Source organism: Nicotiana sylvestris, chromosome 6, assembly GCF_000393655.2.
Source record: "Nicotiana sylvestris chromosome 6, ASM39365v2, whole genome shotgun sequence".
Classification (NCBI taxonomy): Eukaryota; Viridiplantae; Streptophyta; class Magnoliopsida; order Solanales; family Solanaceae; genus Nicotiana; species Nicotiana sylvestris.
The window spans coordinates 12,731,481-12,788,604 of NC_091062.1; the positions used below are offsets into that span (position 1 = coordinate 12,731,481).

General features: G+C 40.1%; 3 protein-coding genes across 3 annotated transcripts; 2 read left to right on the forward strand and 1 right to left on the reverse strand.

The window, feature by feature from the left end:
• Positions 1-26,018: 26,018 nt before the first annotated feature.
• Positions 26,019-32,802, forward strand: LOC104225011 (uncharacterized). The gene is made up of 12 exons (XM_009776755.2): positions 26,019-26,355; positions 27,526-27,700; positions 28,333-28,416; positions 28,591-28,832; positions 28,895-29,117; positions 29,357-29,436; positions 29,621-29,705; positions 29,962-30,093; positions 30,164-30,277; positions 30,786-30,830; positions 31,092-31,176; positions 32,375-32,802. The coding sequence occupies exons 1-12, from the start codon at positions 26,174-26,176 to the stop codon at positions 32,467-32,469; spliced, it is 1,542 nt and encodes a 513-aa protein (XP_009775057.1). The 5' UTR covers positions 26,019-26,173; the 3' UTR covers positions 32,470-32,802.
• Positions 32,803-33,435: 633 nt separating this feature from the next.
• On the reverse strand, positions 33,436-39,016 carry LOC104225010 (mitogen-activated protein kinase kinase SIPKK). Its single transcript, XM_009776754.2, has 9 exons — positions 38,583-39,016; positions 38,245-38,329; positions 37,433-37,567; positions 36,671-36,895; positions 36,403-36,585; positions 36,064-36,287; positions 35,893-35,938; positions 35,709-35,810; positions 33,436-33,820 (listed from the first exon to the last, which is right to left on the reverse strand). The coding sequence occupies exons 1-8, from the start codon at positions 38,657-38,659 to the stop codon at positions 35,712-35,714; spliced, it is 1,074 nt and encodes a 357-aa protein (XP_009775056.1). The 5' UTR covers positions 38,660-39,016; the 3' UTR covers positions 33,436-33,820; positions 35,709-35,711.
• A 12,270-nt stretch (positions 39,017-51,286) lies between these two features.
• On the forward strand, positions 51,287-54,801 carry LOC104225009 (WD repeat-containing protein VIP3-like). Its single transcript, XM_009776753.2, has 2 exons — positions 51,287-51,740; positions 53,931-54,801. Exons 1-2 carry the CDS (start codon positions 51,402-51,404, stop codon positions 54,564-54,566), a joined length of 975 nt encoding a protein of 324 aa, XP_009775055.1. The 5' UTR covers positions 51,287-51,401; the 3' UTR covers positions 54,567-54,801.
• Positions 54,802-57,124: the final 2,323 nt, after the last annotated feature.

Sequence of the window (57,124 nt, forward strand, 5' to 3'; positions counted from 1 at the left end):
TCTTTATGATCTCAGTTCTCAACTCTTCTTTGTTAGTAGAAACATTGTGTTTAGAGAAAGACATTTTCCCATTCAAACCTCTAAACACAGTTCCCTCTCCTTTGTTTCTAGTTTTAGAACTCAGAGATGCTGAGTGCCCTGCTCTACATAATCTTAGCTCTTTTGACTCCCTCTGTCCATTTGCTACTCCCTGTCCTTCTATAACCCTATTGAGTGATCATTCTAGTCCATTCCTTTCATCTTTACCTTCTCTCCCTATTACTGATCATTCATATTCACCTCTCTTCCTTCTCATGTTATTCCTAGTTTAAGGAGATCTTCTAGGCTGACTAAGACTCATATCTGGATGGAAGACTATGTAGTGCTGACCAAGCCTTCTTCATGTACTCATCATATATCACAATGTGTGACTTATGATCATCTCTCATCTGCCTAAAGGGCATCACTTGTATCTTATTCAGCTATTATTGAGCCAAGGTCTTATGATGAGGCCAAAGTAGATCCCAAGTTGATTGAAGCCATGAACGTTGAGATCTCAAACTTAGAAGCTAATAAGACTTGGACCATTGTTGATTTTCCTCAAGGTACGACTCCAATAGGGTGTAAATGGGTGTTCAAAGTGAAGTACAAGTCTACTGGTGATGTGGAGAGGTATAAGGCTCGACTAGTAGTCAAAGGGTATAGTCAACTAGAAGGTTTAGATTATAAGGAGACCTTCTCTCATGTGGCTAAGATGGTGACTGTTAGATCTATGGTGGTTTTGGTTCCAGCATCTGTGAGCACGTGATTTTTGCTTCACACGACAATCGCTCCAAAAAGAAATAAAAAAAAATACATAATTGGCCCCCGCTGTACAATTTCGGATTTCTGTGCGGCACCTTGTGGATTTATTTGTGATTTTGGCCCATTCTTGTTTTATTTACTTTATTAAAATAAAATTCAAAAAATATATATGTGTCCTGCGTAATTCAAACCGTAGTTCGGTCGTTAAATAGAAAATCGTGAATAGGCATTTTCGTCCGTGATTTTATTTGCTTTGACTTTACCGGTTTTGAAATATTTTAGTATGTGTGCAAATAATGGTATTTGAGTGTGTATTTAATTTTAATTTGATTTTTTCGGCTTAGCTTTGTTTTAAAATAAATAAGAAAAGAAAAAATAATAAAAAAAAAAAAGAAAAGACCCCTTCCGGACTTGGGCCAATTTTAACAAAATTGGCCCAAACAAACAGCCCAAGACCCAGGCCTGCCCAGCCCAGGTCACCTGATGCCCAGGACGTCCAAACGACGTCGTTTGAGTCGTGCCTGATCTGGGCCGTTGATCTCAGAATGATCGACGGCCAAGATCAATCCCCATAACCCATCAACAAACCCGACCCGTTTACACCCGGACCAAACCCAAACCCTCAACATTTGAAACGACACCGTTTCACTTAAGACCATCAGATCCAAACCGTAGATCTAGATTGATCTAACGGTTGAGATCGACCCACCCACCAACTATATAAGCCCAAATCCTTACCCTACCCCCCTATCCAATACCCCAGCCTCATCGTCTTCACCCAAACCCCCGAACCCTAAAGCCGCCCCTGCACACCTTCACCAGAAACCCGGCGGCCTGAACGCCGGTGACCTTCCCCTTAACACCCTAGAACCCCCTTGCCATCCTGAACATGGATCTGTTAACCATGTAGTTCGAATCACCCCCAGGTCCTCGAATCTTCATTCGAAGATTCGAGTCAAAACTCGATCTAACCCAACCAACCCCAGTTTCGTACCAGACACTCCCCAGACCCCCCTCGTGACCAAACCATACTTGGTTTGGTCCGAATCTAACCAGGGAAACACGAATCCCGGATCTGAGTTTTGGAACTTTGTAGTTCCTCGTCACTAGTTCATACCCGTTCGAGCCAAAGAAATTAAGGTCCAAGGGACCTTAATCGAAGTGTTTCTCATCCGAGAAACACTTCGATTAAAGTCCGTTCAGCCTTAAGAAACTCTGTCCAAGTCCGGTTCAAGGTTTCCGATTTTTCAAGATTTGAGGTGAGTCTGCCTTCTTCCCTTATTTGTTTGGTCCATGTGAGGGATTAAATGTCTGTTCATGTTTTGTGTCAATTTGTGTTTTTGAATTTTTACCAACTTCCGTTTGTCCACCTTGTTTGAACCACTATGTTTGTTTGAACCCCTCATATTCTGATAAGACATATGTATTGGGTTGTATTCCAAATGTGTATTGATTGTTTGACTCCTCGAGGGTATTTCTATTTAGTCAGTATAATTCCAACCATGTGTCCCATACTTCAAATGTCTGATTTTTGGCTTCAATTGTGTATGTTAAGGCTAATATAGTCGAGTCGACATGTGTCGTCAATTAGTTTCAACTGTCTGAACGAAGTAAACCAATTTGCTTCTGATGAACATTTGCTTTGAGCCAATTAAGAACCAGTTTTGCTTACTTATAGCTTGTTTGAATTGATCAGTAATGAAAGAAGGATTGTTTTATCTAAAGCTCTGAAATGGAGGGCATGTGCACTTGGCACAACATGTGCATTGGTGCACCTCATGTGCCTTGTGCACAGCCTGTTTTTCTGCACTAAGAAGCTTTTAAGTTTAAACAATCTGACAGTATATGCTGTCAGATATATTTTAATGCCCATACTTGCTTTTAGATAATAAAATGAAAAGTTAAAGCCTGCCAAGGGAATGTCATGGGATTAATACTTAAATAGCTAAGTGGAACTGAAAAAGGGAGCACATGGGAGGGGTTATTTGATTAATCCAACAGGCTGATAAAGGTTTGAGTTTGAGGCTTATAAAAGGGGGGATAGGAGACCATCTAAAGAGAGACAGAGAGATAGAGGGAGGGAGGAGGACCATCTGATAATAGAGGTCAGAGAGGGCATAGATAGAAAGGGGGAATCAGAACTGAAAAAGAAAATACACACTGTGAGAAGTTTTGAAAGAGAGAGCTGATAGAGATACACAGAAAAAGCATACAGAGATAGAGGGAGACACTGAGAGGGAACATCTGAGAATTTCAAATTCTGAAAAATAGAAACTGGAAAAGTTTTCTCTTTGATAATCCAAATAGATTTCGAATTGAGGACTGACATTAGAATTTGAAAAGAAAGGAGATAGGGAGAGGGATATCACAAAAATCAGGAATTGTCTTCTCCCTACTGTTGGTTCGATTCTCATTTTGTTCAAACTGTCCAAGTTAGTCCTGTTTTCCTTCAAGTGTCAGTTAAGTCTATTGTTTGGATTTGTGTTGTTGGTTTCCCCTGGGATTGGATTGCTTGATTCTCTGATTCCATTACTACTGGGAATTTGTTTCATTCTGCCTCTCCTCCATTGGCTTTATTGGCCTCTTGCACTGGGATTTCTGTTCTATTTGGGTACCTGCTGTTACTGCTGTTGTTTGGTGTCGCTGCTATTGCCCTACTGACCCCTTGCTCCTTCTGTTTGTATCCAATATCCAGGTACATACTAAGACTCGCATTTGATGTAGCAATGAAAGCATGAATCAAAAGATTTGAAGGATTTAGAAGCACCTGTTGTATTGCTTATGAATTGCCTTTTAATGTTGTTAAGATTTGTAGTTTCTTGGTCTGATTAGCCTAATAGAGACACATTAGTAAGGTTGTACTTAATTAAAGTTTATGTCAATCTGAAACTGTGACATTTTATTCGCTTAGTAGTACATAAGATGTAAATACAATCCATGAAATGTGCAGCCATTTTAATACAATTGTTAACTCAAACTCTCTATTTAAGCATGTTTCGAATATGTAAGGGCAAATGATTGTTTAACTCTAGCTAAAGACAATACAGTTTCAAACTCTTGAGTTTCGTTTTGCATGAAGCAGTTTACAGGATGTGTTTCAAATACCACTAGTCGCATTTCCTAAATAAGCAATTCTAATTAATCTTGTCTGAATAAGTCAAAGTTAGGGAGTTCTTGTAACAGTCGTAACATTTCATCAATCCCATATACATTTATTTTATCAAGTTCAGAACATGTTTGCATAAGGTACAATGTTTCTTCAGTCCGTAAATGGTTAATCGGACGATTAGCTAAAATCCGGATTTGGGCCAAACACATAGTTAAAATAGCACGTATCTTTTCTTCTATTTTTAAGAGATAAACACATCAGAAATGTAACCGTTTTAGGATGTTCCTTCTAAAATAATGAGACGAGCCTCGCCAAATGAGATGTAAATCGCGGGGCCCTCAATAAATAACCTTGATAATTATCTAGAATTCAGGATGGGCCATTTAATAAATTTCATGGCCTTCTACAAAGATAATAGCGCGTTAGACTCTGTTGGCGCGGTTTAATTAAATCACATTCTTAAATTCGGGTGCACATTGATGTGACCCAAATCCAAATCTCAATGAAGTCCAAATGTGTCGACAATCACGGGTGCATTGATTGTGACGTGGTTCGAGACGCATTTTCACGACGTTGCAATTCTGTAAAATAATTGATAATAATAAAAGCGATTGAAACTTAATAAAAGCACATAGGTCACAACATGTATTTAAATCGGATATTTAGCCATTATAACAATTTAAGCGACCGTGCTAGAACCACGGGATTCGAGGGTGCCTAACACCTTCCCTCGGGTCAACAGAATTCCTTACTTAGAATTTCTGGTTCGCAGACTTCACTTGGAAAAGTCGAAAATTTCCTCGATTTGGGATTCAAGATAAACCGGTGACTTGGGACACCAAAAGCCAAACCTTTCCCAAGTGGCGACTCTGAATTAAATAAATAATCCCATTTCGAATATTGTCACTTAAATTGGAAAAACTCCCTCGCGCATTTAACCCTTCGGGGCGGGCGCGCAAAAAGGAGGTGTGACAGCTCTGGCGACTCTGCTGGGGACTAGTGGACCCAGAACCACTGGTTCAGGGTTCAAGAATTCGAGCTTAGAATAATTGTTATATTTGGCTTTATTATCTGATCTTTATTACATGTTTTTGCATAATGTGCTAAATGCTGTCTTTTACCGCTTTGATATTATCTGAACTGTATATAAACTGTGCCGAAACCCTTCTCTTCTTACCTCCGGGGAGAAGCTCGCTGGTCGAGACTCCCTATTCTGTTAATGTCAATACCTAAAATAAGAAAGAGGACGGACAAGTTACAAAGCCGGACGATCTCGCGGGTCCCCGGTACGTAGCCCCTCCTCGACTCGAGTTGGTCCGCTCGGGTACACAGTCTAGAACAAATACCAAGGTTTAAACCTAGTATAACGAAACTTCATGCCGGATCCCTAGTAGGAACGTTTATTTGCATCATGATGCACTTGACTTAGGGGGCTCAACACAGGGGTTGGGTCCGTCTAGGACAGGCAACCTGAATTGAAAAGACCACCCTGCTGCATCCTATTTGTTTTGTGCATTTATTTGCTTCGGTTCCGCATGCTGACCGGTTTCTAAAAAAAAAAGAGGAAAATAGCAACGTGGAAGGATAATTACTTATTTTGGAAAAATAAAACCAATGTTCAAGTATTGTCAAAACCTCACCGGAATTGTTCTAAAGAAAAAAGAAAAAAAGAATAAAAACAAAATTTGTCTTCTTAGTTTGAATTATTAAAAAAGGGGGGTATATATAAAATAAAAAAAAAAAATTCTTTCACTTTCAAAATAAAAAAAAAAGAAATGGTATTTATTTTTAAAAGTAAAAAAAAATGGAAAACTCATAATTCAAAAAAAAAATTTCTTTCTCTTGTAATACCCTTTTTATAAATTCAGACTGATAGTCCAAATATTGCAAAAAAAAAAAAATATTTTTTCTTTAGTCTTTATCTTTCTTCAAAAATAATAAAAAAAAATACTTATTTCTGATTTTTAGGTTTATTTAATTTTCTCTATTCGCGGTATGCCCCGAACTACGCCGGTTTGATTCTCACCGGATGTGAGATACGTAGGCAACCCTCGTCGGGTTCAACCCCCATTTTGCTAAAATAGCCAAAATCAAAAAAAATATGTTTCAAATTTTTTTTAAAGAGTCATAAATAAGTCAGGTGATGCTGTTTTTGACATGAATAGCCGAATGTTCTCGAAAGGGACGCCGGAAGGTTGACTTTGCATAAATAGCCACTTTTTGGGTTTTCCTTAGCATTTTTAGACCCACACAGCCTTAAAATCTTCTTCCCCGAAGTGCTTAAAGGCCGTGTTCAAAGCTTGGTCCCCTCTGTAAAATATTTTGAGTCAGTCATTTTTGTTAAAATCACCTTAATAAATGTGCAGGATGAGCACGATGCAAAATGAACATTTTTCAATAATGACCAAAATCCCTATCAAGTTACGGCTATGGTGGAATGATCTAGGTGTTGAAGGCCAAAATGAGGTTAAGAAAAATCTGAAAGGTCTTGTGGGTCTGTTGGAAATCCAGCCTCGGGGAGACATCATAAGAGCTTTGGTTACCTATTGGGACCCGGCGCACAATGTTTTCCATTTCTCTGATTTTGAGCTCACCCCAACTTTAGAAGAAATGGCCGGATACATCGGGAATACTGAACTTCCGCTGAGGGAAAAATACTTGGTCGCCCCAAGAGTCGTCACAGTACATCGGTTCCTGGATTCATTGAAAATACCTAGAACAGTCCACAACCCGGATCTAGCAGCCGGATTCTGTACTCCATGCTTCATATATGATAGATACGGTCACGAGGGGGGATTCAATAATCCAATCAACAAACTGTGCAGCAAAGGAGTTCGTCAGAAGTGGGACGAGCACAGACGGGTGGCGTTCATGATAACGTTTCTGGGACTTCTGGTATTTCCCAGGAAAGATGGAAACATTGATTTGAAGATATCGGGGGTCGTCAGCACTTTACTCACGCAAAGTGACAGTACTCTCGCGCCTATGGTGGTATCCGACATCTTTCGAGCTCTCACAGCTTGTAAAGCTGGGGGAGATTTCTTCGAAGGTTGTAACTTGCTCCTGCAGATATGGATGACCGAGCACCTTTGCCATCATTCCGAGATTTTGAGCCATGGTTCCCCGGAAAAGACCCGCATAGAAGAATCTTACGCGAGAGCCAAAGAGATTAGTTTGCCCGAAGGAGTCCTGGCTTGGACCTCGTTCTTTCAAGCTCTTACTGCCAGCCAAATACAATGGAAGTTGGGATGGTTGCCCGTTGATGAGGTCTTATATATGTCAGCGGCTAAAACTCATTTCTTGCTGATGGGGCTTAAGAGCATTCAACCTTACGCACCCGGCCGAGTTTTAAGACAATTCGGAAAATGCCAGACAGTACCTCATGAGGAAGATCTAAGCACTCAAGCAATTGAGATAAGTCCTAACGGACAGTTCCCAGAAGCAAAGATTCGCCAAATCTGGAATGAGGGTCAATATTTGAAATCAGATACTTGCGTGCGGGATCAAGCCAAAGGAGAAACGGCGCCAGGTTACCTTGCATGGTACAGAAGGGAACTCGAGCATGAAAGGCCAGCTAAGAGACCCCACATCCGGAATTTTACCGAATCATCACAAAAGCAGTGGGATTGGTTAGCAAAAGAAAGAGGCTATTGCACCGAAATCAGCAGGTTAAAGCAACAAGTGGAAAAATTGAAATATGAACACAACGTGCAAGTTGCTACCGATCTGGGAGAGCGGAACAGGTTGATTCAAGAAAATGAAATGCTCAGAGCCCAGATCAAACAGATAAGGTTGGATGCAGATAGACAACCAAGGCGTCGATCGGACGAGCAGCTGATAAAAGGGCTAAAAGGTGAAATCAGGGAATGGCGAGATGGTTTGGAGAAATCTGAAAACATCATAGCAGAGCTCAAGGCACAGTGGGATACAAGAACGGACAAGCATCGCAGGTACCTGAATCGATTGGAAAGCGACCATGAGAAGACTGTTGTTAAAATAAAGAGAGAGATGGCTGCACTTGAGATCAAGGCAGCTAATCAGGCCAAGGATTTCCAAATTGAGAGCAGATACTGGTATGACTCAATAGCCCAGATGAAGTTGGAAGTACGACGACTGAAGCATCAGCATGTACAAGATGCTCAAGTTTTCAAGATATGCAGCGATCAGACAGAACGCCTGCTCGTAGAGAAGAAGCAAACCAGAGATAGGATCAAGGCCATTGCCCATGCCATCACCAGACGATGCCTACAATGTGAGAACATGTCCAGCGCTACCGTCCTCTCGGCAGTAATGGGTTATGTCAAGCAGACTATGCACGAGCTAGAGCAACTTGAGAGGGATCTCACGCCTAGGACTGCGGCGAGGCCGAACGACGCCCCGCGGAAACCAATTTTTAAAACCATAATGCATTCATAGGTCAAATCTGTATCTTAGCATCTTCTGCCTGTTTTTTTCATCAGGGTGATTTTTAGTCTATTTTTGAGCCTAGGTTTATTTCCAAAGTTTGCTTTTTCTTGTGCAAAATGTAGTTTGTAATAGACTGCTTCAATAATAAAGAGTTTGTTTCTTTCACGCTCATTCGTGTTTTCGAACTACGTAATGATCTGATTCACGTGAGTATCGTGATACGTAGGCAATCCTCATCGGATCCGATCGCATTTTATTTTGCTAAAAAAAATATAAAAGAAAAATAAATAAATAAAAATAAAAAAGGGGGAAATAAGAGGAAAATACCGGAATGACGCGTGCTCTCGTAGCAGACATATAGTAATCCACTTAACTGTATAGGCGCATCATGCCCAACGTGAGATTAACTATCTGTTATTTGCTGCAAATTAACCGTGCGCTTGTCATTGAGCATGTTTCCAGGGTTTTTGAAAAGACGGTTGGTTTGGTGAAAGTCTGGCCTCGCACTCATACTTCACGAGGTCAAGGAGAGGTGTTCAACTACCTATTGTTAGGACCAGAAACAGTACTCACACCTACTTCACCAGGTCAAAAGGAAGTGTGGAAATGTCTTCGGAAATTCCATTGCAAACAGTCCCCGTCTCTGAGGAGAGCTCAATCTCAGCCGTCCTCACGCCTGAATCCGCAACTGCAGAAGAAAACAGAATCCTACGGCTCCGCATGTTGGAAATGCTGGATGATTGGAACAATGGGAAAGAGCCGCCAAGTGTCGTCCCCGGATTCCCTGAATTATTCTCCAGGTCAGGTGGGACTTCTAATGTCCCCATAAATTACCATGCTACCCCATTTGGGTACCCAGCCAACTCCGTTTTCTCCGCCGGATCACCTTCTGAGCCTCATCCCCGAATGTCGGCCACCGATGCAAGCATGAATATCTTTACTGCATCGCCTTGCCCAGCTACGGCACAGCCTGCCACATACAAGCCAAGCTTTGACTCATCCTCTTTTACATTCCAAGCACCATCGTTCTCAATGGAACCAACCAGGTTCGCTACCAACAATAATCCTCTACCGCCTCAGTGCGAACTCGCACCGGGACAGGATCAGAACCCCAGGATTGCAGAACAAAATGAGATTGCTAAGAGAATGAGAAGCCTTGAACAAAGTTTGAAGAATATGCAAGGTTTGAGCGGGCAAAAGAGCGTCTCTTACACCGACCTGTGCATGTTCCCTCACGTGCACCTGCCGACGGGTTTCAAGACCCCCAAGTTCGAGAAATACGATGGGCACGGTGACCCCATTGCACATCTTAAGAAATACTGCAACCAATTGCGGGGAGCCGGCGGAAAGGAAGAACTGCTAATGGCGTATTTTGGGGAAAGCTTAGTAGGGATAGCTTCGGAATGGTATATGGATCAGGAAATGTCCCGATGGCATATATGGGATGATCTCGCCAGAGATTTTGTAAAGCAATTCCAGTATAACATCGACATTGCGCCAGACCGAAACTCTCTGTCGAATCTGAAGAAGAAGCCTTCGGAAAGCTTTAGAGAGTATGCTATTAAGTGGCGTGAACAGGCGTCGAGAGTGAAGCCTCCCATGGATGAAGTGGAAATGGTCACTACCTTTCTCCAGGCTCAAGAGTCTGACTATTTCCAAAACATGATGTCAGCCATGGGTAAGCCATTCGCGGAAGCAATCAAGATAGGAGAGATGGTAGAGAATGGGCTGAAAACGGGTCGGATATTGAGTCAAGCAGCCATAAGGGCAACCTCCCAGGCCGTCCAAAGCGGGTCTGGAGGGACGACAAGGGGGAAGAAGAAGGAAGAAACGGCTATGGCAGCCTCTGAAGCAAGGGAGTATCGTCATCCCAGGCCCCATTTTTCGGAAAGGGCCCCACAACACTACTACCCCCACTCAAATGTGGCATATGCTCATCAACCTTATATGGTCATGAATGCCCAGCCTTATAACCATTCACCACAACAAGCCAACCGAGGCCCAGTTCCACCTCCCAGAAATCAGCTTCCTTACCGCAACCACTATAACCCACAACCCCCGCAAAATAACTACCGCCCCCAAGAGCCACCTCGACGGCGGACTTTCACGCCCATCGGTGAGCCATACTCGACTTTGTTCCCAAAGTTGGTTCAGTTGGGTTTCCTACAACCCATCCCTCAAACAAGGCAAAACCCGACATCTCCTTCTTACAAAGCCGGAGTCAGATGCGCCTATCATTCAGGGGCCGAGGGGCATGATACAAACGACTGCTGGTCATTGAAAAGAGTGGTCGAAAATTTGATAGAGCAGGGGAAGATAGTGCTAAGGGACGAAGAGATCCCAAATGTAACTAACAATCCATTGCCCGCTCACAATAATGGGCCGCTGATCGGCATGATTTGTGAAGACAAAGAGTTCGACCCTGCCTTGAAAGCCATAATTGCCATTGTCGACACAGCGAGGAGGCCTGAAACAGACCAGAAATCAGAAAGGGGGGAGGAGGCCAAGGCTGCAGAAAGCAAGCCCGAAAAGAAGGTGGAGAAGAAAGTAGTACCAGCAAAGGGTGGAGTTCTTTACATACCACGAGGTCAAGCCAAGAAGACGCAGAACTTCGGGATCAAAAAGACAAAACCTATGTACGTGCCGAAAGGGGCCTATGTGGTCCGGGGGACGATTCAACCACCTCGGCTGAATGAGCCAGTGGTTATCGGACGCGTGCCACAAAAGCCAATGACCAACCCGTCCACAGTGCCGTGGAATTATCAAAAGACTTTGGTAACGTATAAAGGTAAGGAGGTCAGGGAAGAACTTCCAGAAAATACTTTCGTTGGAGGGTACTCAAATACCCAAGAACTGAACAACGCCACACAAAGGCGCTTCCCTCCAAAGGAGCCTGTGAGTGTTGAAGAAGCGGAAGTGTTCTTCAAGCAGATGAAGATGCCGGACTACGAAGTGATAGACCAGCTGCGCAAGCACCCTGAGCAAGTGTCCATGCTGTCACTATTAATGAGATCAACCGAGCATCAAAAGATCCTGCTGAAAACCCTGAATGAAGCATACGTACCGGTCGAAACCTCGGTGGAGCAACTAGAGCGGATGACAGAACGATTCTTCGCCGTCAACCAAATCTCCTTCAGCAAGAACGATCTACCCCCGGAAGGAGCAGCACACAACAAGGCATTGCATTTGACAGTCAAATGTGAGGACTACTATGTCAAGCGGGTGATGCTGGATGGGGGATCAGGTGTCGACATCTGCCCGCTCTCCACGCTGCAAAGAATGGAAATTGAGACCGGAAGAATCCGACCCAACAACGTCTGCGTGAGAGCTTTCGATGGTATCAAGAGAGACACCATGGGAGAAATAGACCTGTTGCTGGTCATAGGGCCAGTCGAATCTCGAGTCACTTTCCAAGTGATCGACATGGACACATCTTACAATTTCCTCCTTGGCAGGCCTTGGATCCATGCGGCAGGAGCCGTGCCTTCTACTCTTCACCAGATGGTGAAGTTCGAGTATGAAGACCAAGAGATCGTGGTCCATGGAGAAGATGAACATGCCATTTATCGGGACCCATCTATCCCGTATCTTGAACCAAGAGAAGGGACTGAGCATACGGTCTATCAAGCTTTCGAGGTGGTATTGGCAGAGCAGCACGAAGAGGGAGTACCTTGCCCCCAGCCTTTCTTGTCTAACGCTTCGGTTATGGTGGCCAAAGAGATGATCCGACACGGATTTAGGCCGGGGAAGGGGCTTGGACGAAATCTTCAGGGAACGACGGAACCCATTACTTTACCAGTCATCAAGAAACCTTTTGGACTAGGTTTCAAACCTACTCCAGCAGACGAAAAATGGGCAAAGAAAAGGAGAAATGAGGGCTGGAAGTTGCCTCAACCACTGCCGGATTTACATGCGACTTTTGTCAGGCCAGGGTACACTGAAGAAGAAGAAGATGAGTTCTTCACAGTTGAGGAAATCGAGGAAATATGTGGGGCAATGAGGGAAATGCTCTACGAGGTCCACATGGTTCAACCAGGCGAAGGCGCGAGCACTGCTGAGATGATATACATGGGGCCAAACGCCAAGCTCCAAAACTGGGAGATCACGCCATTCCCAACTAGACGGAAGTCCGGGTAGACCTGTCCTGCCACCTTTCCTGTATCACAAGTTATCTCCGGGACATAACTTGAACGTTTTCTTCTTTTCATTTGTTATTCCGAATTCCTAGTTGTAAACGTTGTTGTCTTCCAATTTTCAAAAGAAAATAATAAAAAAAATCATCATTGCTTTCCTATTCTTTCTTTCGTTCTGATTTTATTACTTTTCCTCTTATCTTCCTTTTCAGTCCTAATAATGCGGCTTTAAATATGACATGCTTGCGGACTTCACGCCCGGATCACAATGAGCTATTTAACTGCGAATTAATGAATCCAGAACCAGAATATGATGCGGAAGAGGCTTTTAGGGAGATAAACCGAGAGTTGGAATATTTCGAGAATAAACCTAAGCCGAATCTGAATGACACTGAACCGGTAAATTTAGGAACCCCGGAAGAAATCCGAGAGACCAAGATAAGCATTCACACGGACAAGAAAACGCGAGAGGCGATAATTCAACTTCTTCTTGAATTTAAAGACGTGTTTGCTTGGTCATATGATGACATGCCGGGACTAGGTGTCGATCTAGTGGTTCACAAATTGCCGATTCATCCTGATTGTCCTCCGGTTCAACAAAAGCAACGAAAGTTCAAAACCGAGGTCAGTGACAAAATTAAAGAGGAGATCACCAAGCAACTGAAAACAGGAGTGATCCGGGTAGTCCAATATACAACATGGTTGGCGAATGTGGTTCCAGTACCGAAAAAGGACGGGAAAACTCGAGTATGTGTAGATTACCGAGATCTGAACAGAGCAAGTCCTAAAGATAATTTCCCGCTGCCCAACATCCACATCCTCGTTGACAATTGCGCCAAGCACGAGATACAGTCTTTCGTAGATTGTTACGCTGGGTATCATCAGGTATTGATGGATGAAGAGGATGCCGAGAAAACTGCCTTCACCACGCCTTGGGGCACCTACTGTTATCGGGTCATGCCATTTGGTTTAAAGAATGCTGGGGCTACTTACATGAGGGCCATGACCGCCATTTTCCATGACATGATGCATCAGGAAATAGAGGTGTACGTGGACGATGTTATAGTCAAGTCCAGGACGCAGGATAACCACATCCAAGACTTGAGGAAATTCTTCGAGAGGCTAAGGAAGTATGACTTGAAGCTAAATCCAGCCAAATGCGCTTTCGGAGTTCCGTCAGGTAAACTTTTGGGTTTCATCGTAAGCAGGAGAGGTATCGAGCTAGATCCGACTAAGATAAAATCTATCAAAGATCTACCTCCCCCAAGAACGAAGAAAGACGTGATGAGTCTTTTGGGCAGGCTGAACTACATCAGTCGGTTTATTGCCCAGCTGACAAGCACGTGTGAGCCCATATTCAAGTTGTTAAGAAAGGATGCGGCGATTAAGTGGACAACGGAGTGTCAAGAAGCCTTTGATAAAGTCAAAGAGTACCTTTCGAATCCCCCAGTCTTGGTCCCTCCCGAACCAGGGAGGCCACTTTTCTTGTATCTGACAGTCTTGGAGAACTCCTTTGGCTGCGTCCTGGGGCAACACGATGTGACCGGGAAAAGGGAACAGGCGATCTACTACCTGAGCAAGAAATTCACCAGCTACGAGGCCAAATACACTCTGTTGGAGAAGACATGCTGCGCTCTCACGTGGGTTGCTCAAAAGCTGAGGCATTATCTCCAAGCCCACACTACATTCCTCATAAGCAGGTTGGATCCCTTGAAATATATATTTCAGAAACCAATGCCTACTGGGAGACTGGCTAAATGGCAAATCTTGCTTACGGAATTCGACATAGTTTATGTCACTCGCACGGCAATGAAAGCCCAGGCGTTAGCAGATCATTTGGCCGAAAACCCGGTCGATGAGGAATACCAGCCATTGGATACCTACTTTCCAGACGAAGAGGTAAACACCGTAGAAGTGATCTCAGAGGAAGCTCATGTTTGGAAGATGTTCTTTGACGGAGCCGTGAATGCCAAGGGTATAGGGATTGGGGCAATTTTGATCTCACCTGCCGGTCAGCATTATCCCGCCACAGCTAGACTTCGTTTCTTCTGCACAAATAATACAGCTGAATATGAAGCCTGCATTATGGGCATACATATGGCAATCGATCAGGATGTCAAAGACTTACTGATTATGGGAGATTCTGACCTGATCATCCGGCAAGTTCAAGGCGAATGGGAAACTCGGGATGTCAAACTTATCCCATACCGACAACATGTGGAGGACCTCAGCAAGCGCTTTACCTCAATAGAATTCAGGTATATCCCGAGGTGTCACAATGAACTGGCAGATGCACTTGCTACTTTAGCTTCTATGCTACCCTACCCGGGCGACGCCCACGTCGATCCTTTGGAAATCCAAATCAAGGAAAGACACGGTTACTGCAGTGTAATCGAGGCGGGATCAAATACGCAGCCTTGGTACCATGACATCAAGAAATTCTTGAAGACACAAGAATACCCCGAGCATGCAACTGGAGATCAAAAGAGGACCATTAGGCGACATGCAAGCGGTTTCTTTTTGAGCAGTGAATTGTTGTATAAGAGGACTCCGGACCTCAATCTCTTAAGATGTGTCGATATCGAGGAAGCGAGAAAGATCATGCACGAAGTACACGCAGGTGTGTGTGGACCTCACATGAACGGGTATGTCTTAGCGAAGAAGATCCTTAGAGCAGGTTATTACTGGATGACCATGGAAAAGGATTGCTTTAGCTTTGTCCGGAAGTGTCATCAGTGTCAAGTGCACGGTAATTTAATTCATGCACCTCCCACGGAACTGCATCCCATGTCCGCACCTTGGCCATTTGTCGCTTGGGGTATGGACGTCATTGGACCAATTGAACCAAAGGCTTCGAATGGACATAGGTTTATACTGGTTGCCATCGATTACTTCACAAAGTGGGTAGAGGCTGTCACTCTCAAGTCGGTCACCAAGAAAGCTGTAGTGGATTTTGTACACTCAAATCTTATCTGTCGCTTCGGTATTCCTGCGACTATCATTACAGATAATGCAGCAAACTTGAACAGTCACTTGATGGGAGATGTGTGCGAGCAATTCAAGATAACACACAGGAATTCCACTCCTTATCGGCCAAAAGCCAATGGTGCTGTAGAAGCTGCAAATAAAAATATCAAGAAGATTTTGAGGAAAACAATACAAAGTTCCCGACAGTGGCATGAGCAGTTACCTTTTGCGTTATTGGGGTATCGCACTACGGTGCGCACATCGGTGGGAGCGACTCCTTATCTTTTGGTTTATGGAACCGAGGCCGTAATACCGGCAGAGGTAGAGATTCCTTCACTTCGAATCATTGTCGAAGCAGAAATCGAGGACAGCGAGTGGGTTAAGACTCGACTGGAGCAATTGACGTTGATTGATGAAAAGCGGATGGCTGCAGTTTGTCACGGACAGTTATACCAACGAAGGATGGCCCGTGCTTACAACAAGAAAGTCCGACCTCGGAATTTCGAAGTAGGACAATTGGTACTGAGGCGTATTCTGCCGCATCATGAAGAAGCAAAAGGAAAGTTTGCCCCAAATTGGAAAGGCCCATACATCGTAAGGAAAATATTGCCAAGAGGAGCATTGTATTTAGGTGATATCGAAGGAAATGACCCTGACACAGCGGTGAATGCAGATGCAGTCAAGAGGTACTACGTCTAGATCATACTCCAAGTGGTCCTGACACGTTGAAAAGGGCGAAGGTGTTTATTCCCCACTACTCCCCAAACACTACCCAATTCTCGCTACCACCTTTTGAGCCGTTATATATAAAAAAAAAAAAAAAAAAAAAAAACAAAACATTGATTGAGGCCTGAACTACGTTTGACTTGATTCCGAAAGGATACGTAGGCAGCCTCTCCCTGAGGTTCAGTCACACCAACAACAAAATCCCATTCACCCTGAAATTGAAAACCGGGGCATGTCAGACACTTGAGAAGTTTAGTATCAGCTACCTCTCTTCACCAGGTACAAGCCTTCAAATCAATTACCAAAGATGGTGGGAAACCAATAAGCATCACAAAAGGAAACCAGCACACCCTGAGTTGAGAGAAATAAAATGAGAGAGTCTCGGCGGTGAAAACCTTCGGGCACCACGAGGCGACGGGAGAAGAGAAACCAAAATGAGAGAGCTTGTTTAGTAAAAACTCGCAAAGAGTGCTATCAAGCGACGACAGGAAGAGAAATGAGAGAGGTCAGCCAGCGAAAACCCGCAAAGGGCGCTGTTGGCCGAAAAGAATGACGCCACCCCAAGAAAGTCTCGGCAGAGTGCCACCAGTTTGGAATCACAGGTCCGTTCTGGTTCAGGAAAACGCAAGCTCTTAGAAGGTCAGACGTCCAGTCCAAAAGGCATGTCATGTCATTTAAAGCCAGCGTTATCTTCCTCAGATAAGTCTTTCTCGTCCCGAAAAGGGTATTCCTTTTCTGATTTGTTTTCCCCTGCTTTGTTTCTTTTCGAATCCCTTTTTGCATTTTAACCCGGAGTTCAGGACGCACCGGAAAGGGCAGGTGGCATGGTTTGTTTGCACGGAATCCCATCTCATGAAGGAAAGCACCTCATCTCGTTGATATGATTACCCAAGCATGATGAATCATGACGTTTGATGGTGTTCCGGAGTAAAGGAAAAGAGAGAAATCTTGAAATCTTCCCCAGCAAGTCCACCTTCGGACAAATCCCCACAGAGTCTCCCCCTGTACGAATCCCAACAGAGTCTTGTACAATCTCCCACAGAATCTCCCCAACTTATAAAAAAAAAAAAAAAAAAAAAAAATCCTAGAAATCCCAGCACATCCCAGAAAATGGAATCTCCCCAGCACATCCCAGCGGGTCCTTTTGTAGACATCCCCAACAAGCTTACCCCAACAAATCCTAGAAATCCCACTTTGAAATAAATCCCCAGCATGCCCATTGTACAAAATTCCCCACAAAGAATCCACTTTGTAAATATTCCCCACAAAGCTTCCCTTTTGTACAAATCCCCACAAAATACCTCCAATAAAATCCCCGTTGAGAACCTCCAAGCAAAACGGGACACAAAAAAGAGAGCCTTACGAGGCAAATCATCACAGAATCTGGAAATACAAGCCTGAGCGGTCTAAAGGGTTTCGGCATATGAATCAAATCAATGGCGGGACTTCACAACAGAAATGAAGACGCAACAAAGCAACCGGGAACGATCGAGGTCACCAAACCGACCGTCATTTCCGAACTAACAATTGTCCTTTGCTGAAAAGTTGAAACAGGTATGATCCAAGACAACCGTGCAAGGAGCAGGTGTCGCCCAAAGAAGAAGGTACATGGGTACAAGAAATATTTTGGCAATAAGGAATTCACTCGAAAGGTAAGTTTCCACGAAACTCCCTTGTATCTTCTACTAAAACAAGAAAATTCAAAAAAAAAAAAAAAAAAGAGAGGTCGTTTAGTATTCTCGAACTTTGCCCCTAGCCAATCAGCATTAGGGTTTTAAACCCTAAACTGAATTTTCCTTTAGTCAGCATTAGGGTTTTAAACCCTAAACTGAACCTTTTCCTTTTAGCCAGCATTAGAGTTTTAAACTCTAAACTGAGCTTTTCCATGCAATCAGCATTAGGGTTTTAAACCCTAAACTGAATTTTCCTTTAGTCAGCATTAGGGTTTTAAACCCTAAACTGAACTTTTTCCTTTCAGTCAGCATTAGGGTTTTAAAACCCTAAACTGAACTTTTTCCTTTCAGCCAGCATTAGAGTTCTAAACTCTAAACTGAGTTTTTCTAGCCAATCAGCATTAGGGTTTTAAACCCTAAACTGAATTTTCCTTTAGTCAGCATTAGGGTTTTAAACCCTAAACTGAACCTTTTCCTTTTAGCCAGCATTAGAGTTTTAAACTCTAAACTGAGCTTTTCCATGCAATCAGCATTAGGGTTTTAAACCCTAAACTGAATTTTCCTTTAGTCAGCATTAGGGTTTTAAACCCTAAACTGAACCTTTTCCTTTTAGCCAGCATTAGAGTTTTAAACTCTAAACTGAGCTTTTCCATGCAATCAGCATTAGGGTTTTAAACCCTAAACTGAATTTTCCTTTAGTCAGCATTAGGGTTTTAAACCCTAAACTGAATTTTCCTTTAGTCAGCATTAGGGTTTTAAACCCTAAACTGAATTTTCCTTTAGTCAGCATTAGGGTTTTAAACCCTAAACTGAACTTTTTCCTTTTAGCCAGCATTAGAGTTTTAAACTCTAAACTGAGCTTTTCCATGCAATCAGCATTAGGGTTTTAAACCCTAAACTGAATTTTCCTTTAGTCAGCATTAGGGTTTTAAACCCTAAACTGAATTTTCCTTTAGTCAGCATTAGGGTTTTAAACCCTAAACTGAACCTTTTCCTTTTAGCCAGCATTAGAGTTTTAAACTCTAAACTGAGCTTTTCCATGCAATCAGCATTAGGGTTTTAAACCCTAAACTGAATTTTCCTTTAGTCAGCATTAGGGTTTTAAACCCTAAACTGAATTTTCCTTTAGTCAGCATTAGGGTTTTAAACCCTAAACTGAATTTTCCTTTAGTCAGCATTAGGGTTTTAAACCCTAAACTGAACTTTTTCCTTTTAGCCAGCATTAGAGTTTTAAACTCTAAACTGAGCTTTTCCATGCAATCAGCATTAGGGTTTTAAACCCTAAACTGAATTTTCCTTTAGTCAGCATTAGGGTTTTAAACCCTAAACTGAATTTTCCTTTAGTCAGCATTAGGGTTTTAAACCCTAAACTGAATTTTCCTTTAGTCAGCATTAGGGTTTTAAACCCTAAACTGAACTTTTTCCTTTTAGCCAGCATTAGAGTTTTAAACTCTAAACTGAGCTTTTCCATGCAATCAGCATTAGGGTTTTAAACCCTAAACTGAATTTTCCTTTAGTCAGCATTAGGGTTTTAAACCCTAAACTGAATTTTCCTTTAGTCAGCATTAGGGTTTTAAAACCCTAAACTGAACTTTTTCCTTTTAGCCAGCATTAGAGTTTTAAACTCTAAACTGAGCTTTTCCATGCAATCAGCATTAGGGTTTTAAACCCTAAACTGAATTTTCCTTTAGTCAGCATTAGGGTTTTAAACCCTAAACTGAACTTTTTCCTTTCAGTCAGCATTAGGGTTTTAAACCCTAAACTGAACTTTTTCCTTTCAGCCAGCATTAGAGTTCTAAACTCTAAACTGAGTTTTTCCAGCCAATCAGCATTAGGGTTTTAAACCCTAAAACTGAATTTTCCTTTTTAGTCAGCATTAGGGTTTTAAACCCTAAACTGAACTTTTTTCCTTTTAGGCAGCATTAGGGTTTTAAACCCTAAACTGAATCCTTCCTTTGTTTGGCGTAAGGGTTTTAAACCCTACACTGAACCTTTCCCCAGCTAGTCGATATTAGGGCTCCAACCCTGAACTGAGCACGCATATCCTCTTTCATCCATTTTATGAACTTCCTGGTGAATAAGTAACGAAATTTTCCTAGTGAAACTGGGGCAGAAAATTTCGTTTGTTTGTCTCTTTTCTCCCGCAGGTCTGACCTCGAGCCACATGAATCGAAATGACCCACGAGATGAATCCCAGTTCGGAATCAAAGAAGAAAAAGACAAAAAGAGATATCCCGAGATATCAGAGTAAAGGGAAAGCAAATCGACTCCAACATTTGACTAAGGTCCTGACCTCTGCCGGTCACATTTTATTCGGTATCCCGGAGATTAAAAAAACAAGTCGCCGCAACTCGCAAGCATCAAGATTCAGATCAGAGTCTACAAGCAGAATCAGCTAAGACCCAAGATCAAGTCGTAAAAGAATCATAGATAGGAATCTTGTAACTAGCAGTTGACATGCATAAAAGTAGTTAGTTCAGTTTCCAATTTTCGCTTGGTTGTAATAAGGCGGTCAGTGACGTAGCAGTGACAACAGCAGCAGCAGTAGCGGCAAGCATTGCAGTCCCATGGTAGCCCCAGCTACCAAAACTTCTCGAACTACATTGACCTGATTCCTGTTTAGCCCAGGATATGTAGGAAATCTTTGAAGCAAGATTCGGTCAGATCTTTCAAAAAATGCTTCATACGGAGTGGTCTATAGGCAAAAATCGCTCATACACGCTCACTTGATCTTTGCACGAAAACCCTTCGTGTTTTTCCGAACAAAGAGGGGCAGCTGTGAGCACGTGATTTTTGCTTCACACGACAATCGCTCCAAAAAGAAATAAAAAAATACATAATTGGCCCCCGCTGTACAATTTCGGATTTCTGTGCGGCACCTTGTGGATTTATTTGTGATTTTGGCCCATTCTTGTTTTATTTACTTTATTAAAATAAAATTCAAAAAATATATATGTGTCCTGCGTAATTCAAACCGTAGTTCGGTCGTTAAATAGAAAATCGTGAATAGGCATTTTCGTCCGTGATTTTATTTGCTTTGACTTTACCGGTTTTGAAATATTTTAGTATGTGTGCAAATAATGGTATTTGAGTGTGTATTTAATTTTAATTTGATTTTTTCGGCTTAGCTTTGTTTTAAAATAAATAAGAAAAGAAAAAATAATAAAAAAAAAAAAGAAAAGACCCCTTCCGGACTTGGGCCAATTTTAACAAAATTGGCCCAAACAAACAGCCCAAGACCCAGGCCTGCCCAGCCCAGGTCACCTGATGCCCAGGACGTCCAAACGACGTCGTTTGAGTCGTGCCTGATCTGGGCCGTTGATCTCAGAATGATCGACGGCCAAGATCAATCCCCATAACCCATCAACAAACCCGACCCGTTTACACCCGGACCAAACCCAAACCCTCAACATTTGAAACGACACCGTTTCACTTAAGACCATCAGATCCAAACCGTAGATCTAGATTGATCTAACGGTTGAGATCGACCCACCCACCAACTATATAAGCCCAAATCCTTACCCTACCCCCCTATCCAATACCCCAGCCTCATCGTCTTCACCCAAACCCCCGAACCCTAAAGCCGCCCCTGCACACCTTCACCAGAAACCCGGCGGCCTGAACGCCGGTGACCTTCCCCTTAACACCCTAGAACCCCCTTGCCATCCTGAACATGGATCTGTTAACCATGTAGTTCGAATCACCCCCAGGTCCTCGAATCTTCATTCGAAGATTCGAGTCAAAACTCGATCTAACCCAACCAACCCCAGTTTCGTACCAGACACTCCCCAGACCCCCCTCGTGACCAAACCATACTTGGTTTGGTCCGAATCTAACCAGGGAAACACGAATCCCGGATCTGAGTTTTGGAACTTTGTAGTTCCTCGTCACTAGTTCATACCCGTTCGAGCCAAAGAAATTAAGGTCCAAGGGACCTTAATCGAAGTGTTTCTCATCCGAGAAACACTTCGATTAAAGTCCGTTCAGCCTTAAGAAACTCTGTCCAAGTCCGGTTCAAGGTTTCCGATTTTTCAAGATTTGAGGTGAGTCTGCCTTCTTCCCTTATTTGTTTGGTCCATGTGAGGGATTAAATGTCTGTTCATGTTTTGTGTCAATTTGTGTTTTTGAATTTTTACCAACTTCCGTTTGTCCACCTTGTTTGAACCACTATGTTTGTTTGAACCCCTCATATTCTGATAAGACATATGTATTGGGTTGTATTCCAAATGTGTATTGATTGTTTGACTCCTCGAGGGTATTTCTATTTAGTCAGTATAATTCCAACCATGTGTCCCATACTTCAAATGTCTGATTTTTGGCTTCAATTGTGTATGTTAAGGCTAATATAGTCGAGTCGACATGTGTCGTCAATTAGTTTCAACTGTCTGAACGAAGTAAACCAATTTGCTTCTGATGAACATTTGCTTTGAGCCAATTAAGAACCAGTTTTGCTTACTTATAGCTTGTTTGAATTGATCAGTAATGAAAGAAGGATTGTTTTATCTAAAGCTCTGAAATGGAGGGCATGTGCACTTGGCACAACATGTGCATTGGTGCACCTCATGTGCCTTGTGCACAGCCTGTTTTTCTGCACTAAGAAGCTTTTAAGTTTAAACAATCTGACAGTATATGCTGTCAGATATATTTTAATGCCCATACTTGCTTTTAGATAATAAAATGAAAAGTTAAAGCCTGCCAAGGGAATGTCATGGGATTAATACTTAAATAGCTAAGTGGAACTGAAAAAGGGAGCACATGGGAGGGGTTATTTGATTAATCCAACAGGCTGATAAAGGTTTGAGTTTGAGGCTTATAAAAGGGGGGATAGGAGACCATCTAAAGAGAGACAGAGAGATAGAGGGAGGGAGGAGGACCATCTGATAATAGAGGTCAGAGAGGGCATAGATAGAAAGGGGGAATCAGAACTGAAAAAGAAAATACACACTGTGAGAAGTTTTGAAAGAGAGAGCTGATAGAGATACACAGAAAAAGCATACAGAGATAGAGGGAGACACTGAGAGGGAACATCTGAGAATTTCAAATTCTGAAAAATAGAAACTGGAAAAGTTTTCTCTTTGATAATCCAAATAGATTTCGAATTGAGGACTGACATTAGAATTTGAAAAGAAAGGAGATAGGGAGAGGGATATCACAAAAATCAGGAATTGTCTTCTCCCTACTGTTGGTTCGATTCTCATTTTGTTCAAACTGTCCAAGTTAGTCCTGTTTTCCTTCAAGTGTCAGTTAAGTCTATTGTTTGGATTTGTGTTGTTGGTTTCCCCTGGGATTGGATTGCTTGATTCTCTGATTCCATTACTACTGGGAATTTGTTTCATTCTGCCTCTCCTCCATTGGCTTTATTGGCCTCTTGCACTGGGATTTCTGTTCTATTTGGGTACCTGCTGTTACTGCTGTTGTTTGGTGTCGCTGCTATTGCCCTACTGACCCCTTGCTCCTTCTGTTTGTATCCAATATCCAGGTACATACTAAGACTCGCATTTGATGTAGCAATGAAAGCATGAATCAAAAGATTTGAAGGATTTAGAAGCACCTGTTGTATTGCTTATGAATTGCCTTTTAATGTTGTTAAGATTTGTAGTTTCTTGGTCTGATTAGCCTAATAGAGACACATTAGTAAGGTTGTACTTAATTAAAGTTTATGTCAATCTGAAACTGTGACATTTTATTCGCTTAGTAGTACATAAGATGTAAATACAATCCATGAAATGTGCAGCCATTTTAATACAATTGTTAACTCAAACTCTCTATTTAAGCATGTTTCGAATATGTAAGGGCAAATGATTGTTTAACTCTAGCTAAAGACAATACAGTTTCAAACTCTTGAGTTTCGTTTTGCATGAAGCAGTTTACAGGATGTGTTTCAAATACCACTAGTCGCATTTCCTAAATAAGCAATTCTAATTAATCTTGTCTGAATAAGTCAAAGTTAGGGAGTTCTTGTAACAGTCGTAGCATTTCATCAATCCCATATACATTTATTTTATCAAGTTCAGAACATGTTTGCATAAGGTACAATGTTTTTTTTTTTCAGTCCGTAAATGGTTAATCGGACGATTAGCTAAAATCCGGATTTGGGCCAAACACATAGTTAAAATAGCACGTATCTTTTCTTCTATTTTTAAGAGATAAACACATCAGAAATGTAACCGTTTTAGGATGTTCCTTCTAAAATAATGAGACGAGCCTCGCCAAATGAGATGTAAATCGCGGGGCCCTCAATAAATAACCTTGATAATTATCTAGAATTCAGGATGGGCCATTTAATAAATTTCATGGCCTTCTACAAAGATAATAGCGCGTTAGACTCTGTTGGCGCGGTTTAATTAAATCACATTCTTAAATTCGGGTGCACATTGATGTGACCCAAATCCAAATCTCAATGAAGTCCAAATGTGTCGACAATCACGGGTGCATTGATTGTGACGTGGTTCGAGACGCATTTTCACGACGTTGCAATTCTGTAAAATAATTGATAATAGTAAAAGCGATTGAAACTTAATAAAAGCACATAGGTCACAACATGTATTTAAATCGGATATTTAGCCATTATAACAATTTAAGCGACCGTGCTAGAACCACGGGATTCGAGGGTGCCTAACACCTTCCCTCGGGTCAACAGAATTCCTTACTTAGAATTTCTGGTTCGCAGACTTCACTTGGAAAAGTCGAAAATTTCCTCGATTTGGGATTCAAGATAAACCGGTGACTTGGGACACCAAAAGCCAAACCTTTCCCAAGTGGCGACTCTGAATTAAATAAATAATCCCATTTCGAATATTGTCACTTAAATTGGAAAAACTCCCTCGCGCATTTAACCCTTCGGGGCGGGCACGCAAAAAGGAGGTGTGACAGCATCTGGATGGTATATTTTCAAACGGATGTATACAATGCCTTTCTTCAAGGTGATCTCCTTAAAGAAGTGTACATGTACATCCCAGATAGCTTTGTCAGCCAAGGAAAGTTACAGCATCAACAAAAGGTTTGCATGCTTCATAAGTCATTGTATGGGCTTAAACAAGCTCCCAAACAGTGGAACTTGAAGTTTACTAGTGCATTGACTGCCACGGGACTTGTTCAATCTCACTATGATTATTATTTGTTCACATATAAGGTAGGTTGTGACCTTCTGTGATTTAGATTGGGAACCATGTGTAGAAATTAGGAAGTCAGTAACTGGCTATATGGTGAAGTTTGGACAAGCCTTGGTGTCCTAAAAATCAAAGAAACAAAGTACTGTTTCCAGGAGTTCTGAGCAGAATTCAGGAGCATGACATCAACTGTTGCTAAGATCACTTGGTTAATTGGGTTGTTTAAAGAGCTTGGAGTGGAGGTTACCTTGCTTGTACAACTATTTTGTGATAGCAAAGCTGTAATTCAGATTGCAGCTCACCCCATTTTTCATGAGAGGACAAAACACTTTGACATTGATTGTCATTTTGTAAGAGAAAAGATTCAAGAAAGGTAGATACAAACTCAACATATTGGAACTAAGGATCAGTTAGCTGACTTGCTTACAAAAGACTTGTGCAGACCACAACATGATTATTTGATAGGCAAGCTGGAATGAATAACATATTTCATCCCTCACCTTGAGGGGGAGTGTTGAGGCAGTTAGTTAGGAGCAGTTACACAACAAAAGCCCAGTTGTTAATGAGTTGGCATTAGTGTAGGATTAAATTAAAATAAGTTAGTTAGTTAGTTAATTTTGTGTATAAATAATAGACTGTATTTTCATTTCAGCTTTGTAGCTCAATATTGAAACTAGGGAGAATGTATTCCTCTTCCTCTGCTTTCTCTTTTCAGTTCCTCTTCTGCTCACCTCCATAGTTGACCACCATTAACACTTTTTCTATTGATTCTTATGAATTAGATCAAAAAAAATTCATGAATGAGGCTATGAATGAATCGAAAATGAAATTTTTGTTGGTTCTATCTCCTAATTATTATTGAGAAATGTATAAAACTTTAATATTTTTTATTTGTATTGCTTAAATTATTCAAATGGGATACGGCTACTTCTCAACACCCGCGATTATCGCTAGAAATTTCCCAAGAGTCTGACGTGGCTGTCCCCACAATGGAAAACCTTCAAAAGTTCACCGGGTCCCACAATATAAGTGGGACCAAGCCGAAAATACAGTGCCACGTTTGCAAATAACAAAATTATAAACCATTTTTAAAAAGCTAACAACCTTCCTTTCACTCCCATTTTCTGTTTCTCAAATTTCCTCCGTTCCAATTCCCCTTTCGATCAAATTTTCAATTTTCCCTTCTTTTTCTTCGCCATATATGAAATAACACAGAGATTTGAAGGAATACGTTCAAATTTTCAATTCTGCGGTTATAATACTAATATGGCGAAGAACAGAGAGGAGGAAGAACACAATAAGGTGGTGACATTAACGGAGGAGGAAGAGGAAGAATTGGAGGAACAATTAGGTTCTAGTTTGACGCTCGAACGTGTCGCCGCCGCGAAAAAATTGATCGAAGATCATTATAAATCGCACATGAAACTCATCCAGGATCGCAAACAAAGGTTCGTAATTTTCTCTCTTAGATTATATTTATTCATATTTTTTATCCAATATATAAATTTGAATTTTCATGTTAATGTAAATATGTTGTACAGGATTTAATTCGACTGCAATATGTGATTTTTTCCGATATATTTAGATTTCGAATTGGAAATATGTGCAAACTGTAGCTCGATCATCCAAATGTGGTAGGTTGATGGCTATAGGTTAAAATAATCGCATTATGAATTTTCATGTAGACATTTATTTTGAATTTTCATGTTATGTAAATACGTTTGTGCAGCATTTATTTGGAATGCAATATGTGATTTTTTAATAACTTTATGTTTTGAATGGGAAATATGTGCAGAATGTAGTTGGTCTTAATGTTGTAGGTTGACAACCAATGTAAGAATAATCAGGTTATGAATTTTTATTTACAGTATTTCTTAGGACTTTTATGTTGATGAACTTTGGAATGCAACATTTGATTCATTTGATTTAAACAGATTTTTTAATTTTTGAAGCCGAAATATGTGCAAAGTGTGGCTGGTGTCAATGTGGTAGGTTGACAGCAAGTGTAAAATAATCAGATTATGAAGGTGTTTATTTGGATTTTCATGTTTATATACATACACTTACAACATTTATTTGGATACGCAAGATGTGTTTTAGAGAACTTTTAGATTTTGAAGGGAAATTATGTAGCTGGTATCGTTGTGTTAGTTGAAAGCCAGCCTAAAAGAATCATATTATGATGGATAGGCGAGGTTAGCTAATTTTGGATGGAGGTGTAATTGATTGATATAGTGGTGGTTTTGCTACTCTTGCCCGACACATCTTTGATTGTAGTTAATATTTTAGATGTGAATGCGTGAAAAAATCATGAAGATGCATGTAGCTAGTGTCTTGTTTGTTTGGTTGATATTGTAATGGAGCACCTCTTGTCCTCCAAATTTTATACACCTCTAAATCTTTTAATAAAATGCATTTTCAAGTAAGCTGTTGTGGACCGAGTAACCATGTCGCTGATGCCTTTGCTTACAGGTATTCTCACATTTCTGTTGAGCTAACTGCACTATGTAGGCTAACATACTTATAGTTGAGCCAATCACTGAAGGAGAGTGATATTAGATGGAAATTTGACAATTCTTTTCTGTAGCCCTTGATGTATTATTGTCTATAAACTGTAGGCGTTTACTGCTAGAAAAGAAATTGGAAAGCTCTGGTGTACCAAAGGAGGAACAGATGAACTTTCTAAAGGAATTGGAGAGAAAAGAGACAGAGTATATCCGACTAAAGCGTCACAAGATTTCTGTTGATGATTTTGAGCTTTTGACGATCATTGGAAGAGGAGCTTTTGGAGAGGTTTGAGATTCTTATATATCTTTAGGTTGTAAAATTCTTCGGGGATTATGTTTTCTTCCTAAGTTTTGTTATCTGGGCTGTTCAACTTTTGAAGACTGAATTATAACTTCATATGCTTAACCAGAAGGAGCATGTTTAATGAGTTTCTTCGATTTTCATGCAAAATACACAAGCATATTGTACCTTCTCAAGATGCATAATTAGATTTTTAAAACTTACCTAGACATTTAATAATTGGAGTCACTCATGATGATTTCGCTCTTGTATTTCTCGCTATTCTTATGTAGCATCGTATGATAATAATTGCTGTTATTGGAGCGTCCTAATTAGGTTTGAAAATCTTAATTGCTTCCATAGGATTCTGTAGTATTCAGGTAAATTACTGCTCTTGGAAGATAATTTCCTTGGTCCTATTGGACGTTAAGGGCAGCACAGTCCATTAAGCTTGGTCTATGCATGGGGTCCAGGGAGATGGACCATATTGTTTCTATTATATGCAACCTTATTTCTGGCTGAGGTTATTTCCACGACTTGAATCCGTAGCCTCCTGGTTACACGAAATGTGTTTCCTGTTTACCAGCATTGGCTCCTGATAATAAGTTGCTGATTCTTATGCAAATCTATTTTTGCAGGTCAGGTTGTGCCGGGATAAAATATCTGGTAATATATATGCAATGAAAAAGTTGAAGAAGTCTGAAATGCTTAGTAGGGGGCAGGTGAGATCAAATCCTTCTTAACATGCTTAAGGGTTTAATTGCTATCCATCTTATTTGTTAAATAAGATTTTATTCCTAGTCCTTTGCTCTGCTTCTTCTATCAAAGATATGCAAGGAAATGCAGCATTTTTTTTAGAAGTGACCTGTTTTTCTTACCATCTCTTTACATTACAGGTTGAACATGTTCGGGCAGAAAGGAATTTGCTTGCTGAGGTAGCAAGCCACTTTATTGTAAAGCTTTATTATTCTTTCCAAGATGCTGATTACTTGTATCTAGTAATGGAATATTTGTCCGGTGGTGATTTGATGACGTTGCTGATGAGGGAGGAGACATTAACTGAGACAGTCGCAAGATTTTACATTGCTCAAAGTGTTCTGGCCATAGAGTCTATTCATAAGCACAATTACATTCACAGGTAGTTAATCTACTTGCTAAACAATAATAGTTTATGTCTTTACGTAACGTTCTTTTTTGCAGGGATATTAAACCTGATAATCTTCTTTTGGACAAAAATGGCCACATGAGACTGTCTGATTTTGGTCTATGCAAGCCGCTTGACTGTTCGAATTTATCTCCTATAAATGAAAATGAAGTGATGGATGATGAGAACACACGGGGATCTGCTAACAAGGGAACTGGAAGCTGTTGGAATAGCTCCCTCGAACAACTGCAGCATTGGCAAATAAACAGGAGAAAATTAGTAAGTAGCACATTATTAACAGAAACACAGCTATTATTTTTCTTGCACAAAGTGACGACCAGTATGTGTTTTATTTGCTCATGCCTGGCACATTCTTCAATATCAGTAATGGAAACGAACTAGAAAATATCATTTACTATTCCAAGAAGTGACCTTTGTTACTACCTTCCATGAAAATATCTCTGTGTCTAAAACAAATTAGTTACCAGAACCTGTAATATTATCCGTTTCTATGGCAGGCATTTTCAACAGTGGGCACTCCTGACTATATTGCTCCTGAGGTTTTACTGAAGAAAGGCTATGGAGTAGAATGTGATTGGTGAGTTCTATTACTGTTTGAGATTGACATGGATTTAAACTAGATGGTGACTGTGTACTTGTTGCTAAACATAGCACGCATGTTTCAATTATGCATTCTCTTTTAGGTATGATCATATCTTGAATAGACAAAGTAAATTTAGTAGACTTAATTCGTTATCCTCTTTACTTCTTGCTTCGTTCAGGTGGTCACTTGGCGCCATCATGTATGAGATGCTCGTTGGTTATCCCCCTTTCTACTCTGAAGATCCAATAACAACATGTAGAAAGGTATAGTGGTCCACACTTGAAATGTTTGTCCATTTCCTTAAGCAGCATTGACTCTAGAAATTGTAAACTTTCTCCTGTTCAATGTTGATAATGACATTGGGATTATCCCTTTATCCTTTGTTTTCCGTTAGCAATAAAATTATCTTGTGAATATTTTGGAATACTAGTACAACCTGTCCAATCTAATGGTACTTCAGTTAGGATCTTATGTAGAATGACTAAATTCTATGCCTTGACACTTGTTCTGGTTCAATAGATTGTTCATTGGAGAAATCACTTAAAATTCCCAGAGGAAACAAGATTGAGTCCTGAAGCCAAAGACCTGATCTGTAGATTGCTTAGTGATGCTGAAAATCGCCTTGGTTGTCGAGGAGCAGAGCAAATAAAGGTTTGTTGTTACAAAGAAAGTATTACTAACAATCAATTATAGATTCTTATGTTTTATTCATAAAAATCAGGCTCATCCCTGGTTCAAAGACATAAAGTGGGATAAACTTTATGATATGGAGGCAGCATATAAGCCAGAAGTCAATGATGATCTTGACACTCAAAATTTCATGAAGTTTGATGAGGTGAATTACCATTTTATATCTTAATTCTATTTCTGTTTTTTCCCTCAAATTTTAGAGAAAGTTTGTGAGAAGTAATATTTCGTCTTTGAAACTTAATAGTGGCAGTACATCACCATGGTTCACTGCTACACAAGCTACCTTTGTTGGTATGCTGTGATTAAAAATTTGCCTTGGTGATCTTATGACTGATTTTTTTGACAAAAAGGTAAAGATTTTTATTAATAAGTACCAAGAAGGTACCAAAAGGAGTACATTAGAGAAAAGAACATCCTTCTATAACAAAGGTACCTATTTGTTATTTTGGTACCTAATATTCATCTCTACTGGAACATGTTACCAGCACTTCCTTACTTAAATCCCAAAAGAACGGGACCATTTTCTGGATAAAACTGATAATTAACATCTTTTATTTCATTGGTATATAATTGAGATTCGTGTTTAACTGTTGTTAACAATGTTGAGTTAAGAATTCTTTCGCAACTGATGTACGATTGCAACTCCTATGCAGGCAAATCAGCCACCAGCCAAAATTAGTTCAGGACCCCATAGAAAGGTGAGTTTTCTTTCGCGACTGATGTACACTACATTTAGCTATGGTTCTACTTACCAGCTCCCCGGGCACTAGCTTCCGTTCATGAAGATAAATCTTTTACATTCCATACTGAATGTAATCAAGTTTTCCTGTGCGCCTTGCTATTATCATTTTTGGCATTTTCTTCTCTTGCTTACTTTTCTATGTCTCCTTTCCAGAAAAACTTTTCTTCCCATGCCATGCTTAAGTAAATCTTTTCAATTCTAATATTTATTTTGGCAGAAGCGTCTGATTCCCGAAGATTTAAGTTTTGTTGGCTATACCTACAAGAATTTTGAGGCTGTCAAGGGATTAAGACATTCTTCAGGTATGGTGACTTCGATATACTCTCAGACGATAATAGTTCTGTCATATTCTTTTCGAAGGGAGCTCATGCTGCATGCTCTATCATCTATTAAGTCACTACTAATACTTATGTATGCCGTGGCCTGTATGTGTGCTTGAATGAATTCTGAACTTCTATATCATTAAGACAGCATGACCTACAATTTGACTGGTAATAATTTATAATGCTCACTTGTGTTGATGTATGTCTTAATGCTCTCATTGGACTTAAGTTACAACTAGGTATATGACATGAATAAAGCATTTACTGAGTTATGGCATCTGTTAGATTTATGCGTAGCATCTTAATTTCTTAGATGGTTGGTCATGCACTCAACTTGACATTTTATCAACTTCCTGGATTTGGAAAACTTCAGTATCTTGCTGATTATTTACCTTTCATTATATATTATGTATGTGCTGATTTTATGAATGAGCTGTCTATGGTTTAAATTGTTTGGAGCCCTCAGTAGTAATTCAGTGCTGAAATGCTATTCTTTTCATTATAGGGTAACTGAGTTTACTTGGTAATTCACCTAGAGTCATGAAAGCACAATAGTCAACTTTGAGTGTTCTAATACTCCTTATGGAACCATTTTGGACAAGGTACTATTATGGGAAAAGTCTCACCCTAATCCGTCCGAATCGCTTAATGTGCATGACATATTGATCAAATAAAGTGGCTTCAAACAACTATTTTGTGTTGGGGTTGGGGGTTTGGGGGGGGGGGGGGGTCATGTGACTCCTGCAAAGTCTAAGTGTCTTTTTGGAAATCATGGACTAGTTTAGAGGGGAAATTATATCAAATAAACATTCTCATATTACATGCTTGAGGAAAACTATATTTGCTTTTGCAACTTATCATTAGATTGTAAGAAAGTTAGATCCTATACTGTACTGACATCATAAGAGAGTTTGGCTTAACAAATTTCATAAATAGAAGTATATATGTAAGAAGGGGAGTATTGGAGCGATGGTAAAGTTGTCTCTATGTGACCCATAGGTCACGGGTTCGAGCCGTGGAATCAGCCACTGATGCTTGCATCAAGGTAGGCTGCCTACATCACACCTTGGGGTGCGACCCTTCCCCGGACCTTGCATAAACGCGAGATGCTTCGTGCACCGGATTGCCCCTTTTTTAGAAGTATATATGTAAATTGACTGTCAGTATGTTTTTGTAGGTGATTCTGCAGCGGATTTCTCAGGCATGCGCTCAATTGATGACAAAGAAATACTTGTCCATTCTGCATCAATGGATACTGTAACTCTGTCATGAACACGATAAAACTGACTGATCAACATGCCATTTTATGGTTTCTGGAGGTAATACATTGAGTCTTCCAATTCAAGTTCTGACCTCTTCCCCCATAGATGACCATGTACAACATTTAACTGTAAAAGTAACAATATATAGGACCTCTGGGTAGGTTTCTTGGCAGCTACCAATAGGAGTTTTTTCAAACTTGAAAGTTGTGTATACAAACATTAAGAGATGGTCTTAATTGTATCTGTCTAGAGTCTCCTTTTCAGTTCTTATTCCCAGATTTTGTAGATTCAAACAGCTTGTACCAAGAAAACTGGGAAATCAATTAGTTTGCTTCCTTCTTAACCAGTTGAACAAATATCCCAGTCTATTTTCTTGGTACATGATGTTTTTTTTTTTTGCTCTTTCTTTCACTCTCTTGCATTACCTTATTTCTTGTCTTGCGCATACGAAGTATGTTGATTAGGGCCTTAGGGGTGATAGGAAAACAAACTTGGGTGCTACTCCTATGGATAAAAAATGCACGAAGCATCCCGTGTTTATGCAGGATCCAGGGAAGAGCCGCACCCCAATGGGGTGTGATGTAGACATTCTACCCTGATACAAACATCAGTTGCTAATAACACGACTCTAACGCGTGACCACACTAAAACAACTTTACCAATACTTCAAAGCTCCCTTTCCGCTACTCCTATGGATTATGAAATCATAAAACTATGCAAGCAAATAAATCAGTTATTTTATTTTTCTAGCAACTAGAGGTATCAAATGAGCGAGTTGGATACGGGTTGGATCAATGAATGGACCCTGATCAAATAGTTTGATTGGATCAAGAGGATAGAGGAGTGAATTATAGTCCAACTTGTCCTGCCTAGTTTTGGTAATACACTGATTTTCAATAGGTTGGTGAATCCAAATTTAGGCCTGAATTTCTAGTAATTTGCCGCTGAAAACTAAAATCTAGAGAAAGAAAGTTCATCCACTGAAAAGTCTCTCAGTTGATTCCAAGGAGAAATGGGAGCTCAATCATTTTACATCCAATTCAAAACTGACGATAAACTACTTTATGTGCCAAAAGGTTGAGATCAAATTGTAATTGCACCAATGATTATTCTAAAAAATGGACTCCTATCAAAAGGATATCTAGGGTTGTTCCTGAGGAAACACATATATAATAGAAAATGTCACAGTTACACTCCAAATTCTACCTACAGAAGACTTGAAAAGTACAATGATGTCTGCATCTCCTTTGATTCTCAATGCCTTCTTAAAAGGCTTTTAATTTTTGGAACGTCACAACTGGAAAAGCTACTTGGCCGAAATTCTGGTTGCAGAACATAACTTGCAAGTCATTGTAGAAAACCTGCGAGAATAAGAAGTTAGAATCAATTTCAAGAATGGCAAACCTAGAACCCATGCTTTTGGGCAGTAGGATATAATTGCTATATCAGAAACATCATCTGATTTTCTTGCAACGAGAGTTGGTGAAAGGAACTACACATACATTACAAGGCTCATGACAGTATAATCGCAGAAAGACTTAAAACATATTTAAGTGAAATGAACAATCAAAATTCGAGCACAAGTACAACAAACAGACCAGGACGATCAACTTAAAAGCAAGACCTGAGCAGGAACAGAACATCTAGCAGAGGGAGAAAAAAAACAAAAAAACAAAAATTGAAAATTAAAAAATGACCATTTACTTTTATGATAAATGCTGTCAAAAGTCAGATATAAGCAAGAAGTTTGTCCGAGCAACGATATGCAGTTTATCGAGAGAATGTTGAGATGCTATACCAAACTTGCGAACTATGAAACAGCTTCACATTTAATCTTCAAGTAGTAAAAACACTAATTTCTGGGAGAGGGATTTTAAGATTTCATTTCTAATTCTTTCCTTCTACACATTTTTGCTCTTTCATGCTGGTATACATAGTATTGGGATGAATTCATTTCCAACAATGTGTTCGATGAAAACAAATTTATACTTGCGCCAAAACACCTCAAGAAAAAAATAACCAAAATAGCAGACTGAAAATGTCAATTCTACAAATCAAGGAAAGCTATAGAAAGAAAACAGAAATGCAGTAGTAACTTGGACATCATGGCATCGATACAGTTCCCTTTTCTTTTCGCTTCTGTCCATAAACTATCACGTATAGTATTACTTAGTTATATGCAAGGCTTACTATTTTGAATAGATCATTGATACAGCTCGACGAGGCTCTTGAGATGAATCCGAGAGGCTGATTCTTTTCTTTTTTGATCGTCGAGGGTGATTTTTTTATAAGGAATATAAGTGGTGATTTATCAATTGTATTGATTTCTTCGGCATCACAATCCTTATCCATGTTCCAGACATGCAAACGGTTAACCACGACTTTCGTAAATCCAGTAAGGATAGAACATAACTATAAGTTTTTGAAAAGGTAGCAGGATTAAACACTTGCATCCAAAACCCAGATGATGTAGCACAGGTAGAAAGCAACTTTAAATTTGATTTGTTAATACAGACATATCTCCAAATCAGCTATTAACAATTTGAAAACTACCCAGAGCACAGATATTAGTTCCAATTTATGTGAACCTATTTGACTGGGCACGTAGTTTAAGAAAAAATGAAGACTTTTGGAATTTGTGGTCCAAAATAAGTCAAAAAGGGGCCAGAGTATTTGTGTGGTTATAAAAGCTTCTCATTAAGGGTAGAATTGTAAGTTTAAGCTAAATTATTACCAAATTTAGAAAGGAGTCATTCTTTTTGGAACGGATCAAAAAGGAAATAGGTTCACATAAACTGGAATAGAGGGAGTACATGATATTAGGAAAATAAACAACATAGTATTCTTCAAACTACACGCAAATGTGTACGTAAAATAAAAGTGAATCGACTACACATAAACAAGCTTGCTCATACAAGAAAAATGGAGCTAGCAAAGAGGGTTGAGTGAGTTTAAAAGAGAAGCAAGGTCTCCACGACCAAAATAATCCTAAGATACTGGATATCTGAGAACAAAAGAAAGAGAAAAAGAGCATGTATCCAATTACCGAATGCTAGTGGCTCTGTTCCAAGATGATGAAAGAAGGGACAAAGCGAAAAGAAAATTTGCAAAAAGACCCTCAAATATATAATATACATATAATGGACACAAGAAGTTCTTATCTTAAATCAATTTCTTCTGTAAAAGCTACAACAGGAGTAAACTATCGAGGCCATGAAAATGAATCAACAAAGACTAAGGCAAACATACCAATTATAACTCAGTGAGTGTTGCCAATGGAGGTCCTGCCGATGTGAAGTAAGATCCAAGGTCAATATCCAGGTCATCGTACATGGTGATGAAAGGGTGCCTCTGGATTTCATGAATTCCAAACAGTCACTGAATTAGTAATTGAAAATAAGACTTCGAGAAAGACAAAAGTAACAATCTCTACCATGAGTTCATTTGCTGACAATCTGTCCTTCTGGTCCTTCTGCACGCTGAAACAAGTTATTGCGTAATGAGCTTTCAAAGAACAGTTGGTAACATAACTACATAGTCAGCTCAAAACTTATGACGATTTTAAGATTTGGAAGCAAGTTAAATCTGAAATTATGGTACTTACCACGCAGATATGAATGAGCAGAATTGTGGAGAAAATTGGTCGGGAGGTGCACTTGGTGCTGGTTGGTCAACTATAGTTTCCATAAGTTCATAGACATTAACCCATCCTTCATCTGCTTGGGGCGGTGAATATGGGAAAACACCTGTTGCACACTCTAGTAAAACTAAACCCAAGCTCCAAATGTCGCTTCTGTAACCATAGGCGCCTCCTAAAATTCTCTCCGGCTGTAGCACACAACAGAACATCAGCAACTTGGTTTTTAGCATAGGCAGATTGTACTACACATAGGTGGTTTAGTACTATACTCGGTTTTAGAAAAACAAAGTCACAGATACTCACAGACATATAGTTGTAAGTGCCGACAAAGGTATTAGCAAGTCCAGATGTGCTTGCCAGCACTGCACTCACACCAAAGTCAGTGATTTTGACATCACCTATGTGATTGATTAGCAAATTCGAAGGTTTCAAATCCCTGTGAATAATATGTTTCTCATGATGAAGATACCACAAGCCTTTGAGAACCTAATTGGTGAAGGAGCAAGGTTTGATAAGATTAGAACTAGAGCAAAGTCTTCTCTTTGAGGAACGCAAATTGTTCACTTGTTACCTGTTTGCAGATGGCAGCAAGATATCGTTCAGGTATTGTCTTGACTTTTTTCAGAAAATCTGCTAAGGAGCCACCATCCATGTACTCCAAAATTATGGAGATAGCACCATTGTCAAAGAATGACTGATAGCTTATGACAACATATGGACACTGAGATGACTGATTAATTCTCAGTTCTTGAGCAATATGCTTGCGCATGGACTCTTCAATATTCATCTGAATAACCTGAATAAAAATAAAACTGCTGGTCACAAAGGGAAATAAGAAAGCATAGATGGTAAAGTAAGGAGGCAGTGAGATACGCATATGAAAAATCGGACACTAGAACCAATTAATGTATTTATTCATTTAGAGGACAAATTTCTTAAGGTAGTCAGTAAGATGAAAAAATGGTGTAGCCAGTAGATTGGTGGAGATTGCAGGTAAAAAGAGGTGACATATTTTCAAAATATTTAAGTGAACAAAACCCACAAAATCAATGTGTATATTGCTACCAACAACAGAAGTTATAAGGCAAGAAATGAATCAATAGCGACGAAATGTCTGTGGAAGCATTTGCGCTCTTTACTCATTCGCGACGCAATCCTCAAAATCTTCTTCTCTCATTTCTTTTTCAGATTAGGACCTCTTCTTCTTATTTTTTAAAGGAATATCACAACAAATTCTTGAAACATGTCAAAATGATATGTAGACAATCTCCTGCTAATCAAAGGAATCACCAACAACCATGATAAGCAGAATAGAGATGGTAGCTAGATATACCTTGAGAGCGAAAAATTGCCCTGTCCATTTATGTTGAACCAGCCGCACAATACCACCATTTCCCTTCCCAATAACTTTAACTGCTTCAAAATCTGCTAAGCATAACTGGTTGTCTGATGGCTGTATAACTGATGGCTGAAGAAAAAATTGCAAACACCAATATAAAATATGCCATGTTAGTTGCAATAGATTGCATAAGTGCATACAAAGAAGATGCAGAAAACAAAATGCCCAAGTCTGGATAATAACCACTACATCTCATTCCAAAAGTTTGACTCTGCTATATGAATCACCATTATCCATGTCCCTCTATTTAACCCCGTCTGAGTCTGAAATTATAGAAAACTTAGTTTCTCCGGCACTTGAAGTTCTCCACATTTTCTACTAGCATATAAATCTCTAACAAGAGTGAAAGATTCTTAGCTCACATTGAACCTGAAGGATACATACTAACATAACTAAATATAATTCCAACTAATTGGTGTCGCTTATATAAAAGAAAATTGTCCAGGTCTAGATTCAAATGCTTAAATTCTATTTTGGACCCTTCATCTAAGATTAGTTCCTAATCACAGCTTTAAATTCAAATGCTTAAATTCACTTCAATTTGCATTTAGATTTGTTAGCTAAACATTTCACTTCAAATTTTCAAAATTCCAAATGCAAGTTGACAAAATCATGCTTTTAACCCAATTTAGACTAAGCAAGCAATCAACGTACTAACCAACATACCACAATACTGAATGATAAAATTTCTACAAGAGCAAAAAAGAACAATCAGTAAGACATAGTAAAACATTAAGAAAGTGTACAGCTTCAACTTCACTTTGAGAGACAATTCGAACTCCATCTCTATTCACCAGAAGATCTCCATCCTTAAACGTCCCTGATTCAGTCCTACACAACAACACCAAAAACTTCTCATCAGAATACATAAACATAGCAAAATTGACACAAAGATATAAGAGTTATAAGAAATAGATTCAAGATTTTAGCTCAGTAGGCACAAAATACCACAACTATTCTTTTTTGACAGTGGATATGAAATTAGCATAAATATCTATTTTGGAAACATTTGATGTGTCACACACACACACACAAAAACAAAAAAAAGAACACTCATATGGAGAGAGGGGGGTAAAGTAATTACAGGAATTTGGAGAGATTAACTTCATCAGGAGGAGGGAGAGAAAGTTTAAGATTAGGAGCTAAAGATCCTTTCTTCATAGCTAAATCTTGAAAAACCACAGTAAAAATTGCTTCTTGGCAACTGGGGGTTTCTGTATTCTTGCTAAAGCTCACTCTTTTATGGAAATCATGAAAGATCACAACTGAAATTGCTGATAGGCAACTGGGGTTTTGGTATTCTGCATAAAGTTCACTTTTTTATCAAAATCTTGAAGGATCACAGTGGAAATTGGTTTCAGGCAACTGGGGTTTTTTGTATTGTAGTTAAAGTTTAGTGATTTTATGAAAATATTTGGAAATTTGGGGAGGTTTGGGACATTTCAGCTAGGTGAGTCAACTGAAAGACTCTTTAGAAGTCTTGCAAATAATAATAATACTAGTAGCTGAAATTATGTGGCTGTTGTATCTATAGTTTGACTAGGAATCAAGAATTATACAGACACAAATAGTGGTGGTCTTGTTGGGTGTGTGCGTGTGAGAGAGAGACAGAGAGAGAGAGTGTGCGCGTGGGAAATGAGTGAGAAAAGAGAAGGAAGATGCCAAAAGGTACACTGTGAATCGGAGGATGACTTATGTTGACTCAATAAGTATATGAGATATGTTTATATATAAATTGTTGTAAGTTAATCATAATTAATTAATACATATTATTTCCTTATTTTTATTTAACTATGTTAAGCTAATACTCCCTAGTTCATTTTTAGTTGTCCTTCTTTGGTTTTGCACTCATTTATAAAATAAAAAAAAAGTAAATGAACTACTCATGTATTTTATAACAACAACAACAACCCAATATAATCTCACTTGGTGGGGTCTGGGGAGGATAGTGTGTACGCATACCTTACCCCTACCCTGGGATAGAGAGGCTATTTTCAAATAGACCCCCGGCATGCTTCCCTCCAAAAACTTCCTACTTTGCTCTTGGGGAGACTCGAATTCACAACCTCTTGGTTGGAAGTGGAAGTTATTTACCATCAGAGCAACCCCTCTTATAAATTTACCCATAATAACAAAAATATTTCAAAAAGTCTTGAGAAATAATTTGGGGAATGAATAGTTAATGATAAGGGTAAACTAAGGAGAAAAAAAATATCGTCTTTCTCTTGATTTGTTAAAATGAACAAATAAAAGTAAAAAAATATTTTTAATGCAGTGAACAAGTAAAAGTGAACGCAGAGAGTACAATTTAATAAAAACTTTGGATAATCATTTTTCCCGGCTAAATTCTGAGTCTTGAAAGCAACCGGGCCCCTTTCATGGGCGGAGTTAGGTGGGCGAAAAGGGTTAGTCGAACACTTTTCACTCAATAATTACATTATATATATAAGGTCAAATTTCTTTTCATGTATATGTATAGATTAGATGTTGAATTCTATTAACTTCTTTCTTATTATTATTTTTTAAAAAAAATTTCTTTGGTGAAAATTCCACACTTTCTTCATGCCGTGCCGGCTAATGCGCAAGGCTAAGGACCACATTGACTTCCTATCAATTAACTTCACCAATCTCGGCATACTTTTTCTAAAGAGGTCTTCTTTTGGACTTAGTTGATCTCTCCATTGACAACAAAGATAAACAGGCATTAGCAATTTAGCACAACTTCAATCGTACACTAAATTTTTGTCAGGGTCGAAGTGTCAAAGGTTTTCTAAATTAAGTCTATTTGCGGGGCTAAACACGAAAATGTGCAGTTTTCCTTTAGTGGGCGTTTGGACATAAGAATTGGAAAATTTCCGGAAAAAGTAAAAAACGAATTCAAATGAAAATAGTATTTGTAAAGTAGAGTTGAGTTTGGACATGAATATAATTTTAGACTGTTTTTAAATTTTCGTGAGTGATCTAAAGTGAAATTTTGAAAAATAGCTTTTTGGAGTTTTTCAAATTTTCGAAAAATTTCGAAATTCATCTTCAAATGAAAATCGAATATTTCATGGTCAAACACTGATTTTAAAAAACAAAAGGTTTTTTTGGAAAAAGAAATCTTTTTTTTATGGCCAAACGGGCCCTTAATTCTTGTATGTTGAATCACAGGCAACGCCTCAAAAAGCAAAAACGAGCCGCATATAGGAAAAAATTACTGATCTTGGGCAAAAACTAAAGTTTGGTTAGTCGGCCGAAATTAATTGCATTCGCTAGTTAAAAAGTGCATAAAAATATGTATATTATATTTATATACAAAAAATAGAAATACATTTTATCGGCTAATTAATATTTTTTAGAGCGGTTAAGATATACATTTCTCATTGATCTTCCCTTCTCAATGGTTAGTTACGAATAACCAATGGTTTTTTGGAAGTTGAGAGAACTATATTCAAATATGACAGTTCTGCTGATTAATTTGTTATAATTCAGTTGTAAATTGCTATGATCATATTTTCATTTTACTCTCTTTTGTGTTTATAATAAAGGTATCACGTTGAATCATCGCTATCAGATTATCGTTTTGGTTTGCTTTGCGCTTATCTCTTTTGTTAACTATCGCCTTTTGCTTAGTTGTGTTAATGTTTATGATAGATAATCTTATGATTTATGCTTAGTGGCAGGCGAACCAATTGATTTCGGCTCGGATTATATATACATATACAAAAAAAAGAATATTTGAAATGTATGCACATAATAAAATAATACTACTCAGCTAAAACTGATAAGGAAAAGCGAAAACTTGACAATGAAAAAAAGGCAGAACCTAATATGTAATCCGCAAAACCTACTTCCCCACACTGAATATTCAGATGTCATGATGAAAATAACAAAACAAATATGACTGATGATAAATCAGACAACAAAAAAAGAAAATTATATTAAATGAGATAAGTTTAACACGTTCAGTCAATTAACCTACATTTATTAATCAATTACAATAGTTGCTCATTCAACACCACCTCCTTGCTTAATCTAACTCTCTTTTCTCATATGTGACAGTTTCCTTTTATTACACTAGTTGTTAGATGTTTTTTTTTTTTTCTGATGAGTGAATAATCTGTCTTCAATTGTATATTTTGCCCTTTTTTTCTGTCATAAAACTCTCAAGCCATTTGAATGTTAGGTTCAACCTAATTGAGAAAATTTTCTATTGAAGATTGAGTATGTATGTTTATATGTTGAATGTCACATTGTACAGTTGATGCAGTTTTGCATCAGCAAAGATTTTAGAAATGGTAATAGTAAATATAGGCTTTTCAGTACCTATCAAGTTTTGAGGAAGTGGAAAGGATGTGAAGGTGGCGAGGGCACATGAGCGAACTGCGCAATCAGTGATCCCATCAGACTTTTGATCTTAAGGGTTCCAAGCAAAATATATGACTGTCTTACAACATATATACACTTATACATTCAAAATTTCTGCGAAGTTAACGGGGTCGCATAGGCCAGCCTTTGTTTATCACATAGATTTAGGTGTGATTACTTTTTAAGTAGCCAAATTGAGTGAAAATCTTTTACTCTGTCAGCGTATGAAACTTCAACTCTTATTACTTCAAATGCATTTCTTAGCTTACTAGTTTTTCTAAGTGTCTAATATTTCTTGAATGCAGACAGTGGGATGTTCAGTGGCCAGGGGCGGCCCTTCCATAAAGTAAGTAAAGCAATTATTTTAGGTCCCTGATCACGCCCAACTCTAGTCCTAAAAAGGATAAGCGGTCGCTGCAAATATAATCCGGTCTAAAAGTCCGGAGTCGAATCCCACAGAGAATTAAGGCTTAGCTATATCTGTTTAATATCACTAAAAAGACAAGTTTGAACAATTTTCTAAATTATAAAGATTGAGATTTATATTTCTAACTAATTAACTAGCAAATACTAGAAAACGGTAAATTATCAACTAACGAGACAAAGGGTTGGAGACTAAATTAAAGAGGTCTAGAGTTATGATTTCCCCAATTATCGGAATCCTTCTAGCTATATTCCCTACAATTTCACCAATGTATTATCTATTGATCGTGAGCACTTTAGGTGCCGTAATTCTCTCTCGAGCAACTACAACAATTTACTAGACATATTCTCTCGAACTATGCTAGTTGGCTTTATCTAACCGCTCATTATGACCACGTCAAGGCTTTGTTATTTCTAAACCTACCTTTAAACCCGCTGTATTGATTTCTCATATACGTTAGGAGTGACGTTGTTCAACAATCACCTAAATATGTATCTTTTCTCAAGCAACACATAATAAATAGGCATTGTCAATCGATGACCATTCAATCAACAATAATAAACACGTAGTTGAACAAGTAGAGAAATCCAACGGCTCAATATATAAAAACATAACAAGAATTTATCCTACAAAAGGTTCTATCAAAACCCTAGATAACAATTTAGCTATTCATAATAGTATGTAAAACTACAATACTAAAAATCATAACCAACAATGAAAAATAGGAAGAGGAAGGAAAAACTCATTGAAGAATTCCCCGCCTTGCTCTTATTGTGTTCTTGACTCCTTAGGTCGAATCCTCAGTCTCCTTAGCCTCCTTAGGTCTATTTTTTATGTCAAAAGTGTGTCCCACCTTTAAAAATACCGTTTTTCCATGTATATATACCAAGTAGGGTCGGGCCCAAACAATTATCCCTTCTCCTACGCGAAAAAAGACAATATTTCACGTCTGGACTGCCGCAGCCGCGGTCAACCGCGGTATATGGCAGGTATACTGCCTCAGCCCGCCTCAGCTCTGCGGTCGCGGTTTCGACTGCACTTTTCACCCTGTTCTGTTTAGAATTTGAAAAAACGTAAAACATAAAAGTTGTAGTCCTTTGAGTTATCTTTCCAACCATATATTGTGGAGCCCAAATGTTGTTCTGAGAAAAAAGTTATGTGTATTTTACTAAATAGTATGCAATATGCCTACTCGAGTCTTCATTTTGTTGCTTTATCATCTGTTGATCCCTGAATACGATCCCGGCTTAATTCCTTGGGCTTTTACTCAGACTTAAAACCTCCAAATCACTTGAATTTATTCTATAATATCTATATAGCTCGGAATCACTCCTACAAGGCATAAAACTCATCGTTAGTGCAAAACACTAGCGATTAAAGCGCAAACTCAACTAAAGTGCAGTAAATTAGAGTGTAATAATCGACTAAAATACGCAATTATAGCCTAACATTAGCCCCATATATGTGGGGGGCCTATTTTTTGTTATACTATAATAGATTATGTATAAGTTTAAAAAAGAGCTCTGTAAAATAAAAAAGTTTGATTTCTTTCTAACAAATATAGAGAAGAATGATTTGCAATTACTATGACTTCTACTAAGGAAATTGCACTTGAAATAAATATCGAACCCGAATTTCGTAAGAAACGTGTGATATATAGGAAGTAACAATTTGATGTAAATATTGATAATGAAATTTTTTTAAATCTTTCAAAGAGTCCTTTAGAGTTGATTACTTTTATACATAATAGACAAGGTTACTTTTTCTAACTTTAAAATAGATTTGAACAATTCGAAACATATGAAAATATTTTTGATTTTCTATTTGGCAGTAAAAACCAAAATCACTAGATGTTGGAAATTTGAAAAAATATTGCCTTAATCTTGAATGTCCTTAAAGTATAATAACCAATTAGATATTGACGGTTTAGATTTATTTTCTAAATTAAAAGTATCAAGAAAAATAGTACAATTAGAAGATAATAGTTTAATTGATACACTTAATCAAATAAAAAGATTTAATTCTTTAACAAATGCCTAAATTGCTTATAGAATAATGTTCATAACTCAAGTTACCGTTGCTTCAGCGGAAAGAAGTTTTCAAAACTAAAATTGATAAAATCTTACCTAATAACAACAATGTCACAAAAAAGGTTAAGTGGATTAGCTATAATATCAATTGAGAAATACTTATTAGGAGTTATTGATTATAAGAAAATTAAATAATTTTGTATCTAAGAAAAGTTAAATAAAAATAGACTTCAAATAAATAATAAAACAAAATTTAAAAATTAAGGTCTCTCATAAAATTTAGTTTTAAGCTACAAAATTCGTCGGGCCGCCTCTATCAGTGGCTGCTGCTGTTTGTTTTGTTTGGATATATAGAATCTTCACATCCAAGTCAAAATCAATCTGTTGGTCTAAAAGTCTCCAACTGTAAATGCTCTTTCCCACAAAAACATTTTTTTTTACCAAATTTCAATAAGAATATGTAAATAATGGCAAAATAAAAATATTAAGATTAGATAGTTTCTAAATATGAAAATGGCCTACTTTCTGAAACAGTTGTCATCAAATAAAAAATAACATGACTAACATATTACAAAATTTCGTCTTTCTTCATTATCTTCTATTATCACGAATCATGTCTTTCACTCGAAACTGAATGGGGAAACGTGAGGTAGAGTACCCTTACCATCTATAGCGAAAAATACCAATCGGTGAATATGACGGTTGTACATCTTCCCTTGGAGATTGTTTTACTTTCTGTTTACTAAGGAGATTACAGAGGAGAGGAAGAGAAAAAAAAAATCTCATTCTAGAAAGGTTCCATCCCTATATATAGTCATGGAGTTCTGGCTATGTATTTAGGCCATAGCACATTCGTATCACGTCCGTTTTTGTCATCCCCTGAATATTGTCCTTCGACTTGGCAGACGCTGCGGACACGGGATTTGGAGCAAATCAGGGCGTCTTTCTACATCCCGTTGTTTGGACATGGTCCCGATTGGGTCGACCTCAGCGGTCAGATTTTGACCAATACAGTTAGTCTCTCCGTCTGCCAGGGTCATCCCTGGTCGGGCCCGATGGACGGATGATGATTTTCACTTATCGAAGAGAAATCTGACTGTTTACCCCTTGGGTATGATTTTCAGAATCAAGTGGTGTATTGGCGCCCTTTCGATATCTCTGAGCCGTTGCGGCCGTTTCGGAACCGAAACATCGTTTAACTTGAAACGTTAATCGTGGTTGTCGCCATTATGACACACGTTCCCAGGGGGTTGAACCGTTTCGTGCCCCATCAACTTCAATTGGCGACTCTTGGGTTTCGTGCTCGGGGAATTTATGCCTCTTATAAATAGAAGGATTTCACCATTCGAGTGACACACTTCCTTGCCTTTACTTGAAAGAATTTTGCGAGTCTTCTTTTCTCTTGATACTCCGAATTTTTGGTTTCCTCCGGTTAGCCAAGAACTTTCATCTTTTCTTTTCTTTACCCCTTTCCTTTATCAAACTGATATAAATGGCTAGTGATTCTTCTCGCGCTGACCTTCCCGCCATAACTCCAGCGTCGAAAGATGATGTTGTGGACGCTGGAGGAGTATAAGTGGTAGAGGATGAAGAGGTCCCGTCGGTGACTGAGATCTTGCCTCGCCCCGGGAAGGCATGGACTGATTTCCACAGTCCCGTCGGGGAGCAACCGGAACCCCCTCCCTCCGTCATTAATGAAGAGGGGATTGCAGACCTGAGGGCTAAGTGGGGAATTCCTCAATATGTCGAAATAGTGTCGGTGGTGGGGGACGACATAGTCCATTTCGACCGCCCAGGGTATTGTACGTTCTACGCCTACCCTTTTTTTGTTGGGTACACGCTTCCTCTCCCTCTCTTGTTGGTATACTTTTGCCGCTTTTACGAGGTATGCCCGGCTCAACTTACGTCGTACCTATATAAGTTGTTCCTCATGCTGCTCAAATTTGCGGAGCTTGCCGGCCGTGAGATCACTTTGGAGCACATGCTCAATATCTTCTCCCCTCAACTCATTCGTGGCACGATGATTCACATGCACCACCGAGGGTCGAAGAGCTTGGTGGTAAAGATGGACGACAGAGCCAATCGTCGCTTCTACGAGAACTATTTTTATGTGCGTACCGAGCATCTTGTGGCAGATCCTACAGGGTTCCCTGAGAAATGGAATTTTGCACGTAAGTCCTTATACTTTGGGTCGGAATGATACCCGACTGCTTTCCCTTTGAATAGTACGAAAACTGTTTGTGTTTTCACAGCTGCGAAACTGCCTCCCCCACCCGTTGATGGCATCCGCGAGTGGGTGAGCGCCTTCCTTCCTCATACGGCGGGGGTCTGCACATGGTCATCCTTCTATGAGAATTATGGACGCAAGACCCTTACTGGTGAGTAATATCATTTTTGTTTGATGTACTTCTTCCTTCTTTTCCTCCTTTTTTTTTAATTTTATTTCTTATGTGATGTTTGTCGATGTTAGGGAGAGTACGAAGAGCGAGGGCTCCCCCATTAGCTTTTCGTCAGCCTTCATCGTTTGCTCGCCCTGCTTTAGCATCTATTGTCTGACCTCAGTTGAATCTACAGTTGTTGTAGTACGCATGACGGCTACCCCTCGAGCGAGGACTCCGACCCCTGCTATTTACCCAGCGAAGAGACCTTTCCATACTGCAGAAGGGGAAGGGCCATCAAAGAGGCGGCGGGTGGAGACTGAAGCGGCTCCTGCGGCTGTGATAAATCTGGAGGAAGTCCTTCCCTTGATGGGGTTGGAGGCGGGAGTTGGCGCCAATCCACCCATGGAAATAGAGCCAGCCATTGTGCCTGTCCCTCCGGAGGATATCCTGGCCGCGAGGATTGACCAATAACCTGCCGTGATGGGGGGTTAGACTCTTGAGACCGCTGTTGCCGCTTTGGACGGGCCTTCATCTTCGGTGTCGGGGTCGTGCTTCCTCATCGGCCGCAGAAAAGGGGAAGGGTGTCGTAGTTGACAACTATGAATCTGAGTCTGATCTTGATCCTGACGATGTTAGGATGTTTGAGAAGGGTCTTACCTGTTCGGTGGTTCATGCGGGGGGTTCATCCCATATTCTTGAGATCTCGTCGGACATCAATCTCCTGGGGGATACAGAGGACCTGGTGCCGCCGTTTGACATCTTGTGCTCAACTGTTGAGAATGCAGCTCTTCGGGACGTTCTCGATATTGACTTAATGCATGAAGTGGCCACTATAGGCCTGAGAGTACGTTACATTTTTCTTTCATATTTCTCTCGTTTTTCTTGGTGATGTGGTTTTAACCCATCTTTTCGTTTTTCAGACGTACATAGTGGAAATAGAGAGTGCTCGTAGGGCCAACATTTGGGCTAAGATTTTCTTGAAGATGTTGGAGAAATATCGGCGTTATCGCAACAAGTGTCGTGAGATGCACGAACGGTTAAAGGCGAACCCTGGTGATCGATCTCTTGGCGAGGAGTTGGATAAGAGGGATTAGGAATTAATGCAGGCTATTCGTAGTAAGAGTGTACTCGAGGAGCAACTTTGTGCAAAGGACGAAGAGCTTGAGTTGGGCAAAGCGGTTGCTGCAGAGTGTGAATATCTTCAGGGGAAGCTGAGGTCGATGCAGTCTGAGATGGAGCAGAATCTTATCAAGGTCAAGGCGATGAGTGCGGAGTGGATGGGAAAATTGGCCGAGTTGGAGAGAAAGGTTATCAGGTTGGAGAACATCGAGACCGCCTGGTCATCGGCGTTGGTGAGGGTGGCGGCTCTAGAAAACACTATTTGCGTCCTCCGATCAGAGCAGGAGTCGGAGAGGGCGACAACCACGCTGAGGGAAGCGAGGGTCGATGAGCGTATTGGCGAGATCGACCGGGATGCGTCGTCCTTAGGAGATCGGGTCGCTGCACTTTAGGCCGAAAAGGTGCAACTGTTGGCTCAAGTCGAATCTTCCTCCGCCGTTGTTCCCCGCCAATTGCATGAGCTTTGGGTTCATGCTGAAGCCTAGTGGGACATATATAAGAGCTTGTGGGAGGCGGGCAACATTACCGAGGCCGCATATGAAGGAGCTTGGGTGAAGGCACGAGAGGCTCGTATCAACTTTAGTTATGACTCTGCAATGCCGGAAGTCGATGAGGGTGCGAATGATGAGGGAGGACTTCCTGGAGATGGTGGTGATGATGGTGGCAGTGATGACCTCGAGTGAAAGATTGTTGTCTTTGTTTTCTGTCTTCCTTTTTTTTTTATCATTGTTTCTTCCTCTTTTTAGGCTCTGTTGGTTCAAGCCGTCCGTAGTCTGCGATTGTTTGCGCAGCGACTTTGTATAAAGAGGAATTTTTCATTGCTATACGTCTTCTATACTTTTCCCCTGTTTTGCTTTCCATAACTTTGGTGCGAAGTAGAGTCCCACATGACGATTTTACTACTCTTTGGGAATTTAGTGTCACACGGGTTGAATGGGACCTTGGTGATGGCTTTGGCTAGCGAGACAGTGTTTTTCGAACTTGTGTCGAGATGTTGTCCCATCATAGTCCGAATGGTATCGAACTATTTTTCTAATAATGACCTTAGCCGTAGGGATATTGCTTTCGGGCTTTATATCAAAATATTATCCCGTCGTGAGTCCCAGTCTTTCTTTCCCTTTCTTTTTCCTGATAAAATATTACCATGTAGTTATTCGATCGAGGTCGAACTCTTTTCTTTGGCGAAGGCCCTTGGCTTTAAGGATGTTATTCCGAACTTTCGTCGAAATATTAACCCGTCGTTGTTCAATCGAGGTGGAACTCTTTTCTTTGGCGAAGACCCTTGGCCTTAAGGGTGTTATTTTGAACTTTCATCGAAATATTAATCCATCGTTGTTCGATCGAGGTCGAACTTTTTTTTCGGCGAAGGCCCTTGGTCTTAAGGGTGTTATTTCGAACTTTCGTCAAAATATTAACCCGTCGTTGTTCGATCAAGGTCGAACTATTTTCTTTGGCGAAGGCCCTTGGCCTTAAGGGTGTTATTTCAAACTTTCGTCGAAATATTAACCCGTTGTTGTTCGATCGAGGTCGAACTCTTTTCTTTGGCGAAGGCCCTTGGCCTTAAGGGTGTTATTTCAAACTTTCATCGAAATATTAACCCGTCGTTAGTCCCGATTTTCCGTAGAGTTGGGTATCTTCTGGGGGGAGTCCCAGTTCGCCTGATTTTATTTGCATCGGGAGTGTGATGTTGGGGAGCAGAGAACGTTGTTGCTTTGCTCACACTCGTTTCACACGCATATTGGAGTTTCCCTATTTGCCTTTTTGCTTTCCAGTATGGAAATGTCATTGACGGGCGGGATGATGAATTACATTTTGACTTCGGGGATTTTCCCCTCGCCTCCCCGGTTGTTAGGTCCTTGGGAAGGCCCTTTTGGGATGCCTTCTTGGCGAGGACGAGGGAGGACCATTCAAGGGGTGTCGCTTCCTAGGGGCTGGGTTTGTTTGGTGGGTGATGTTTCGGTTGTTTTGTAGTAATTTCCCCTTTTTCAGTTGGGTTATTTCCTCGCTCGCCCGCCCGTGTGGTAATCACGTTCTTGTTCGAGCAATCGGCAGAAGGTGGGCTAGGATGATATTTGTTTATTTCGATTCAATGAGTTGGAGAATGAAGGTGGACCTGCGGCATTGCTCGTTTTGCTTGACGCTTTGATGGTTGATGGGTGTGGTGTTTTCTGAATTCAATAACTGTATTTAGCTCTCTTTCCTCTCATTTGGCCGCGAAGTGCTTAATTCTCCTTTTCCGTTTCCTTCGTTTTTTTGAAACAGTTGTAAGCGTATCATTATCGTTCTCTTTGGCGAGTGGCCATATTTCCGGTTTTCAATCTGGAGAAGATCAGGAAGTTTTCACTAAGAAATCCTTACAGACGGCGCCAAATTGTTTGACCAAAAGATATTAAAATCTTTTTTATTAAATCAATCAAAGAAGTTGAAGAGGCAAATCTTAGTCAAACATAATAAAACTCCAGATATGTAAACAAATCGTATGATGATACGTAAAATGAAATAGAAGCAACAAATTATCGAAGCTTTTCATTCTTTCTTTCACCAATTGGTGAATATGACTGTTGTACATCTTCCCTGGAAGATTGTTTTACTTTCTGTTTACTAAGGAGATTACAAAGGAGAGGAAAAGAAAAAAAAAACCATTCTTAGGAAGGTTCCATCCCTATATATAGTCATGGAGTTCTAGCTATGTATTTGGGCCATAGCCTCTTCGTACCACGTCCGTTTTTGTCGTCCCCTAAATATTGTCCTTCGACTTGGCAGACGCTGCGGACACGGGATTTGGAGCAAATCAGGGCGTCTTTCTTTATCCCGTTGTTTGGACGTAGTCCCGATTGGGTCAACCACAGCGGTCAGATTTTGACCAATACAGACTCATAATTATCATATAAAGTACCATTGGAAGAATTAGCAAGCATTATTTCAAGAAATTCATTATAATGCAAATAAAGTCTACCATAATATTAGGAGGCTCAATTAAATCATTATTAAAGTAAAGATTTCCAGGCGACCAATTATGTCACATTATCATTACATTCAAGTTTAGCACTTTAACAGAATTATAACATCTCTTTGCCATTTTTATCTTATCATTCCACCAAAATGGAAAGTAATTAAACATTTCAAATGGTTTGAAAATTTTTTGAACAAAATTTTTAAGCATTTTTGCGTACACTTTTCTCTCACGAGGATCACATTTTAGCTTCCGTTCGGACATAGATATTTTTAATTTTTTTTAACAAAAAATAAAATTAAAATATTATATGTTCATGAAATGTGATCAGTTTTAAAAAATTTTGAAGTTTAAAAACTGGTCAGTTTTTCTGTAAAATTTTTCATCTACTTACGAAATTTTATTTTTTTAAAATAAAATGCATATCCAAATATAATTTTAATTTTTAAAAATTATCTTGCAACACAAATTTAAAATCCTTTATTTTTTAAATTTCAATCAAATATATGTCGAAACGCCGGCTTAAACAAAATATCAAAACATAAAGGACGCAATTGTCAAAAATACACATAAAATTCAACCGTCTCCTTCTCCGATTGCGAAATTCCTAGGGTTTTAACATTTTAACCAAAAGCCAATACTTACCATGAAATTAGCTCCACTAGACAGCATACAAAACGCACACGACGACTCCATTTGGACGGCGGCGTGGATTCCGTCGACGGAGGAATCTCCGGCGCTACTTCTCACCGGAGGTCTCGACGAAACCGTAAGGCTATGGGACCCGAAAAACTTCACTTGTATTCAAACTTTCACCGGTCACTGCCTCGGCGTCGTATCTGTTACAGCTCATCCTACTCGGAGAATCGCCGCATCGGCTTCAATAGATAGCTTTATTAGAGTATTTGAGGTTGATACTAATGTGACCATTGCTACTCTCGAAGCTCCTCCTTCCGAAGTTTGGCAATTGCAATTTAGTCCCAATGTAAGTAAGGAATTTGAAATTTATAGTGTTCTCGTACAAATATTTATGCATAAAGTTATAGTCTTCACTAGGTTTTCATCGGTTTAGTTAGAGACTTGTATGGTAGTGCTAAGAGAACCTTTTTTTGTAACCGAGAAATCTTCTAGTTTTCTATTTAGATAGCCACACATTACAAACTGTATTCTTACCACTAGAACAAAGCGTTGGGGCTAGTGCTAAGAGAACCTTTAGCTTCAAAAAACTAAACTTTTTGTTCTAAGAGACATTATTCTCCAGTATCTGAATTATATGGTCAGGTCCAGTACCAATAGCGACAATTTAAATAGCCGACCCAACTAGTTTGAAGTTGAGGCTTAGCTGATTAAATTGAATGATGTTTACTGGTAGTTGATTATCTAGTAGTTTCTCTTTTTCCTTATCTTTTTGATTGGCTGTTGGACAAATATAATTTGTTCTTCTAGTGCTAAGTGAACTGTTAATGTTTGTCCTAGGAGTTGATATTAAGGTTAGGGAATTATGCATGTAAATTGCATTGCTATAACAAACTCTGATTAGGAGCTCGATGTAAATGTCTGCCTTGGTATATCTAGCTCAACACTTCAAATCGGTGTAACAATATGGGGTTCCCTTATTTTCACGTTTTTGTAAGGTAATAACTGATTTTACTAGTTTAGTTGATGAGATGCGGGAAGTAAGACTCAGATGGTTTGGGCACATTCAGAGGAGGAGCACTGATGCACCGGTGAGGAGGTGTGAGCGACTGGCTGTAGTGGGCACGCGGAGAGGTAGAGGGAGACCTAAGAAGTATTGGGGAGAGGTGATCAGACAGGACATGACGCGACTTAGGATTACTGAGGACATGGCCCTTGATAGGGAATTATGGAGGTCGAGCATTAAGGTTGTAGGTTAGGGGAGAGGGTGAATATTTCTACAGCACAACTGAGAGAGACTATCTAGTTAGGAGTTAGACTAGGAATGTCAGTGGTCGTCTATTGATGCAGGGCTTTACCTTCTAGTTGTACTATACCAGCCATCTATTTCGTATTTCGTATTTCGTATCCTGTATTTCATATTTCGTATCTCTTATATATTGTTGTTATTTTATTACGCATTTTTATGGTACTAATATATTATCTCCTATTGCTTTTTTTGAGCCGAGGGTCTCCTGGAAACAGCCTCTCTACCCTTCGGGGTAGGGGTAAGGTCTGCGTACATATTACCCTCCCCAGACCCCACTTGTGGGATTATATTGGGTCGTTGTTGTTGTTGTTGTTGTAGTTGATGAGCTGTGGTGCCAAAATTCCTCATAGATTTCAATTCAAAGACCTCTCAAAAAATTACTTACTGATGGTTCTTTGGAACTTCTTGTTGTTAGAAGGCCATAAGATCCTTCCTGAGTAGAAGGATTTAGATTCCCAAATATTTCTTGACTGATTATTGATTAAGCGGAGTAATGACGAATGAAGATCTAGCTCTTGAGATGTTGATGGAAAGAGCACACCTATTTGATGAAGTGGTGGATATTATTAGTAAATAGACTCTGTTTCAACCAGAAGTTTGTGCTGTCTTTGTCGTAAATATGTTTTGAGAATATCTTAGTGGATTTGAATACTTAGTAGCTGCGTTATGAAGTTTTGGTGCTCTCCTCATACTTATCTTTGTGTTTGTTCATGTAATTGGATATAAGATTTGTTGGAACCACAATGGCAATAGAGAATGTGTGGAACTTATTGATATTGAAATAGCTGCGATCCGCATATATTATGGGATTGAGACGAAAAAATGAGGAACTTTCTTTGATTAACCTATCAAATCAATCAAGTACGTTGGAATTCTAAACTAGTTTCGGTCAATTGACCTATCAAAAACAGAAGAAAAAGAACAAGATATTTTGTTTGATTATGTTCTACATTTCTTCGGTAATTGGGGTTCTTTTCCTTTATTTAAGAGTTAATTGGAGCGTTTAGTTGTTTCCTTGTCATTCCCACATGTATCTTCTTGTTTGACTTTGAAATGTATCTCATCATACATTACGACTTGCTTCTGCCAGTATGTGTGTTACTTGATCCATTGTCTTGTGATATTCATGGTTTGTGATAAAGCAATGCCTCCTTTCTAGAATTTAACTTTCCTGCACACATCTTTATGGAAAGTTATAGGTCGCCCCCTTATGGTTCTCATACTTTCCAGGGTAGCACTCTGGCAGCAGCTGGTGGTGGTAGTTCATCGGTCAAACTATGGGATACTACTCAGTGGCAACTTATTACCACATTGTCAATTCCTCTTCAAGGAGCCGCCCCACAACCATCTGAGAAAAGCAGCAACAAGAAATTTGTCCTTTCAGTTGCATGGAATCCTGATGGTAGACTTCTTGCTTGTGGTTCAGTTGACGGGACTATCTCTGTTTTCGATGTAGCACGTGCCAAATTCCTTCACTTTTTAGAAGGCCATTGCATGCCTGTTCGGTCTCTTGTGTTTTCACCTTCGCTTCATGATTCAAGGATACTCTTCTCAGCATCAGATGATGGTCATGTACATGTATATGATGCTGAGGGGAAAAGCTTGCTAACATCTTTGTCAGGTCATTCAAGCTGGGTTCTGAGTGTTGATGTCTCCCCAGATGGAGCAGCAATTGCAACAGGATCAAGTGACAAAATGGTTAGGCTGTGGGATCTTAAAATGAGAGCGGCTACACAAACTTTGACCAACCATACAGATCAGGTTTGGGCTGTGGCTTTTGGTCCGACATCAAGGACTGATGTCCGGTCTTGTATGCTTGCAAGTGTGTCTGATGACAAGAGTTTATCGTTCTATCAGTACTCCTGACTGTTGTGGGCTAATCATCTGTTCCATGCTTGTATGTTAGTATGTATCAAGAAAAATTTTGGCCTCTTTTCTGGCATGACATCATCTTTGACATTAGGTTTGAGTATCATACATATGCAATGCTATTTATTTTATGTCTAGAGAACGAATTAATTTAGCATCCAGTAGGGATTTTCCTCCAATGTCGGGGGTCTTACGTCTTAATTTTATTTTCATTTGTTTCGCTTCCAGAAAACAATCCAAATATTAGATCACAGGCACCCTATCTATCCAAGTTTGTATGCATACTGTCATGGGCTGCTTTCCAGACACGCCCCATGACCCCTTGGCCGCGCCCCATGGCGGCCTAGCAAGCCTCACAATGCTTAGCGCCATGGTTGGCCCCGTGGTCTTGGCTGCGCCAAGTGACAAGCGCGCATGCGCCTCTGTCGCCCCACCGATGCCTCTCGCCAGTGCCCAAGGGCTGGCCAATGACAACAATGCCGCGCGCGCAGATCCTGATGCCTCGCCAGCGCCCAGCTGCAGGCCCATTCCAACAGCGCCTCGCGCACAGACCCCGATGCCAAGCACCAGTGCCCAGCCTCAGGCCAGCACATCAAGTGTCGCGCGCGCCCACAACAACGCGCGCGCAGACCCTGACCCGCAAGACAAAGATGCTGCCATCGGACTTAGTTTTACCTTGTAATAATCTAAGTCCTTTTCATTGTAATCATAGGCTAGTTTACATCATTTTCATTTCAGTGTGCTTCTACAGCTTTATTAGGACTAGTCTTGTAATGTTGGTTTATTTTTTTTAAGCATTATTAAGGGGGACCAAACAATCAAACATTTTCAAGCAAGCATTTTCTGGTGTCTCTCCCCCTCGACACCGCATCATTGTAATCAGCATTTTCATTCATCAATAAAATCATCATCATCATTCAAAACCCAATTCTCTCTCAGCTTCCGCAATTTGCTCACGACATTGGTTTTCCCGCACGGCACTGACAATCTAGTCTAGCGTGCGGCGAGGACCTCATTGGCGGACAGCAACCGCACTGACATCGGTTGCTTAGCCTTACGTTGCCCTTCCAAAGAACATCAGGAAGGCGTTGCGTAACAGTTGGTATCAGAGCCTAGGCTCGACATCGGATGAGGGAACATTTGCCATCATCACCATTCCTGACCATTGTGAATCATGGGGAGCGTCTAGCATCCCTAGAAGAGACGGTTGACCGATTACGACCCATCGTGGATACGGTGCCTGATCGAAACAACAACCTAGTGCAAAGGTTGGACGACCTGGACTGCCGAATGCGGCAGGCCGAAAATGACATTGCAAACTTCAGTCGTGACTCTGACGACGACCGACAAATGGCAGCCATCGAAACTGCCAATATTCATGGCAAATTTGAGGACCTCCAACAGGAGCGTGCCGACGATTTAGCCCATCAGCAACAGGAGGCAGACAGACTAACTGCCATGCAGCAAACCATAAACGACTTGACAGACAAGCTCAATGTTGTCAATGCTGCCTTACAGAGCCTACTTCGAGAAGGCGACCATCACATCAGGGGTGCAACAAACCTCACCCCCATTCCACAAAAGCTTAAGATACCGGAGCCAAAGCCATACGACGGATCCCGGGATGCTAAAGAAGTGGAAAACTTCATCTTCGACATCGAACAATACTTCGATGCCGTGGGCCATTTGGAGGAATCCAAAAAGGTAGCGACTGCTGCCATGTATCTTCAGGGCGATGCCAAACTTTGGTGGCGGGTCAAACACGAAGCCATCAAGGCCGGTGAAGATACTCTTCAGACATGGGACGAATTGAAGGTAGCCATACGCCTGCAGTTCTTTCCCGAAAATGTGGAATACAATTCCAGGAGAAAGCTACGGGACCTCCGCCACACCAGATCAGTGAGGGAGTACGTGCGCGAATTCTCCGCACTCATGCTAAACATACGCGACATGGGGGACAAAGACAAACTCTTCGCATTCATAGAAGGTTTGAAACCTCATGCCCGTATGGAACTACAGCGACAACGGGTAGACACCCTGCCCAAGGCCATTCAAGCTGCAGAATGCCTTGGCGATTATCATTTGGGAACTCAGAACGACAGGCCCCAGCCGTCTGTCCGAGGGGGATTCAACGGGCACCATCCCAGCAATGGTGGCCCAAGCAAAAGTGGGGGAGATCGGAGTGCATCCAAAACTAAGACTCCTCCCTCCAACAGCAACAGTGCTGCATCCATCAACAACAATCAGGGGAGAAAGCCTCCTTCAGAATGCCGTCATTGCGGCGGGGCACATTGGAACAATGAATGCCCAAACATCAAGGTCAATGCTCATCAGACGGTCGAGGATGAGTTAGACACATCAGACACATCAGAAGACGACCAGGTAGGCGCCTTCAATGCAATTGTTGGCTCTATCCCACATGCCTTAGCGGGGACCAGTGCATGTCCTCCTAAGAAAACATCAGTCCCGATCACCAGGAAAGGGAAAGAAAAGATGGACGAAGGACCTCCTAAGCAAGCGAGGACCCTAATGTTCGTCGAATTGAAAGTGAACGG

Coding starts and splice junctions, on each gene's coding strand:
- LOC104225011 (XM_009776755.2), top strand. CDS start 26,174: ATGGCGAAGAACAGAGAGGAGGAAGAACACAATAAGGTGGTGACATTA. Junction 27,701..28,332: donor GAAGAGGAGCTTTTGGAGAG/GTTTGAGATTCT, acceptor CTATTTTTGCAG/GTCAGGTTGTGCCGGGATAA. Junction 29,437..29,620: donor TATGGAGTAGAATGTGATTG/GTGAGTTCTATT, acceptor TGCTTCGTTCAG/GTGGTCACTTGGCGCCATCA.
- LOC104225010 (XM_009776754.2), bottom strand. CDS start 38,659: ATGAAGAAAGGATCTTTAGCTCCTAATCTTAAACTTTCTCTCCCTCCT. Junction 36,288..36,402: donor GCACTTACAACTATATGTCT/GTGAGTATCTGT, acceptor TGTGTGCTACAG/CCGGAGAGAATTTTAGGAGG. Junction 35,939..36,063: donor TGCTCATTCATATCTGCGTG/GTAAGTACCATA, acceptor AACTTGTTTCAG/CGTGCAGAAGGACCAGAAGG.
- LOC104225009 (XM_009776753.2), top strand. CDS start 51,402: ATGAAATTAGCTCCACTAGACAGCATACAAAACGCACACGACGACTCC. Junction 51,741..53,930: donor AATTGCAATTTAGTCCCAAT/GTAAGTAAGGAA, acceptor CATACTTTCCAG/GGTAGCACTCTGGCAGCAGC.